The sequence below is a fragment of the Varanus komodoensis genome, unplaced genomic scaffold, assembly GCF_004798865.1.
Source record: "Varanus komodoensis strain SLA01 unplaced genomic scaffold, ASM479886v1 scaffold1, whole genome shotgun sequence".
Lineage (NCBI taxonomy): Eukaryota > Metazoa > Chordata > Lepidosauria > Squamata > Varanidae > Varanus > Varanus komodoensis.
In genome coordinates, this window is record NW_025335268.1 from 10,303,825 (window position 1) to 10,364,772 (window position 60,948).

General features: G+C 43.6%; 2 protein-coding genes across 2 annotated transcripts in view; one reads left to right on the plus strand and one right to left on the minus strand.

Annotated features, from left to right (window-relative positions):
• Positions 1-14,873, plus strand: part of ALK (ALK receptor tyrosine kinase) — a 146,981-nt gene extending 132,108 nt beyond the window's left edge. Inside the window, exons 19-24 of the mRNA XM_044438852.1 lie at positions 5,955-6,052; positions 7,696-7,788; positions 9,379-9,480; positions 10,251-10,385; positions 12,449-12,539; positions 14,202-14,873. Coding sequence (XP_044294787.1) covers positions 5,955-6,052; positions 7,696-7,788; positions 9,379-9,480; positions 10,251-10,385; positions 12,449-12,539; positions 14,202-14,873 — 1,191 coding nt within the window. The remainder of the gene's footprint in view (positions 1-5,954; positions 6,053-7,695; positions 7,789-9,378; positions 9,481-10,250; positions 10,386-12,448; positions 12,540-14,201) is intronic.
• Positions 14,874-22,814: 7,941 nt separating this feature from the next.
• Positions 22,815-60,704, minus strand: CLIP4 (CAP-Gly domain containing linker protein family member 4). The gene is made up of 15 exons (XM_044448312.1): positions 60,572-60,704; positions 52,228-52,367; positions 51,618-51,711; positions 49,041-49,202; positions 44,352-44,470; positions 43,389-43,625; positions 39,755-39,890; positions 38,963-39,100; positions 35,363-35,446; positions 32,601-32,747; positions 31,147-31,281; positions 27,341-27,464; positions 25,576-25,640; positions 24,313-24,385; positions 22,815-23,356 (listed from the first exon to the last, which is right to left on the minus strand). Exons 1-15 carry the CDS (start codon positions 60,702-60,704, stop codon positions 23,032-23,034), a joined length of 2,112 nt encoding a protein of 703 aa, XP_044304247.1. The 3' UTR covers positions 22,815-23,031.
• Positions 60,705-60,948: the final 244 nt, after the last annotated feature.

Consider the following 60,948-nt stretch of genomic DNA (forward strand, 5'->3'; position numbering starts at 1 on the left):
CTAATGTTGGGATCTGCCTTTCTTATGAAACTACTCAAAGCTACTCAATTAACTACTCAAAAAGAGCTTTCATTCTGTGCATAAGGACTGCAGGAATACTTCCTGCATCTGACAAGGTGAGATCTGGCCTGGGAAAGTTTGTGCCTGAATACGCTGCTAGCGTTGGAGGTGTTGGAGGACAATTTTTACCTGCATCACACTGATAAAACTATCCCTCTGGAATTATTCAGAGTGAATTTGCACAGTGTGTGAGACTGCCCTTCTGGTTCCTTGGTAGAATTTATTTTTAAGAGTGCACGTTCTCTAGGTGGGAGCATAGGACGTTGTTTGTTCATGGCTGTTGCTGCTTATAACACAGTGCCATGTGCCTCCTTACTAGAGCTCATGAGCTGCAGTGTTTCAGTAAAAATGCATGAAGCTGACCTAGTCATTTGAGGAGAAATGGTTTCCTGAAATGGCTTCCTATCTACTTGTTTGTTTGTGCTCGCTCGCTCGCTCACTCACTCGTTCTCTCTCTCTCTCTCTCTCTCTCTCTCTCTCTCTCTCTCTCACACTCACACACACACACACACACACACACACACACACTGCTTTCCTGATTCAGTTTGCAAATTCTTCAGAATGTTTAGTTGGAAGAAAGTCCCACAGAATTCAGTCAGGCTTACTTCTATGTATATATTCACAGAATTAACCCCTCATTCCTGTTGCCCCCAAATAGGCATGGACAGTTTTTTAACACCTTCAGACCTGCTTCCAAACAAAGCATCTTTGGGCGTTTGATATGAATGAAATGGCTTTGAAATTCTTGATGTCATTTCAAACCAGCCCCTCTTTGAAAATATGTCAAAAAACAGTGACCCTCCTTGAGAGGAGATGGCAATTGCCCTCCTGAACCGCAAGCAGTGACACCTAGTGGTAGAACAGAGTATTACCTCTCTCCTGAGGCAAATCAGAAGTGGAGGAAAATTGCCACCTTTGTTTGAAAATTAGGTACGACTGGCTGAATCAAACCTCAACAGGTGCTGCCGAATGCAGAAGCAAGCAACCAAAGGGGAAGCTTAATCAGAGCAAACACGCAATAGGGTCTCCAGGAAAATACATGGAATCACCAAGGTGTAGTAGGATTTTTTCCCCATCCATTTTGGGTTTTAATACAAACATAGAGCCATGTGGAATTCAGATAAGGAAGAAAAGCCTATGCATGTGACAGTGTTAACTCACACTAAGAATCTGATTCAACAGAGTTTGTGTAGACCATTCTCTCTCCCTCTTTTTTTTTTTTTTTTTTTTTTGTACTGCTAGGATTTCCATTTCACCTTAGTTCAGAAAATTATCTGTGAGGGGGTCATTATTTCTGCAAAATGGACATGAAATTGAGAGGCAGCAGCCCTGGGGCTGTCCAGATCCTTGCAAAGGAAACATGAACAAGCTCTGAACAAAACAAACTCCCAAGAAGTTAAAAGGCTTCTCTTCCAAGGGTTTTGCATGTAGAAAAGCAATCAGGAGAGGTTGGGGAAGATAAGCAGCCTCCTTTGTGTCTGGAAGCTTGTTGCTCAAAGCGGTGATTATGCTGAACAATGAAGTCATTTTTTTTGCGGTCACCTTTCCGAAGGTTTGCCCTAACAAGGGGGATGCATAGCTTTAATGCTTCCGGCCAATCCCGGCTCGGAGCTGCAACTGCATCCTTTCCAGCTGGCTGCATCATCCCTTCATCTGGAGAACAAGAGCAGCAAGAATGGTAAAGTGAATTTCCTCAGCATTTCAAGGCCACTCCAGGCTCCACAGCTCTGTACAAAATGGGTCCAAACGCTTCATGTCTCAAACAAATTACCCTGTTAAATTGCCCTTGGCAGAGGAAAAAGCTTCTACTTTAGCAGAGGTAGAATAAAAGGCAGCACTAGATCTCCTTTTCCCTTTAAACTAAGAAAAGTTTTACATAAAACTTAGTAGTAGCTGACAGAATCCCGGAATCTCAATTTGAGAAGAGGAAATAAAACTCGGGTTCATGGGAAAGATCAAGCATCCAGACCATCTGAGGCTTTATTGTATTACCCAGGTTCCCCGCAGGTCCATACTCACGATAATGCATTACCGTGCAGGCAGAGGTGAACTCTGCTGCAAAGTTTCAACACAACTACAGAGTTTTTATACACCACCAGTCACGTCACAGGTACAGGGCAATTGATGACAGAATGCAGAGATTACAATAAGATTCTGAGGTCATCACATACAGAACAGATAAAGGAATGTCAGTCAATCATACAGTGACTGACATTAATAAAATAAGATTACAATATTTCTAATTGCCGGGTATTAACACTTTAGTTCAGTAACTTGAACCCATCTCCAGGTCTGCTTAGACATGTAAATTCAAGCTACTGAGAAACTATTCATGATAAGCTCAGACCCTTATCTAGATTCTAGACATTCTGAATGACCAGGGCACATGAAGCCCTCTGGGCTAGAAAGATACTTCCTGGTAAACTGAATTGCAATGCCATTTTAAACAGTGACTTAGCTTGGTTTTGATAAGGAGTACAGGATTTGATCACACAAGGCAAAAGCACACAGAAGTAATGCTTTCCAGACAGAATTTATCCAAATTTTCCCAACATAGCCTAGCCTACAATTCTGCCAAGAGCAATCCTAATGGTATAACCTGGATCTCAGGTACCAGGATTGCATCAAGGTCAAAAAATCAGAAACATGAAGACTGAAATAAATTCATGAATGCAGCTTTTTCCTATCTTAAGGGGTTTCAAAATAGGATAAAAGGAAAGCATATAAGAGCAGAAGAGGGAGCCCATGGCAGAAATACAGATTCACATCTGTCCAAAGATGTGCTTTTCTCTGGTATAAATGGCTGAGAATTGCTACAGCTTTGAGCAAGAAGAAGGCTGGCATTTGACATAGCACTGCTTTCTTCCTGTGCAAAGTGAATCTGCTGCAGCAGTAATTCTGGATAAGGTTCTTGAGAGCCCAAACTGTAATCACTCCAGCATTCCTTCCATAGACCCACACATAAAGATCTACAGTTAGCAAGAGGCTCTTGGAAACCCCTCTCACCTATTTATGAGCGATCCTGCTCATTTCCAGCTAGAATATAAATCCCTGCCATAATTTCCGGCATGCTCTTTCTGAGCACATCGAAAAGGAACCAGCTGGCCATTGCTGTACCCTGCCCCAATCACTTGGAATAAGCATGATATAAATATAAATATTATAATACACTTACTGCCCCCTTATCATGCTCTTATTGTCCAGAGTGCTTCTTTAACAATACTTAAGCCAGAGAGAAAAGGAATGCTGTTGCTGTTTGCTTTAATAAGCCTGGGATTAATGCCAAATAATTTAAAATGGGGAGGATCTGGGGAGACCAGTTGGAGGTGGGGAGGGAATTGGAAAAGGTTCTCAAAGAATCCCAGAGAGAGAGGAAGAATAGATTTTAGGGTTGCAAAGCATGACAGTGCAGATTTAAATTTCTAGGTGATGCTGTCTGTCCACATTCAAAACAGACCGTTTCAGGTCTCCTGCTAGAATTTCTCTAGCCTCCCCAGGTTCAGAGAGAGCAAATCCAGCAAAGTTGCATGGCATCCCAGAAACGACTGCCTTCACATCCCTAAGGACAGTAACATCACCTTGGGGCAGCAAGATTTTCTACCTTGCATTCACAGAGCTTTTCTATATGATACATTGATTCTGTGTTCCTAATTTCTTATTCACAGCCATTTATGAGTTCTTTAGACAGCATCAAGAGCCTGCAAATTCATTTCTGTCTTCAAAGAGCAATTTGTGTGTGTGGGGGGGGGGGGGTTGAGTGGGAAAAAAGGAGTATTGTTTCTGAAAGCAAAGGCAATGTTTGCTTTCCCACTTATGTATTCACACTATTCCACTATAGCACAGAGCTATCTGGAGGGTAGATAGTGGAAAAGCAGGAAAAGTTCTTTGTGTAGAGCTTAGAACTCGATTTGCAATGAAATCCAAAGCAGATACAGCAGTTAATAGCCTCATGTAGAAAACAAATAGCACGGTCTGTGAGTATACTGAAAAGGCTTGCATTTCACGGCTGAGTTTATTTCGAAAGGTATGGTTAGTTTTTACTAGAGGCAATTTAAGGCACAGTTCCTGCTCGGCTCACTGCAGCAACACAGAGGGCCAGACCTGCAGAGCAAAGTCCCCGTCCAGAGATCCTCTCTTGCAGCAGGAGCCGTCCCCTTGGCTCTCCCCTCAGAGCAGCTGCCTGCCAATCATGGTCTGCTGCTGTCGCGTCGGTTCTCTAAACAGGTTGTCCTGTCAGTTCTCACCAGGTTGCTTTTGCCCAAGGGATGCTGGGCGTACAGCCTTGAGCCTCGGCCTAGGGGTGGAGCTTTCCTGTGCAGCACCTTTTTCAAGCCCATATCAGGTCTGATCCAAGTAACATAGAAATAGAGGAACAGAGCAAGTCGGAAGGACCTCCCAGGCCATCTAGTCTGACCCTGGCTCCAGCCAGCTCTATTCTCGGCATGCCTACCATGTGCATGTCCAACCTCTCCTTGAACACCCTCAGCGATGGGGCTTCAACCACCTCCCATGGAAGCCCATTCCACACCCTGTGCCTCTGGTATTCTGCACCTGTTGCTTCCACTTAACAACCTGGGCAATTGACATGTAGACAAGCATGCTGTTTCCACAGTGGAATCCTCTTGCAAGAATGCAGTGCATGGGCAGGGAATGTTTTGCCGGCAGGGGCTGGATTCCCACCCTGGGCCCATGTGCAAGGCTAGGTGACCTCAGGGCTGGATCCTCCCCACAAAGCCCAGCCCACAGCCCCACCTCTGACATCACAAGGTCACACCCACCGCCTGTTCCCCTGTTCCCCTTGCATGGAGAGTCACCAACTTCTGTGCCTTTCTAGGCACAGAGACGGGGGCTATCCAGCTCTTCAAGTGCTTCCAGTACCCATCAAGCTGCCAACTCTACATGGCATTTACACAGAAGTGCCCAACTGGAGGGGCATGCAAAGGGATCCAGCTGGCACTTGGAAGAGCAACACTGGCTGAATCATATGCCGTCCATTGTTCTGACTGGGATGGCCTGCAGCACACGAGGCGACTCATCCAGCACTTGCAGGAGCTGCTGGCCAAGTCCCTTTCCATGTGCCTGGAATTCTGTAACACTCTCTGCACAGAGGAAAGTGGAAATAGGGAATTCTACAAATGATGTCAGAGGTGGGCAGGCTGGGGAGAGTGGCAGGACCTGCAGAGGTTTCTCTCGGGGCTGGCTGAGGCACCTCGACGCCCAAGATTCACCTCACAGGCTGCAGGTTCTGTGTCCCTGCTATTCTGCACCTGTTGCTACTGCTTAACAACCTGGCTGATGGAACAAGGAGGACTGGGTGAGAGGTGTTCCCCTGTCTGCACATTTTCATTCTGTCTCTATGGGAATCCAGCTTTTGCACTAGAAAGAAAGATCCTGATTTGAGAAGCAGAAAATCATATTTGAGTATTGATTTTTAAAAAATCCAATTAGGATAATTTCCCCATTAAAAATGTTTGATCTTGCATGAAGGTAGTCATGTTTGTTAACTGCAAGAGAGGTTGGATGGAAGGTTTAATGGGATGCCTAGAGAACAAAAGGATGGTTGCTACGGAGGAGCAAAGCCGGATAAGATGTTCACCCTCCAACTCCTGAAAACCAGGCTCAGGAGCCCACTGGCTTTCATACCCTTTATGGGAGCCTCTCCACTTTTTCCAGCTTGCATTGAACACTCTTTCTTTCCTTCTTTCCTTCCTTCTTTCTTTCTTTCTTTCTTTCTTTGCAATAGAGGTCCACACTGTGATTCTTCAAACGTTAGAAATAGCGAGCTCCTCTGGATTTCTTGGTCCTTTGCTTAAAACTGGCCCACCACAATGATAGATTATATGGCTGAAGAGAGTCCTTGGAAGTGTCACTCTTTTCATTCTTGTTTTTCTCAGAGCCATCCTTCCTCACTTATAATGCTGGACTTGCTACACGTGGCTCGCGACATTGCTTGTGGCTGTCAGTATTTGGAAGAAAACCACTTCATTCACAGGTAAGCCGAAGAAGCGCTAGTTGTTGAGGGACCATTTCCAAATGCCCTAATATATGCAATGGGCTAACTAAAACTCCATAGATGAGCAATGCAATGGCAAAGATAGCTGTGCACTACTGCCCCCTAGAGGTTCAGCGCTGCAGCACATCAAGGAGCAGAAGCAGGAATAAAGATTGGGGAAGAGTCATTGGATTTCCACGTCAACATTCAAAATGGGTCCCAACAGCAATCATTCACTTACTCATTTTGAAACATTTTTATATAAGTAACTTACTAGCCTAATTTATATAATTAAGGGCACAATCCTATGCATGTGTAGATAGGAAAAAAGTCTCAAAAGCCATGTGCCTTTAAGCCCTTTAAAAAATATACAGTGGTACCTCGGCTCACGAACGCCTTGGTTCATGAGCAAATCGGGTCGCGAACAAAACTTTCATGAAAATTTTGACTTGGATTGCGAACTCCACACTGGGTAGTGACCAAGATCGCAGCCATCTCCCCACTCCCTCGAGTGGGGAGATGGCCACGATCGGAGTGGCGTTCGTGCAGGGAAGGCGTGCGTGATCGTGGCTGTGCTGTGCTGCGCCCGCCTTTCCTGCAGGAGCGCGCCCGTGATCACACACACCTTCCCTGCACGAACGCAACCGCGATTGTGCCCATCTCCCCACCTGGGGAGATTGCGGCCGTCTCTCCTACAGGAGTGCACCTGTGCCAGGATTTCTCTGAGCGCCACCACCCCAACCTCACTGTAATGAACAGAGTGTCAAATCTGATGAACGATAACGTGGCCTCTCATTTCCAGAGGGTTATGCAGCACAGGAAAAAACAAGTGACTATAGACAGATTTTTCACCAATATTGACCCTGCAGCTAAGAGACAAAGAGAGGAAACCCCTGAAAGGGAACTCCCCAATGTCCTTATGGAGGGGGACTCTCCCTCCAAACAATAACCTCCCCCCTCCACCTAGGTTAGTGTTCTGCACTGTACTGTACAGTACTTTGTTGCTTTGTTGGTCACTTTGTTTCAAATTTTTCTGATTAAAAAAAATAGTTACAGAACGGATTAACCTTATTTACATTGAACCTTATGGGGAAATTTGACTTGGCTTGTGACCAAAAATTGGCTCACAACCACATTCAGTGGGGCCAGAACAGATTCACCTTATTTACATTGAACCTTATGGGGAAATTTGACTTGAGCCACAACCGGTTTGGGCCACAACCAGAGTCGTGGAACGGATTCAGTTCGTGAGCCAAGATACCACTGTATTCACAGTATGTCCCTAGGGCTACAGGTCACCTAGGAAGAAAAACCTACTTGCAGGTCTAGGTTGCTTTGTTTGTTTGCATTTGCTTGGTTTTTGCTTTCAAAGCAGTTGCCAGCTGAGGAGCTAAGCCATTTTTCCCTCTCATTCTTTGCATGACTTGTTTTTGCGACTGGAGTGATTTGTGGAGATTTAAATCCCATCCTAGCAAATCTCCTATCTTGTCTTTCTAAGGAAAAACAAACGACGATCTTCAATAGTCAATCAGTTGTGTTTCTACCTTTCAGTTGAGCAGGTGCTCATCCAGTGGCATTGTTTTACAGAATCCTTAATTTTCCTTTATTCAAAGAACTCCTTCCTTTCTCTTTGCCTTTCTTAGAGACATTGCAGCTCGAAATTGCCTCCTCACTTGTAAAGGTCCTGGGAGAATAGCTAAAATTGGAGATTTTGGGATGGCCCGGGACATATACAGGTATGGAAGTGTCTTATTATCGCATCATGAGTGAAAGTTTACTTATTTGGAAGGGTTCTGCATTTGCTTAGTTTAACTTCTTTGGAGGCTGTTACATTTTGCTCTAGTCAAAGGTGCTGCAATGTTTGCAAATATTGCCTTACAGTAGCAATAGCCACCTCCTTGCTACACACACGCACGCCACCTTCTCAGATCGGTTTCCTTACTCATTTTGATGAGACTTTTCCTTCGGTTCTGTTGTGAGTGTGCTAGTCTAACCATACGCCCACTTCTTCAGTTTTTCCACACTGAGTGGCAAAGTCCGCTGACCCCTGTCACACTCGTTCTCTGTGTCCCTGGTAAATATCTTCAGTTTACAGTATATAAAAGGAAGAGGGGGAAATGGCAGGGGAACATAATTATCCACCCTGGAATTTATCCAGGATACTCGGATTAATGATTCTGCAGTTTCAGAAAGCGTGCAGGGGACGTTAATACCTGCGTCTCATCCATAATGCAACACTGCTGTTCCCACAGTGCCCTCTAATGTCAAGTTAGAGAAGTGCATCATCACATGACACAATGTGGAAACCCCCCCCCCTTCCCCATCAGAGATGGGTACGACTTTTAATTAGCAGTGCCCCCTATGAATGTTGGCCATTTGCTGCTGCAGCTTCCTGTCCACAAGAATACAATCCGGCATAATAAAAACGTGACATGAATGTTCCTAAAGTCGATGGGACTTCTGAAAGCAGGAGGAAGACAAGAATTCCAGGATCAGGAGGGTCTGTTTACATCTCAGCTATCAGACCTTCCTCACCCTGAGGCCAAATTCAAATCCAGAGAGGTTTCCCGAGGCCTCATTCCAGCGTTGCCAAAAACAGGGACCGGCAGGTGAGGGTTGTGAGCATTTTAAGGGCAGTGCTTGAGAGAGGCCTGTGGCTCAGCATCCCTGGTCGCAGGGCTGTGCATCTCACTTGCCACGTCTCCGTGAGGTGCCACAACTGGGGGCATGCGCGCCTGTGGTGGACGCCTCACTACAACTCTCCCGGGTTGCAGATGGGTTGTGTCAGGCCCCGTCATATTGCCCGTGACTGGGTCTGTGAAGCCTTTCTGTCCCCTTGTATCATTTCCCTAATAAAATCTCTCCCTGCCTGCAAAGCTGCTATCTGCCCTGTGAGACACCCATATGGTACAGATACACTTGACTTAGGAACGCTGTGGTCCCCCACCCCACCCCACCCCAGAATTCCCACTAACCCCACATCATGGGCCCGTTGCCATGACTGGGCTCCTCATACTATGCAAACAGAGGCCTTTGAGCAAGATTCTATCAAAAGGCCTTGGGGGAGGGGAGGTCCAAATATTGTTCATAAATCCATGAATGTTGCTTATCCCATGAAAGGAAGCCATTCCCACAAGTGCGACTTTCCCTGTTCCGTTGCAGGGTTTGGAGTGCCCTGCACATCTTCCCTCCTTTGCATCGATACGCTGCAGAATAGGGCCACAAGGCTCTTTTTAAGCAGAAGAAAAAGAAATGCCTGCCACTGTCCCAGCTAACCGTTGAGCCAATAAATCAACCCCTGTTCTTCTGTTCCCCCTCTCCAACAGGGCCAGCTACTATAGAAAAGGAGGGTGTGCGATGCTGCCAGTCAAGTGGATGCCCCCGGAGGCCTTCATGGAAGGGATATTCACGTCTAAAACAGATACCTGGTAGGCCTGCTCAAGATTTCCCATCCCTTTTACAACGGGCCTTTCTAGCGAAGGTTTTAGATGAGCAGCCCTTGTTTTCCTACAGCAGCCTATGTTGCTTCTCAAAGACATGGGGCTGCTTCCAGGGTTACCTTTAACCGGTGGAGGATCTGCAGTGCAGAGGCTTGTTCCTGGGCCACTTGGTCACGTCAGAAGCCATCTCACAACGCAGCTCCTTCCAGTGTCAGCATCTTCTTCCCCATGCCGGGCAGTGATCCTGGGGTGGAGAGGAGTGATGATACGTCCCTCTCTCATATGATTGCAGGTAGCACAGTGACCTGGTTCATGCAACATGACAGCCCATGGGTTAAGCAACCCAGAATACAGGGCTGTTTAAGCACTAAATAACCCAGTGAGGAACCCATGGCTCCCATTGGGTTCTTCACCCTTAAAAGTTCCTATAGTCCGTGTTCAGATGATATGAAAAACAATCTTATGGAGTCGCACAAGGAATGCTTAGTAGAAGCAGAAGTTATGCACACACTACAGGTGGGATGCCTACTCTCTCCCACTCACCCCCAGGAGCCCCTGGACTACCATGTTGGCTGAACTGACCCACTGCAGAAAGCTCAAGATAATCCCTGATGTTGCTAAAGGAGCCACAGCCAAGCAGAACAATTATGGCTTCCTGACATAAAGGGATTATGAAGGCATTGGTCCCAGTCCAGATATCTATGCCTGAGTTTCAGCATGTGTATCCATGACCTTATTTCTTGCTCTTCCATGTCCAGGTCATTCGGAGTATTGCTGTGGGAAATATTCTCTCTTGGATACATGCCTTATCCCAGCAAAAGTAACCAGGAGGTCTTGGATTTTGTAACCAATGGAGGACGGATGGATCCACCCAAGAACTGCCCTGGCCCCGTGTATGAATCATGCTCCATAAGTGCAATTTGTCCTACATTTTGAGTTTACTTTGCCCTGGATGGATGTCTGCCGTATGTGCTAAAACAAGTAACACCTACAGCAAAATGTTGCCATCTGGTTCCAGTTAGCCAGCCATGCATTCTTGCATTGACTCTCCTCCCTGGTTTCCTGTCTTGCAGTCTGTCACCATGTGCAGTACTAATAGGACTGTTTTCAGGGTCCCCCTCTTTGAGAGTTTTACTTTCTAACTACTTTCTTACACATCCAGAACCCTTGGGATTTTCCCCCAAACTATTGATCTCTCTTTCTCTCTTGTGATCAGCTAGTGCCAATTTAGCTACATTAGGATCAGCAACTGAATAATGAGTTTGTTCTTACCGTATTAGGATGAATGTCCCCAGTAGCCGCCCTTTTAAGGTAGCAGTCCCTGTCATGGTGGCAGATACTCATCAATGTTGTTGTCTTGTGCAAAGTGCCCATCCTCCAGCCATAAGTCTTTGTCTTCTCTTGCAAATGGCCTAAGAGCCTCTAACTGAATTCAGTGCATGTAATGATACAGCCTGCTGATATATGTCCTGATGCTGCCAGGAAATTGCACGTCAAGGACTCCACCAATTTCCTCCTCATGTGGACAGACGGTCCTTGGGTAACGAGCTAATATACAACCCACTCCAGGTTCCATACCTGGGTTTTAGCCACTTTTAGCACCATTGCTTTGAACCAAGTTCAGCTGCGCTGGTTCCGGTCTCATCTGCAGCGCATCTGCAAAGCTTATCCTCACCTCCTCTGTATTCCTTTTGATTTGACCCTTGAGTGCCTTCCTGAAATATGGAGAAAGCACCATCTTCAAACAGCATGCATTGCTATGGTATACCCCACCACTCAGATATATTCATAACAGCTTAAAATAAAAATACTTACCTAGTAAGTGGTGTGCAAAGTTAGCTCCATTTATTTTATGACATGTCGTTAGCAGCTGCATTTGCAGAACAGAGCTGTGCTTGTTTACTTGGAAACAAGTCCGGTTAATTTCAGTGAAGCCTACTCCCTAGTAAATGTGCTTGCGATTGCTGCCTTGGGGATGTAAAATAATTTGAAAATGTGAACTTCACTGTTGTGCCGAACTAGTAGAAAGGAGGGGGACGTGACCTGAAATCCAGATTTGAATGGATTTGTGATTAAATACAATGAATGGATTTGCACAGCACAACCACCCGTTGTGGGTTGTTTCCTATGATGGGTCATGTCGTGCTAACCCAAACTAATTGGCACGGGGTGGTGGCAGCAGGTTGTCCTGACAAGCTCTGGGTTAGGGCCAGGTGGTGCTGTTCCCAGGCTAGGTTGGTGTGTCATCCAACACAGGCAACAGCCCCCCCCCCCCATTGTGGGTAAGGAGAAGCGGCAAGTGAAACCCATTGGTGTTCTTGCTAAGTTTGCCTGGGCACCTGCCAATACCAACTGCCCCACATGCCCAAGTGTCACTTTGGGATGCCTAGAACTGCCTGGGCATCCATGTGTCCCTGTCCAGGAACACCCATTGATCTCTGCGCACCCCCTTCTACAGAGTGGGCCCAGAAAGGGGGTGGGATGCAGTTTTGCACCTTCCTGAGCAGCCAAATTCTCTGAGGAAAGTGTGAAATCTGCATTAACCCGAGGAGTGTCAGGGCAAAAAGATTAGAAAGGGGGTACAAAGGGGTGTAAACCTCGCCCTCCTCCTTTTGCAAGCAAAGGTGCTTTGAAGGGGCTGTCAGAAAGGAAGTCGCAAAAGCTGCCAAGCCAGGGGCAGGTGGTGGCGGGGAGGGAATGGGTAAATGGAATGAAAATCATGGCAAGCTGAATATGGCTCACCCCTGTAGAGGGGAAGGAGAGGCTGGTCCATTTTGCTGCAGGAGCCCTGGGACTATGACTAAGTCCGGATTCAGCTCATTAGCGATATAAATAGAAAGCACAGGGTTCAATGGTGCTGACTCCCCATCTCCTCTAACAAACCAAGCATCCACCTAAACCAGCCCACTCGCTCCTTCCCCGCCAATCACCATGTGGTTTTCTGCTGCTGTTGTAGGTATCGGATCATGACCCAATGCTGGCAGCACCAGCCTGAAGACAGGCCAAATTTTGCCATCATACTGGAACGGATTGAATACTGCACGCAGGTATCTGAATCATCTTGGCCAGTAGATGCTAATGGGGGGGGGGGGGGGGAGTGACAGAAGAAACTGGGAGTCAGCAGAGGAACCCCTGAAAGGTTGTGGGCCTCAGCGGCTGCCCAGTGATACTAAACCCCATTTCTGTACTTATACAACCAGTATGTGCAGGTCTATAATTCCACCTACACCCTATCTGAATAGCCCACCTTGTAGGGATATATTCCAGAATTAGATGCATGAAGACAAATATTGTTCTGTAATAAAAGTAGCTAACTAAACAACAAAAAATATGACAGGTCAGAATTATTCTATCCCTATGTGTTCCCAGCATGCATTACCTCTCTCCAAAAGGGGTGCACTTCCAATAGATCTGCATCATAAAGTATGCCCCATTTTTCCTGTACAATTCCACCTTTTTTCAGAGTTTTGGAGGCAAAGATTAAGACTCTCGAAAATATATATCTTCTGCTCGATCCCAATATTTCTGAATAAAGTAGTTATTTTGACTATATCTACTATAACACTTAAGTGGCTCATGGGTGGAAAGATTTGTTATAAACGCAAGGAAACGGTGCTGCTTGGTCAGACCAAAGGTCCACCTAGCCCAGCATCCTGTTTCCCACAGTGGTGACGAATCAGATGCCAGCAAGTAGGAAATTAGAACACTGGCCTTTCCCTGCCATTGCTCCCAGGAACCGGGGTGCCAGAGCACAGAGGTGGCCATGACCTGCAGCGGCTAATGGACCGTATATCAATGAATATCCTTTTAAAGCCGGCTTAGGCAGAGTCCTTTGCGACATCTTGGGGCAGTAGATTCCGCAGGAGAGCCTGCAAGGGGTAATAGCATGTTGGTCCAGGACTGGGGAACCCCCAGTTGAAATCTGACCTCAGCCTTGGAGCTCACCAGGCAAGCGGAGGCCAGCCTTTCTCTCTCAGGGTTGCTGTGAGTATAAAATGGGTGTGGGGGAACAACCATCTGTGTTGCCTCCTTAGAGGAAAGTCAGAATAGAAATGGAATAAATGGCAATAGTTGATTGTTACCGTAATTATTGCATGGAGTGGTAGTACCTGAATTCTCATATTATGCGAGGCAGATAGAAGTGGGTGAGTCCATCAGTTTTGTTTTCTTCTGCAGTCAAGGTCTTCCTCTTCCAGTATGACAAACTTTGCAAATGTTGGTCCTTCTTATCAAGAACTAAGTGGAACGAAACTGTCACCCGTCAGCCCCCAGCTGACGCAAGGGATGCAGCTCTTCCCAGCACAGGGGGACTCCCATTGCAGCTGGCTGCCTGAGAGTCGTTAAGCATGCGGAGCATGGAAATGAAGAGGTGGCAGCCGTGGTCCCGTTCTCACATGGCTGAATGCATAAAGATCCAAACCCAAACTTTTAAGAGCAAAGCTTTCAAAGCCCTGGCGCCAGATAAACATGTCTGCCTGTTTGTGTTTCCCCACATTTGGTTTTTATTTGTTATCTACTAGCACGTTTTGTCCTAAAGCTGGAGAACTTTGCATGTTCCACTAAATGGTTATCAAAATCAAACTGTAACAAAATAGAGACAAAATATTTAATTATGAGTAAAAGGAAGATTTCTCCACCAAAGCTCTTTGGGCGTCAAGCATTAAAAATAAAAAGCAATGCTTTGATATCTCCTCTTTTCTTCCCGGTAGGACCCCGATGTCATCAACACTGTTCTGCCTGTGGAATATGGCCCATGCATTGAAGAAGAGGAAAAGGTCCCAGTGCGTCCCGAAGACCCCGAAGCAGTTCCTCCTCTGTTGGTCTTGCCCCAGCAAGAGAAAAAGGGTTCCGAGCAGGTCCTGCCTTCCCCACCCTCTCTGGCCTCAGCCATACCGCCAGGAAAACCTCTCATGAATGTGGCTGGTGTCAAGCCACCGGTGTGTGCTAACATGCAGGCTCCCCTGGAAGGGGGACATGTCAATATGGCATACAGTCAGTCCAATCCTGCAACTGAGCTCCACAAAGGCTGGGGCTCCAGAAACAAGCCCACCAACCTCTGGAACCCAACGTACGGCTCCTGGTTTTCAGAAAAGCCCATTGTCAAAAACACTTCACAGGCAGAGAAAGAGGCAACTGAGAGGGAAGGCTCGGGGCATGATGGGAACTGTACTTTGGGACCCAGCATTGTGACTGGAAGGCTGCCAAGCTCCTCCCTTCTTCTAGAACCATCTTCACTGACAGCCAGCGTTAAGGAAGTGCCTCTGTTCAGGCTCCGCCATTTCCCCTGCGGTAACGTTAACTATGGATACCAACAGCAGGGCTTGCCCTTGGAAACCTCGGCCCCACCCTTGTGCCAGCAGCTTCGAGGGCCCTCACCTTAGGGACTAGTGCCACCAGGGGCATTGCAAGCCTCCAGTCCGCCTGACCCTCTTCCCATGTGACTCATGAGCCTTGAAACAGAAGTCATCATCACCCATACAGCAAGCACGAGAACAGAACCAAATTCCCTTCTGTTATGTGCCAAGTTGCTCTGAAGTGCCACGCCGGAGCTCTGTTTTCCAAACCCTGAAGAAGCTCCAATTTGTCAGAGCCCTTTCCCTCCCAAAAAACACGGGGGCCAGAACACCCCAGGACACCGCCAGTATTATCAGCAAGGCCCTGCTCTCTCTCGCGTCTCATCATCTGCATGGTTGCTCGCTATGCCCGTCCCTGCGCATTGCTTCCTCTCTGTTGTTTATGCTCCGCTTCAAGACTCACTGTCCAAGTGTTTCATGTTGGAGGGTCCTGGGAATCCCTTTTGATGTCTTAGATTTGAGGAGAGGGTGGGGAAATGTTGTACTCATGGCAAAAACAAAAGCTGGCCACACGGCCTCCCAAAACCACTGATGATTCGAAACAGCACTGCGGCTACAGCTTGGCCCTTTCACAAGCATGCAAAAACCATGGTGTCCTTGCCAGGGTGGCAGAAATGTGGGTCTCACTCCAATTGTCCCCAAGGTGGAAACTGCAGAAAGTTACAGAACATGGGAAAATGGTGTGGTTTATCTTGGAGAGGAGACAGTACCCTCTCCTTCTTCAGAACTTCTGCCTGCTGCAGCATCAGACAGTTAAAACTAGCACTTACTCTTGGGTGCATGTTCGTAGTGGTGGTGGTTATGGCAAATGTTAGAAGGAAGGGGAATCAGGCTAGGAATGTCCTGCTTGTAATGAGATGATGGGCTATCTGTGCATTAATAGTATGGGTGCAGGCTGTAAAGGAGTCTTAGAATTGCATTGCAACTCCCATTTTTCCGGAACTTGAGGATATTATTTATTAATACATTGGCATCAGGATTCCTGGCACTTTAGGGGTTTAAACAAACTCTTCATAGCATCAATGTATTCTGAGAAGGGATGTTTCTAGAGCACAGTCACCGGTCAACTCTCCAAGCCTTTGCCCAGGCAAAGTCCATGTATGTGCATACTGAAAAATTAGTATATGGCGTGACAGTTGCTTGCCACTTCATCACACTCTCAGCATCAGCTGGCATGCCAGAGAGTCACATTTTGTCACACTTGGAAACTTGTGCTAACCAGCCACTAGTGATACCAGAAATGAAAAGGGTTGCCAGTGAAGCAGGTGCCAGGTCGACTGTCTTAGGTGACTGCATTTTGCAGAATGGTTAGATGGGGTGGGGTGGACAGTTTGCTGCTGTGTGACGTCACTTGTTAGAAAGTTGTGGTGCTGCTATGGACAGGTAACACATCGGCCTGTTGACCATCAGGGATGCTTAAGATGGTTGCTCCAGGGATGTTTTGAATTGTGGGGATAATCCACTGCAGAAGCCTCAGTGAAATCCACAGAAGTTGTCTAGGCTCTTGCTAACTCAGCTCTCACATTTGTTCTAAAGAATGCAAGAGGAGAAAGAAGGCCAGTTCGTACCTTTTGCCTCTGCCTCGAGGGTTTATCATATTTCTCCCACTAAGTTAATGCAGCAGCAATTGTGTCCAGTTACATTGCCCATTGATTTGATTGGATTTTATATGTAAATCTGGTAGTGTGACCTTCTTGAATGGTGGGCAGAAGACAACCACTCCCCATGGACACAAATTAGCTAGGGGAGCAGTAAATCAAAGGGAATGACCCTGAATCCTTAGCTGGAAAGATCAAAACCTGGATCCCAATTGCACACTAAAGGTGCCTTCTTCCCTTCATGGGGCAACCACCAAGGCCTTGAAGGACAGCTCCAGCAGAAAAGCTCAAACGTACTTCCAGCCTGCAGTTCCTCTGACAGTCTCTGTCTCTCCCCCCCCCCCCCCCCCCGTGTTTATAAAACAGCTCTGTAGTCATGGCACAGGGGATTTCCTTTTTAAATTGACTCCCCTGTTCATTGTAGCAGAGGCAAGCAGTTGATTTTAATAAATTTGTGGAGATGTTGTGCTTGCGAGTCTCACTTGCTCATGCCTACCTGCAGGAATTGCACAGGGTTAATTCTTAAATGTAGAACTCGGGAGTCTGCAAAATGTGAGTCGCAAGAGCATGAAGGCAAGCGCATCTGCTGAGGCCCTTGCAGTATCCTACATCCCTGCCAGAATGCCGTACTTCAAGAGCTTCTCCCCGAGTCCTTTTCTGTGGGGCTACAGCAGGGGCCAAGAGCCTCTCTTGCCAAGCCAGACTGTTTCATGCAGACAGCTTTAAAATCAGGACTGTTCCACAAGTCTCCAAGTGTATATACATCGCATACCTGGCAGCAAAAGATAGGCTGAACTTGATGTTGATACTCGTTAGTGAAGTTTCTGCATCTCAACAGAGGCAGGTGCTCAGAATGCTCAATGCAGGGTTATTTGGAGGGTTGCATCACTGTAGAAATGGAACTTTCAGTCCTCTTACATTTCTAGCACAGGTGGGTGATAAGAGATTGAGTTATGCTGCAGCAGGAGAGCACTGGAGGAGTACTCCAGGGGAGGAAGTAATTTGCAAGGCATGTATCTTACCAGCCTAGGCATAAATGCAGATATAAATGGGAATAATGATGTTTGATAGAGGGATGTTTTGTCCCATGCGGGACAGCACTGTTCTTACGCAGTTCTATAAGCTTACAGTTGGATAGGCAGACAGGGACACAAAATGGTTAGAGGCATCTATCCCCATTTCTGCCTTCTAACTACTCTCTGCTCAGAGGCTCAGGGCCAATTCCAAGGACATAACCAACTTATGGAGCAGTTTCAGTACATGGCATTTCAGAAATTCTGGTGAACTACTTCAGTGCCTGTGTTTGAAGGTGTTATTTATGGTACAATATGCTGCATTACAGCGGAAGAGACTCAAATACAATTAAGGCAAGCCCCAGAGAATTGCTATTCTGTGGCATTACGAGAAAAGGTACAGCAAAAAGAAGTTGCAAGCAAGTGTCTCCTCCCCACCAAATGCTTCATCCAGAGTCATCCAAATGAGTCGTCACTGGCAAAATTGGATCATTTTTTAGAATTTGCATCGTTGTGGTTCAGTGGGTGCTGAATTAAACAATGTTAGTTCAGCCTTCCCCGACTTGGATACTGCCTGCTGTGTTGGACTGCAACTACATTGCCCATCACCTCCAGACAGCAATGCCATAGTGGAGGGTCTAACCTTGGAGAAGGCTGTGTTAGTTACAGCACTGAAAGGAGGAGTTATCAGCTAATAAAAGAGAACTGGGGGGTTTAAGTCCACTACTCCCTTCAGCATTAAGCTAGTAAAACTAGACCCACAGTTGTACCAAAAATCATCTACTTTATTTGCAGACCAAAAAGTTAGTCTATGAGGAGGAGCATTTTGCTGAACAACCTGCAGAAGGAGAGCGAAAGTCTCGCAGCAGTGCTGGGGAAGCTGTCCCATTGCATCAGAATATTCTTTTCCTAGAACGTTTTGGGAGCGCTAGTCTGAACATTCATGTTGCCCGTCTCCTGCGGTACTGGAAGTGTGCAAAAAAAAGGGGAGCCCATTTAGACAATAGACAAATCGTAACCCCGACTGTTGCTCTGAGTGCACCACTCTTCCTGCCATGTTCAGTGCATGAACACTCAAATGGAAGGTTGACTCAGTTTTTTAAAAAGGGATGCGACCCAGCGTAAGTGTGCATAGGAACACAGTGCCACCGGATGCAGTACCTCATTCGCGTTTCCTTTTATCCTAATTCTGAAAATGTTTACAGAAATGCAGCTTTGCTGAAGTATTCCATGGTCATTTTGCAGTGCATGATGAGGTCCAGCTGTCGGACATTAACAATGTCCTTTGGGGCATTTGCTCCTGTAATTGAGGCCATCAGCTCTGCCTAAATCCTAAGCAAGTACTACAGTTTCAGCTCTCTTTCACAGCTGCATAATCCCTCACATGGATGTCTGTACCCAGCCTCTCCTTCCGTATCAAAGCGTTGTCATGAGGAATGTGTGTCACATTTGTACAGAAGCTTATGCAACATTGCTCATAAATCAAGGGCCTATGCATTTCAGGGATCCTTCTCAAGATAAAATACTAATATATGGTCATTAAGTATTTTGTATTGTATTTGTATTGTAATCAAGTGTAGTGAAGCTAAAGGCATGAAGACAAAATAAACTGACTGTAAAGGAAGACGTGTTTGCCTGTGTGTTACCTCCACAGTACCCCATTAGCCTTGTCTATGAACTGATAAGGCCTGACTGGCAGCTGGAATAACTGTGTATCATTTAATGATGATTGCAGCAAGGTTGCTATGCTGCAAGCCAATAGAAAATAGTAATATTAAACAAACCTCATTTTGGTTCCAAGGTCAAGAAATGTTCATCTGGATCTAGGCTATTTGATAGAGGTCAGCATTCTAACCTCTAGCCATTGGTTTTTGGAAATCCCTTAACTGAGGCAGAAAGGTACAGCTGTTCTAAACATCTTACCTATGACAATTTAGGGGGCTTCAGTTTTCTAGAATTTATATCAGCCTTCCCCAAGCCGATCTCTTCCAGATGTTTTGGAATGCAACACCAGCAAGCAGAGACAATGGTCAGGAATGATGGGGGCATCAATCTTTTAAAAAATCACAGCCCAGCCCCTTCCTGAACCATTTACTTCTTATGGGGAAGCAACACGGGATGGCACAATGCACTTTGCTGATGCTCCAGGAGCTCCTTGCAAAATCTTACAGTCTTCCCACCCCATGTGGGATTAAGGCAGGGTGGAAAGGAGCTACTCACTGGCCGATGCCCTTTCAGTCTTGCCCAGGACATGAACAGGGTGAGGAGCTGCTGGACGCAAGCAGGCGAATATGATGGCAATGTGAGTACAGGATTCACACTACTACATCAATTGGCAAAGAGGACCCTGTACCTAACCTAAGGCGGCACAAACAATAACGAACTGTTGCCATTTTGGCAGGCGCTAAATGGGATTGTAAGACTCCAACCCTTTCAGCAAAGTGAGGAACGTATAATGAAGTATCAGGAGCTTGCCTGCTCCAGTACACATGCAATAATATGCTTAAATCCAAGGATGGATTACATATTTCAGACTTGCATCTGAAATACTGTACTTCAATATGGCTGTTTGATGGAAAGCAATTTCAATAGCTTCAAGGGGGAAATGGGACAATTCATGGAGGTTATGGCTATCGGAGTCTGCTAATCTCGGTGGCAGGCTGCTGCCTCCTGTGAGAGAGGCAGTCTGCCTATGTACACCAGTGACTGAGCAACCTGGGCAGGAATAGCTGTTGCACTCACCTCCTGCTTACAGACTTACCATGGGCAGCTCACTGGCCACCGTATGACCAAAATGCTGGACTCGCAGGACCTTTGGTCTGACCCAGGATGGCTCTTTTTATGTCCTCGTGCATTACCGCAACTGCATGAAAATATCTATTTGATAAGAACTCTAATACATCAAAGCCAGGTCGCAATCCTATACTTGTTTACTCAAGAGTAAGTCCATTGCATTCAATGGGGCTTAAATCTGGGTAGAATTGCTTAGCAAAGCTTCACTCCATTGAACAACTTTGGATTGATGCAAGCAGAGTTCCATGACTTTCTAAAAAGCTTAACTAGAGTAAAAGTAATAATGTGTGACTACTGTGTATGTTTATTGATATTTTGGTGATAGAGTTCCCACTGTGTAGCAATCCCATCGGCAAGTATCAAGACATTCCTATTTTTTAATCTTATCTGGAAGCCTCATCACTCAAATAGCGGAGGAGGGCAAACAAGCAATACGAGCTGACAAATATATAGGGAATGCATAAACATCTTTATGTTCAAGACTGGCATATCTAACAGGTACATCAATATCTTACAGGCATAAAAAGGTATTTAAAACATCTGCTTCATGACATTACAACTGCTGCTCAGTGTCCTAAATACATAACCAGTAGGGCAACATTAAAATAAAGCATTTTTTAAAAGTAAGTGTGATAGCTCAATATTTTAAAAGCAATGGGCATCATTACAGACAACTATCAACCGCAGTCTTAACAACAAAAATAAAATCAGGAAACAGATGTTGGACATGGCAAGGTTCAGTGCATCAAGGTACATCTGCATCTTGCAATACATTTCACCAGTTTTCAGATGGCTTATAAGTAAAACAAGCTCACAATCAGCATTACCTTAAAAATATTCATTAGCAATACAGCTTTTTCATGTTTAATGCAGATCAGGAAAATTGCTCCAGCAGCGCTGAAAATAGAATACCTATTTTTATGAATAGCTAAGGTTTAGTAAAAATTAAAAAAAGAGACGGATACTTAAATTGTTTTAAGTGCAAGCTGACAAGACACCTCATTTTCAAGAGTGAAGCCATTTTGTTGCTTTTGTGGCTTTTCTGTTACCTGAATACATATAATAAGAGTTAAAATAAGCCAAGCTATTAAGGTGCATGATGTCTTTCACAGCAAGAGAAATTATAAATTCATAATCACTGTTATTTAAAAGTGTTTTAAATGCTGTTTGCTTGTTTGTTTAGGATGCATGCTTCTGGTGACACTGTAGCAATTACAGAAAAATAGCAAAGGCTTAAACACAAAATGCTATGACTCACTTTTTCAAAAGATGTGCCCACAGTGATAGAGAATTCTTATTGTACATTGTACAGAACGGCGAAGAGCAAATGGCTTTGTGGATGCAAGCACCAAGACCATTTTAACCTCCAAGCTGGCAACTAGCAGTTTGTGGCCAAATGGGCACCAAATTGCAACAAAGAAACAAAGACTTTAAAATGTGTATGTGCAGTTTTTAGTCTTTGAAGTAGGCCAAGAAGCTACTTGGGTACTTCAAGGAATACAATTATAAATATTATTTCAACATCCTGAGATTTTGCCTCTGCCTTGGGCTGGTCTGGACACTCTCCAGCTTTGATGAGCCCCAAGGGTCAAGTGCTGAGCTCACCCCTTCGGCTGTGACTAACCTGACACAGAGATTCCAACTAAAGATCCCAGGCTGGCTTAAGGGAGAACTCCCTGCTGCAGTAACACTAGGATCAGCCACAGCTCCTCCTCCAAGGTGGCGGCTACGACTGAACCATGCAGGGGCGTGTAATCCAGAGGGGAGCTCTGGCAACAGCTTCTGCTGTCAGAAACCAAAATGGGCATACACTCCGTCTTCGCCTGCCCATGCCAGGAGGGGGCACCTCCACGTATACATGATCTTAGAGCTGACTTTAACAGAGATCCATCAGCCAATCCAGATGCTGGCTGGAAAGCTTTACTGCAGAGCTTTTGATACATAGAAAACGCTGCAGAGCAACTAGCTGCAGCATCGACTAAGAACATGATTTCTCCATAACAACTAAGAAAAGCTCTCCAGAGAGGAGAAATAAAAGTGCATCATTCTTGTGCCGACCGTATTTTTGAAAGTGCTTCTGGCATGTTGCTATCTTTTTTCTAAACACATGCACACATACTGTTAAAAAAGTGCTTTTACTACAAACCTGAAAATGTTTGTGCTCTTTTCTTAGCCCCCCCCCCCCACCAGCCCTTTACTCAGTCTGCTCACGTACATAGCACTGAAGGAACGCATTCTTCTCTTTAGGCTCTTTCCAGCTGGGCATTCTGTGCTTTGGGGGAAGTACCAATTCCTCTATATTTCTCCCCACCCCGCAAATGTTGCCATTTCCCTCCCTTATTGTTATTGTTCTTTCCAGAGAAGATGAAGAGAGTTGACAAATCTTACTGCTTTGTTTAACCAGCTCCGCCGTATCAAGAGCGGAGCTTCATTATGGCTTCATTAGGACATCGGATGAAAAAGCTCATTTGTGAAGTGGGAAAGCGCAGCAATACAGAGCCAGGGAGAAAACAGCCTATTATTCAACTAATATGGCAGTTCAACCCCCAAATGTCTTTTGCACAAGAAGCGCTCAGGCAAGGACTGTTCTGCAGGGGAAACTCTTAAGACGGATGTCCTTGGAGTCCTAATGTGCTCCAATCGGGCTAGTTTAGTGCTCGCATCACGACGGTGCAGCTTTAGGACTTTAGACAAGACAGAACTCCAAGCAGGCAGTGAGCGGGCCTCCTTAGCGCGCTTTATTTCTCAAAACGCCCACATCCCAGGGCCAGACCATGTTCTTCAACAGACATCGTCAACAAGTTTCATCCCATTAATCCCACGATAGGTGACTCGGCTTGGCCGCACCAAGACGCCGTAGTTGGGCTTGCAAGTGAAGTAGCGCTTGTCGCCCACAGAGCCATCGTTTCTGCCCTTGGCGCTCCGCAGTTCCAGACCGAGCCACGTGCCAGGGGCAAAGTCAGTGGGCCCAATGTAGCGGATGGTGCCCATCTCGCTGGAGCTGCTGAGGAGAACCTGTGAGCCCTCGCGGAGCTTCACGGGGCCCTCGGTGCTGGCTGCGGTCGTCGTGTTGCTCCAACTGCGTCGCAGCGAAGAGCTTTTGGACCTGGGCAGAAAAGAAGGCAACAGCCGATGCAAAGCAACGTAAGAACAAAACTAAGACTGCCCTGCACTCAGAGAGGAGATCTGCTTCTGCCATATTACGACTCCAGGAATCCCTCTTTACAAAGACCAATTTCCCACTGACCTGGTCTCTAAGACAAAACACACATTTGGTTCCTTTAAAGGACACGCGACACACTCACTCCCAATTCAAGAGGAAACGCTGCACGAACTCTGCTTGATTCACTTTATACTCGGCCTTCTCTTCAGATCTTGCACATCTTTCACTTTATTCACTTTAGGTACAACAAGGTCAACGGTGTTAAAGAAAGGATAATTTGGTTGCTTTCCTCCCCGGTTTTTCTTGTCGGAATGCAGCACTGGAGGAAAAGGTTAAACTCTCCTCCTTACCTTCTGTGATCCCAGTAATTGTCACATGCCCCTTCCCAGAGCAGGTCTTATTTCATTAGAACAGACGTGTCCATGGTAAATGCAGAGAAGTATTTTTATGGCACATCCAGTTTGGTCCAAAGTGAGGCACCATTAAAAGGTAGCAGGAAATATAGGGGTATTGGAAGTAGGGAAAGTAACATTGTTTTAAAAGGTCAGCCAGCTTGGCTTCTCTCGAAGAGGCAGGGAAGATAAGCCAAGATTCTTGGAGCAGAATTTCTGGCCCATTCTTTCTACCATTCTTTCTGTTTCTTTTTAAAAGCACATCTGGCTGTCTCCAGTCACTATCACCCAGTGCAGAAAGAAGGCACACAGGAAAGCAAAAGCCACCACTGACATCCTTTCTTCCTAAAATCATTAGGGATGAAAGTTGGGAGCTACATGCCTATATCAAGATGCTGCCTTTCTCATGAAGATGTGAGCCACCAGAGAGAAAGAAAGAGGTTAATTGCTCTAGGCACAGCAGTTGACAGAATGCACACATTCTGCCCAAGCAAAGGAATCACTCACTTGACAAAGGCATTTTTCCTGTGTATCTCCTTTTGGGAGGATGCAGAGGTGGTACTGAAGCTGCGTCGAAAACCTGAAGACAGGAGGAGAGAGAAGGTTCATCGGCCAGTCTGGTAAGTGGCAAGCCCATAGCAGGCCCGACCTGCTGCCCTCCAGGCATGTAAGACTGCAGCCCTCGTCATGCCAAGCCAGCATGGCCGTTAGCCACCCTCCCCTGCACACCTGCAGGGGGCTCGGACGGGGCAGGCTGCTGCATGCACAGGGATCAGCACGCCCAGTGGAGAGGAGCCACGTCCTCTCTGCCCGTTCAGCCCATCCCCTGCCTGCAGCAGAGGGGCGTGCTCTGCCTATGCGGCTCTCCAGCCTTGAAGTCTGGCTATGAACAGCATGACTGAACGTCATGGGCCACGCACAGCACCGCACACAGGCTGCTGGACTAGGCCTGCAGTGAACTGCTTCGCACCTGAAGACCGGAGACGACAATGCCAATGCAGAGCAGTCTCTTGGATCTTAGAAGTGGAGTCCATATAAGGAAGCTAGAGAGATGCAAATTTCCCAAATTCCCACCTTTATGAGGAATTTAAAAACTGACCTCTTCTGACTGGCCTCCCCAGATTAGTTCTCGTGTCAGTTTTATTAACTGGGGTTTAGTGTATCAATTGTCAGATTTGTTTTATTCTACTCACTTTTTGTAAACCATCCCAAGATGTTTGTAGTGGACAGTTTAGAAAAACTTTTAATAAATAAATTAAAAATAATATTGTATTAGTTGTATATTGACTAATGCAAAATATTAGTCTAAATATTAATAATACAAATATTACTCACTGTTGATTTAATTTCCTGTAAACTGCCCAGAGTCTATGGAGATGGGGCAGTATATAAATATTAAGATTAAAGGAAGGATGGACAGACAGACGGACGTAAGGAAGGAAGGACGGTGACCTGATGCACAATATGTAGCCAAGGGTTTACCATATTTCACTAGGAAAAAAAAATCCCAGCATGCCACTCTATACCTAAGCTGGGAAAGAACATTCTTATCAATATGTATTCAAATCAGGAAAATGACATATGTATTTTGTGTTGGTTTTTTAAAGGAAGTGTTCTAAAATTGTAAGCATGTTTTAAACAAAGGAAGAAAGCTCCTGCCTTCAAGGGCCTCCCATTCCAGCTTCACTCACAGCCTTGTCTCCAAAATGTGGCATTTGCAATTAACTCAGGTAACATAGGAACAGAATAAGACACATGTCCAGTTCTTACCAGGAAAAGAATGATTTATTTTACTTGATGAAGCATCTGTGAGGGAGGCTAGAGATCCTGTTAGCCTGAAAATGAAATCATGCATTAGCGCTTTCTTTCTGAAAAAGGATTTAAAAGGGACCAATTCTTCACTTACGATAGAGCTGGCAGTGACTAATTTCAGCACGCAACAAAACCCACCACTTGGAATCAACAGAAAAGTGAGAATTCCCCAAAGCCTGTGAATTTCCTACTGATCAGAAGGAATCAAGACTAAATGCAATGAGAGTAAAGAGAAAGCTGTGCTACCTCTGCACGGTAATTGGTTAAGCAGCATCACTAGAAAAGAACTATTTTTCCCCCTCCAGAATACAAAGAGTGGGGAGCTGGCTGTGCAGAGTACAGAGTCTGCCATGGTCCTGCAATCTGACCCCCCACATACCTCACTTCTCCTCACCGGGAATGGCTGCACGATGGACAGAGACTCAGCACGCACTGAAGCTCCCACCGTGCGCAAGGATGCTCAGGATTGCAATCTCTGCATGGGCACATTAAACCCACCAGGGATGCACTGTTCTTTGCATTTCTGCAGCAGTTCTCTTCATATGCTTTTTATTGCTTTTATTCCAGTTTTTAATGCTAAAGATGAGAACTCTCTGCTGTTTGAAGACATGCAAAATAGGCACGTTGGGCAAAGACCTTCTGACGGTGCCGCTAGTGGGTGCTGGGTAATCACGAATGTTCCCCAACTTGCTCCGCATATCCAGCTATTGCCGTGTTCCTGCTCAGTACCATTCCCTCCTTCATCCCATCTCCTCTTCAGTCAGTTTAGAATGGGATCCCGGGACCACCGATCATTCCTTTCGCCAAGGTCACATCGCCCTTGTATCCGTACCCACCTCTGCTTTCAGCTCATCATCTTTCCACTTCGGGATCTTTAAGACACCTGTGCCTCTGCCCCGCTGCATTATTCACCGTCCTACTTCTGGCCCAGCCCTGTCATTTGTCTGACCAGGTTCCTCCCTTCCTCTAGTGCAATCCCTGGCTCAAATTCCCACAGCCTGCAAACCCTCCCGTTCACCAACATTCATTTGTGCTCTGCTACGCATTAGCACACTACCGTGCAAGGAGGGTTTGAGAAATGACCCAGCTGAAAGATGCTGATCAGCTCCAGGGGAGACAAAAGCTTTGACTTAATTTTTTCCCTTTAGGAATATGAAGAAGTGCCTTATATAAGTCAAGCCACTGGTTTGCCTGTCTCAGCAGTGCCCAAACTGACTGGCTGCAGCTCCTAAAGGCTGCAAGGCTGAGCGTCTTCTCTAGCCCAGCCTTGCAGTGCTGGGATGGAACTTGGGACCTTTTGTATGCAAAGCATCTTCTCTGCCACTGAGCTGCATCTCCTCGCTTGTTCTGCTGAGGTTTTAAAAGGCCTTCTTGCAAGGACTAGACCTCTTCCAGCAAGAACACATCTTAAATCCTTAGAATTTATTGTTACTAAGGAAAGAGTTGTAAAAGTCAAGAAAATTTGACACAGCCACTTTTCTTTACAGCAAACAAGCCCGGAATAGATCTCAGCTTTATTGAATGTTCCCATATTAGCACCAAAGACTGATGACTTCATTTCATCCAGTCTCAGAACAGGGATGATCTAAATCTTGGCAGCAGAACAGTGTGGCGCTCCTCTAGGCTTCCCCCTAGTTGGCAGCAGACTCTGAATTAAAGTACTTTCTGAATGAAAGTGGAGAACAAATCGTGTTGACCAGTCATCATAGCACTCCATACTTACTTCTGCACCCTGGCAGGAGGTGCAAAGACACCGTATCTTGGAGAGCAGCTAAAGTACTGCACCCCGGCAACTGAGCCATCATTCTTGCCATGAGGTTTGTCCAGTTCTATTCCACACCAAAACCCTGCAACAGTCAAAATCAGAGGTTTGAAGAGCCACGGGTAAGCAAAAGAAGAACGAAAAACACCACACTCGTAAAAAGCGTTACTGTTTTCCTGCAGAGAAGGGTTTTCTTTGTACAGAAATGCTTGAGCCAACATGAGGCTGCAATTAGCACAGTCAGTCAGGAGGAGGAATGGATTGCGGGGTGGCAGGGAAAAAGAGAGAGTCTTGCATAAAGCAGCTTGAATAAATGATCGAGATGGCAAGTGTGCGCTCAAATTTGGTTTCAACTTGTGGAGTAGCAATTAATCCTATTTGTGCATATAAAGATGATGATTTTAGTAAGGAAAAGAAAGAGGGGTGGGGGAAAGTTCTAAAGCATCACAGTGCTAAGTACAATTGATCGGTAAAGCATGAAGAATCAGATCGCCTCCAATTTAGAAGCACAATCAAGATTTCTCCTTTTGTTCAGTCTTGCTCCAAAAAGATGGAAGCAATCACTTCCAACGGAACACTTGCTTGTTTCTGTTTAACTTGCCCTTACCCGGGCCCCTTCTGTTAGGAATCTGAAGAGCTGCCTTAAACAGTCAGGCCACTGATCTATCTAGTGTAGTTTTGCCTGCACAGACTGGGTTTTGCTGCTCCGCGGGGTTTCAGACTGAAGGGGCCTTTCGCAGCCCTACCTGGATATGCTAGGGGATGAGCCTGGAACTTTCTCTCTGAAAAGTTTTTGCTGCAGCTCTTCCTTTGCACTAAAAGTGTTCCAAGAACATGGAAATAATCACTTCAAACTGACCACTTGGTTACTTTCCCTCTGAAGCACAGGGGACTGGGAATGGAAGGTACAGGAGGGGAAGAACTTTGCCAGAAATAATTCATCTCCCCACGGGGCACTGAGACAATCAGGCACATTTAGGCAGGAAAATTTGCAACACATTTGCTCATTCTATAGGAAGCAGAGAGGCTCCATAATGCCCTACTGCAGTCTCTTAAATTATCCAGTCCTATGAAGAGTTAAAATTAAAATTCAAGTCATTTGGAGCTTAGGGTGCAGTTTTAAGGGCAAAGCTAATTACAAGCAGAAGCAGCAAGAATTCTATCGTGCATTAAAAAGGCTCAGCTGGGGAGGCACAATTCTCCTTTGGCCTTCAAAAAGCAACAGCGACAGATTTTCTGCCGGTTTATCAGTAGCAATGCTTAAGCAACCACATACGCCTTTGCTTGCTATACTTTAAAGCTGTCAGATGCTACAGTGAAAACATTTTCCACGAGAAGAACATTTTCCCTTAGGTCAAAACTCACATTAAGGTGGCTTTTTTCAGGATAATTTTCCTCCCCACCCCAACACACTTTTTCACAGTAAAAGCACTATGTTTGCAGTAGAGGTATCATCACATACACAAAAGAAAACCCACACTGGCAGTTACATAAGAACTCAGCAAAAATGCGCAGTTCTAAAGAGTGGTGCGATCTGCAAGATTCCCTGAAATTACACTGCATTTTCTTTCCATTACGTGGAGTGAGATGCAAAGGCATCTGCTGAATCAAAGTAATTTCAGGGCAGTAATGAGAGGAGGCAAAGAGAAGTGGCCAAACAGAGGCAAGCTTCAGTGGATCCTAAATAGCTAAATTGGGTGCTGTTGTTGCAGAGGCAAACAATAATTAATGAGCATGCACAATCTGCTGATTGGCAGAGCACCTTTGCAGCTTCTAAACTAAAGCAAAAAGGAAGGCCAGTTCATTCATGCTTCCTGTTCCTTGCAAGCTGATGTTCTGGAAGAGACTGTAATGTTTTGAAACAAGAGGGACCCTTTCATTGTGCCTGCCTTTGTCTTGAACAAGTCTGATCAACAGTGGCTGAATTTGAGTGTGCAGTTGCAAGAGGTTAAGTGCTTGCTTCAGCAAAAAGTGAACATTAACTAAAAATGCAAGCAAATATTTTCCCCATGCTAACACGACTGCTTCTGAAAGGACCCACAGCTCTGCACATCCTCTGCATACAGATGAGAGCCAGCTCCAGTCCTGAATGGTATCTCCAGTTAAAAAGGAGGACCAGTCAGAGGACCAAACATTGGCTGAGATGAACCAAAGTCTTGACCATATAAGACAGTATCATACATTCATGTTAATCAGAAACGGCTTTATTAAGGCCAATGTGTAACAATGTTTTGTATCCCTTACATGTTTAAAAATAACATTAAATCTTAATGTTAGCAAACACCAGCATTTCAAGATAAAGTTTCAAGGGATCATATCAAAATGGAAGCATCAGCAGGTCCAAATTTTCTGTTCTGTCAATATCTGTTCTGGCAGCAACTTACATTCAAGACTGTATTACCCAAGACTGTGCTATTTTTTAACTTGATTGGAGAGATGTGCTTATACTAGGGATGAGGTTAAATTCATTCGGTTTACACTTTAATACAAACCAATCTAATTTCCAGTTCCTGAAAATGCCAACCAATCTAGTCTGCAATTGGTATTTATAAAATCTTTAATAACAGCCGCTGGCACATGTGTCTGTATGTACCATGCAATCATACATGTGTCTCTGTGTTAAAATGCAATTGTGCTTTTAACTGTTTTGCATTCTTTTAAGCCTTGCAGGGACAATGAAGCTAAAAATCTTTTAAATCATAAATAGCAATGACAATAAATAATCCAGCATGCAATTATATTTTGAATTTTGCACTTCATTTCACATTTGATGGATTCATTCATCCCCAGGTATAAAAGAAAATGAACTAAATAGTCTCCATTCCTGTAGTTAGTTTGACAATAGACATTTATCAAATAGTCCTTCTTTGTGTTTTAAAAGACAGCCTGGCCACAGTTATCCATGCCCTGAAAATATTCAAGTTAGCTTATTGCAGCAAACTGTGGATGAGGCCATTTTTCAAAACTTCTTTGAACCTTCAACTGGGTCAAAATACAGCAGTTGGATTATTGGGCAGGACCAGCTAGAACAGATCTAAACAGCATTAATATTCTCCAGTGGTTTTGTGTGGGGTTATGGGCAGAGTTCAAAGGCCTGGTTCTTACACTTAAATCCCTCTTTCGTAAGGATTTGGTGTTTCCAAGGCACCATCAACCACATGAAATTGGCAAAGCATAAGGAGGCTTTCTGAAGGCTCTGCTTTGAGGCCTCTGTCTTTAGAGACTCTGCAGGGGCCAGCAAAGGAGTAACGCTTTCTCCGTTTGTGGTCCCTAGTTATGGAGTATTTTTCTTCAGCAGTTCAGTCATCAGGTTAACCTATGACTTTTCTCAACTTTTACTGAATAGTTATGATTTCTAATCATAGGGAGGTGGTTGAAGCCCCAGCGGTGAGGGTGTTTAAGGATAGGCTGGACATGCACATGGAAGGCATGTCATGAGTGGAGCCGGCTGGAGCTGGAATCAGACTAGATGGCCCTTCTGACTCATTCTGTTTCTATGTTAATACTTCTAGTTAATGTGACTGCTATATGATTCAGTTGTTAAAGGGGTTTTACTGATTAGTTTTGAATTGTTATTTAATATTTCAGCATTTTTTTCAACATACAGTTATTTCTGAATGCTGCTTACTGAGCAGCAAGGAAGAAACAAATAGGGTATTTTCTTTTTAAATGTCACCTCAGAAAGCTGCCTATCTGCCACTTCCAAGCAAGGTTTCTGACTATCCATCCAGCAAAAGTCTGTCCTGTGAGACAAGCGGACAGCTCACCTGGTGCAAACTTGGTCGTCCCGTAGAATCTCACGGTGCCAGTCCTCTGTCCTACCACCAGCACTCGGTCTCCTATCTGAATTTCTCCGTCATCAAAAGGATTTCTCTTTGCAGATGGAAAAGTGTTATTTCCTCCTGTGCAATTAAGATCGACAAAAATGGTAAAGATGAAATATTAGAAACACATCAAAGGAGGAAAGGACTATTACAAATTATTCATACTTGGCCACATCAGTAGATAGTGCATTAATGGAACTAAACATGATCTCAGCAGCAAGCCAGAGAATCAAATACCCTCTTCAAAAGTTTGGCAAAATTAATATGCATAGAATAGTTGAAATCAAGATCAGCATGATTAGAGGGCTTAAATTCAAGAATGGAGCCTTCAAAGTCAAACTAAAATTGCAGCAGCCCAAAGAACTCTGACCTGCACTCTCCTTTGTGATGGACAAGGTACAGTATTTCTGTGCTACACACCTCTGTGTATTCACAGTAGCTGAAAGCCTCCTGCAGCTGGGCAACAGGCAACTCACAAACTGAAATATACTGATATAGTACACAGGAGGGCAGAATAACAATTTGGTACACAGAATACTCAAGGGCCAGAACAGGAATACCTCAAATCAGGAGTTGGTTCACAAGCTTCCTCATGCAGTGAGAGTCCTGCTTCTATCACCTTTGCACCACAAAAGAGAGATCCACTTCCCTGATGCACATCTCTACCTTCTGCATGATTGCTTGGAAGTGTCCCATTGAATTAAATGGGGCTTACTCCCAAGGAAGTTTGCACATGATTGCAACCTCAGATTTCAGTTTTTCACACACTGACATCAAGGGGTCCAGCAATTCAGCACTATGTATGCCTGGTTTCTTCCACAAGAGAGACTACATGGCTGACCAAACATTTTATATATCCTTTCCACAGCAGGCTCAGTCCTCAATTTTATGCATGCCTAATCTGTGCAGAACAAAAGGACAATGCGAAAGCCACTGGCCTAGTTACAACACCACTACATAAATGTTTTGTCACCTGGTCAGGGACCATGTGTCAATGAGCAGCCATATCAGTCCAACTGCAGAAAAACATACGAAGCCGCATCATGCTGCATCAGATCACGGGTCCATCTAGCCCAGCGGAGCTGATACTGACTGGCAGTGGCTCTCCTGGGTTTTGGGCAAAAGTCTTTCCAGACCCTAACGTGGAGATGCTGTTGACTGAATTCCAGCATGCAAGGTGTAACATTTATTCCACCATGTATAACCCTAGAATCCCACCATCACACCAAATAACAATAAAAGCTTACCTGGAAAATCTATGCATGCCTTAATGCAAAAGTTTAGCATATGCATTAGAAGTCTAGGTTCACCCAGAGTACTGAGAGGCCTATTTCTCCTATCCTTATCAGCACGTCCACCACAATTGCATTAAAAAACACACACAGAAAAAAACTTGCCAGCAACTGCTTTGGGTGCAACAGCCTTTGCCTTCAAAGTCCCTTCTCCCTTCTTCTTATTGCTTATGGAATTCCACTTTTTGGGACAATTCTGCTTGTTGTCCAGTGATGTCGTGGAAGATGAAGAGCTATTAGATCCAAGGGAAGCTACGTAAAATAACACAAACAAAGAGTTATTCAGATATAGGAAGACACACAAGGTACACAAAGGGCAGGAAATATTCATTTGCTGGGTCTTTCATTCCCACCTACAAGGGAAGAATGGAGCCCATATTCCTACAGCTAATTGCTCATGATAAACATCCCTTAGTTAGTCGTTCAAGCCTACTTTAATACAGTACTTGTAAGCATGAGCCTAATTGTACAAATAATGCAGCTTCCCGTAATAAAAGACATCAGCCCTTTGCTTTTGATAGCTAGCCTATTAAATCTTTGATGAGAAACAGGGGGAGTGACATTTTATGGGTGAATTATGAAGTGCCTACTGCATGCTATTATGCACAGTATTAATATTAAAATAAGTCTATAAAATAAGATTGGGAAGTAAATCATTTTCATTTCAATTTATGAAATCTTGATGTACAAGCTACCTATAAGGAGGATTTCTAGCTTTCTTTTCTCTTTATAGCTTTTTCTTCGGGCCTATCCTAACCAACACTGAAGAGTGAATGGCAAGATGTTGACCACTAGTGTATTTCAGCAAACTCACCCACAAAGCTGAGGTAACCATATTTCTGTTAGAAATTGTGAAAGTTTCAGGTGAATTAATGTGCTAAGGTTTGGCATATACCTGTATGTTTGTGGGGAAAACATGACACAGAGATCCCAGACAGCTGCAGCTCCTTACATCATGTGCTCTTACTACCATTTCCATGGATATCATATAAGCTGTCCCTGCATTCTGAGACATCTTGAGATCCCCCAAAGCAGTGCAAGTTGCAAGTCAGGCCTGTGCGTATTTATTATAAAAAATCCCAACTGGTCAACAGAAATGAGACTCTCGAGATATGGAACATAACTCAGTAAAGTTACAGTGCTGATGGATGAGAATCTGGAAGGAGTGTTTGGTGAAGAAAGACTAAACAACCAAGTACCTCGGCCTGCTGCCTTGAAGGCAATGCTTGAAGGGATGCGTGGTGGAAAGGGACTACGCGAGGCCAAACAGTGAGCACTGGTGCCATTTGAAGGGGTGGCAATATTTTCATCCACAGGTGAAAGAAAGGAGCCGATGCAGGGGAGAGTTGTGTGAATGTTAGTTGCACAGAAGCTCATGTTGCCTTTGTGCAGGGAAGGGGAACAGGTAGCTCTCCAGAGCTGCTGGAGTGCAGGCCCTGCCACCCTTACTTCTGGCTACGGTAGGCAGGGCTAACAGGGGTTGTAGTCCATCACGCTTTGGAGAACTGCTGTACCTGCTCTCCACCCCACCTTTGTAGGAAGTGAATCTTCACATTATCTTTTATTCAGTTTGCATTTTGTTTTAAGATGCTGCACTAGATCAGCTTAATTGCATCTTGTATGTGGTTGTATTAGCCATATGGACTGATGGATGTTCTTAGTGATTCACTTCTTGAGCATGGCTTATATGTAATTGTCCATACGATGCTTTTGAACTGTTGAGTTTACTGCTGTTCATTTCATGTGTCATGAGCCACTTTGGGCACCATCTAGTGGAAAAGCAGCAAATGAATGAATGATCCTGAAATTTCAATCTCCCTACAGTACAGGTGGTACCAAACCCGAATGGCCTATCTAGCTAAAATTAAGAGTGAGTTATTCCATGTTAAGTGCATGTTTAAGCGCATTAGGCGCTCAGCCAGGTACACGTACATGTAAGTAGAATAAGTGGGGTTCAAAATCAGTGGGGTTCATATAAGCAAACGGGATTTCCAAGGGGCATGAATATTTGCAGGTGCTTACAATAGTAAGAAATTATTCTGTGTCTCTATAAAGAAATGATACCCTAATCGATAGCTTTGAGAATCTTTCATCATCCCAACTGCAAAGTGAAATGTAAAGACTGAAGCCGTTTAGAAAAAATATGTATCTTGTCCCCCTACACTGACATGCAGAGATGTCATACAGTTCATTACTCCTCTTAATAAAGATGTCACAGGGCCTTATGGAATAAGAATACCGGCACAAACTAATCAGTAGTCTAATTCTACACCAATGCAAGAGGCAGTTATTTTAAGTGCTGTGCCATGCTCTACTTTTTGAGAAAATCTTCCCCACTCTGGCCATTCCCCATGAAAGAGTCTGTAGAGAACATTCTGTCCAGCAGTGACTTACAGCTTACCTTTAAAAGCCTGATCACATCGTAAGGTATGTGACCAAGGTGTGTGTTCCTAATTAAAATAGTTCTTATGCTGGATACTATAGCTTACTGGGCTGCTTAGGAAGGCATTTTAATTTGTAAACACACACACACACACACACACTGCACTGGTTCCAGGGGCTCTGCAGTCAACCTCCAAGGCTGCTGCACTTTGATGTCCTCACAAGGCCTTTCAGGAATCACCAGCATCATCAGCCAACTCATAATGTTATTAAGGTTTAACGTTAGTGTGAAACTTCTACACCCCATCAAGAAGTTTCTGCCCTGAACTTCCCCTTTCTATTTTTGAGGGTAACTTCTTTCTGCCTACTCCTCCTGCAAAAGAAAAGAAATTCCACAGCTGCAAGAATCAGCATGGCTCTAGTTATGGAATTTCTCAGGCTCATGCCAGCGACAGCAACCAATATTCATCTGGAGGACACCTTACCTTCTTTGCCTGGTGGAGTTTTCATTCTTTCACTGCCCAAGCATGTGGAATCTGAAGTAGGCTCTTTCTTCTGTGCAGATAAGCCTGTCAGCCAAAGCAAATCAATGACATCACTGTTGTCTAGCAATCCTCCCATTCCATCCCAGTGAGGAAACATCAGGCAGTGAAGCTAAGGGCACAATCCATGAACATTTCAACAGGAAAAGGCTCACAGTTCCCAGCATTCCCAGTCCTGCCCCAAGGGCTGGGAGCCACAGGATTTTTTCCTAAGTATACACAGGATTGTGCCCTAAATCAGTCTGAATCTCGCTGCTACTAATACAATAGGGGGATCTTCTACTCATCCCTTTATAGGGAAGAGTGAAAAAGTACTTTTTAAAATCATATTTCCCCCACTGCAAGACATAATATTGAATGGCTGAAGCTTACTTGTAGACCTGTTCCCTCAAGGGTGTGAAGTGGCAGGTTTATTGTAATGCCCAGCTAAAAAATCTCAGGCATCAGTCAGAACAGTGTAGTGGTTAAGAGAGCAGAACTCAGACTTGGGTGATTTGGGTTCTGGTCCCCACTTGGCCATGAGCCAACTGGGTGGCTTTGGGGCACTCACAGACGCTCCACCCAACCTACCTCACTCACCGTCATTGTGGGTATGAGATTGAAAGCAGGAGGAGGAGAATGATGTAAGCCACTTTGAGTTCAGTATAAGAAAACAGTGGGGTATAAATCTACCAAATGATAAATACACACCTCGTTGCACTCCAGACAACATGGATTCAAGATCCATGGTAGACCTCTGAATAATTTGAAGTAGATCAGCAAAGACTTCCAACTTTCAGTTTCTTAACAATGGCACAAAACATTACTTCCCTGTGCATACATCATTTATAAAATTGAAGAAAGCAGGGTGTGGGAGACAACTGAGCTAAACCTTACATAGGGGAACTGTGAGGTCAGTTAAGTTCTACAACTCAATATTCCTGGGCTCAGTATTTTTAATGTGTGGCTCAGTTTACACATAATGACTAATTATGGGTTAAACAAGCTGTAACTAGTTGGAACTACGGTGAAGCTTCCACTTTGCATTCAGTTTGTTCAGCAGCCCAGGGATGCACAGGTCTTGGCTTCTTAGCCATGACATCTGGACCCAGCATTCCAGGTTGCTGAAGTTCAGAGTCTGAATCAACAGTTTCCCAAAGTGAAAGAAGCAACTGGTCAGGAGACAGCATGTTCACTCACTGCCCCAATTCGCTAAACAATCCATAAATTGTTATTATGTATACACTGGTTGAAGTGGCATTCCAATAAAACATAAAATAGATCTCACAAGCCTACATTCTGATACAGCTGTGAACAATGAATTGTATTATTCAGATCCAATATGGCTTTCTTGCATCACATTCCTTTTAAACAAGGCAACCAATAAAATGCTTTATGGGACTAGAATTTCTTGACATTTTTGCAATAAAATTAACAGCCATCAAGATCTGAAAGCACTCCAAAGCAATGTGGCCACTATTAATTAAATTACTGCAGATTCAGACCACAGTTCTCTGACATCACAAGTTGTGCCCCAAAGATTTATAAGCGTGAGCAGCAAAACCTTCTGAAGCATTATAACTTTTTAAAAATTACATATACAAGCACATTGACAGAAGAACCATTTGCCTAGGAGAACAGCCTACGCTAGAATAGCACCAACCCTCAATAGAATATGCAGGGAAAGTAGTAATGAGGCTTCAAAATGTTCCATGCATCCTCTGTTCCATATTAAGAACAGACAACCTGCCCATGATTAGCAAAGAACAAAAGTCTGCATCTGATCCTGCTGGCAGCAATCATAAAGGGCAAAACTTTATTTCTCATCAACCAAATCATATCTATTAGCTTGATCCAGCTGTTGCACGAGGGGATTTTTTGTACTAACTCATGAATGTAATCTATTATTAGATGTTCTATCACACCAGCCTAAAAAAGACTAGCAAGAACAAATGTGTTTACAGATCAACTTACCAAGACTTATTCTATGGAAATGGATCTAATAAAAGAGCAATTGTTATGAGAATTTGAATTGTCAAATTAAAAACCAAGAGGAGAAACAAATAGTTTCTTTAGACAGAACGAATATTGACAGAAAAATGCCAGAAAAACATAAAAGTACAATTGCTTAGTTCTTTCATCTACAGCTTAAAAGAATCTCTGCCACCATAGGTCCCACCAAGTTAGGGGGCGCACTGGGGGGGATTCGTCTTTCTATTAAATAGGATGAGGTTTGGGGAGTCTCATTTTTATGCCAATTAAAGGGGGCACACACCAAGACAGCCAGGGCAGAAGGCGGGTGGGGGGCAGCCTTTCTCTTGCCTCTTTTTCCCTTGCTGGTTGTACCGGTAAAAAAGCGTCCCTAGCTCATTGGTTTCAAGAGGACGGGAAATAAGTACAGCAGCTCGTGGTAATTACAGAAGAGAAATTTCTTTGGTTCATCTTTCAATACAAATTCACACTGCCCAATCCTACCCAGAGACTGGAACACAGATGTTGAGACCTGTCTTTTTCTGAAGTCTGTGATGCAGGTCATAAAATCAAATGTGTAGAAATACATGCACATTTGAAGCTGCATGCAAGAAATAGGGTGGGAAAATGCACGCCATGCACCCCGCTCTGAATACACCCCCACTACATTCAGAGCAGCAATGGCAGCATAGCCTTGCACTCCCACAAGCATGAGCGATGCCTCTCAGCTTGTGCACAGAGGGAAGTCCAGCACAGAGAGTGGAGTATGCAACATCCAACAACCCTTCAGCTGCTCTTCCCTGGAGTTTAAGTCCCACAGACTTCTGGAAGAGGTTGACCAGAAAGTTGAAATTGGAAAACTAATTTTGAAAAGGAGGTGGAAGGTTGTGGAACTGAAACGAGACTAAAAATATTCACATGACAATTTAAACTACTTTGTACTGAGATGTGCAGATTGTATTAAATAACAGAAAACAGAAAAGAAAGAGTGAGTTTGTGCAACATGCATTTGAAATTCCTGATGGAGGACTCTGGAGAGTACAGAACCTTAGGAGAAGGGAAGGGCACTTAATCCCATACACAGAGGATAAGCTTTGCGTGCCGAAGGGCCCAGACTGAGTTCCTGCCCTGAGCCAGAAGGGCTGAGGGAGACTTTATTGCTATGACAATAAAAGTTCCTACTACTAATTTCCATAAACTCCAGTTGTGGATTATGGGAATTATAGTCCAAAATAGATAACACCGAGCTTGTGGGCACAACATCAAGATAAATACTATTGAGCTACTTTAAAAATAGGTATCATTTATCAGAGGTCAAATGGTTTACAAAAATGAAAACAGTAAGAACCACAAATACACAGAACAGAGCATATGTGGAGATGGAATAAAAACCCATTCATATCAGAACAAGGGAGTTACGGCTGCCCATTCTGCCTCAAACTAATATCACAGCAATTATGAGGGCTGAGGTGCCGAGAGCAATGCAGCACAAATGGCCTACCAACAATGGATTATGATTTGAGGTAGAAAATTGCCTATCTTCCTAATGCGCTCTTTGGCTTTGGTACAAAAACTACAGACCATAGTGCTTACCAGAATTAACTTTGGAAGTTACATGTGTTACATCAATTTTCTTGGACTTGAATGTAGGCAAAGGCCGTGAGGAGGAAACTCTCGCATTTTTTTTGGGTTCAGAAGCTTTATTTATTTTAGAAAGAGGTGCAAAGATACCTGGTAGAGAAGACATGCAAGAGAGATAAAAACTATTAATCGCAGAGCTCAGCTATTCCTCCACAGCCCTATTCAAATATTTATGAGTGTTCGAGTGTTTCAGGAACTGCTAAATACTTGATAAATTTATACTTGCCCTTAATATAATTCTCTTCCTTACAATAGAGCCCCAGGTGCTAATGCTTCCCTTTTATGGCTAGACAATGAAGCACACTACAAAGTTGAAGATTTAAACTTTCACACGCACAAGACTTTGACTGAGAGGAGAACTGGGCTCATTAGGGTGTCCCAGACACCTGGCCGTTGCTTCCAGCCTTCCTAAACTTCGCCATCAACCATCATTCTTCTGTACTATAAACGTAAGTGACTCCAGAGCTACTGCAGATAACAGGGACACAGTGCACTGCTCACTTTGCTACCAGTAATACCAATAGGAAATGTCAGTCTAAATTACAGTGCAATCTATTCGGCACGAAAAGAGGAAGTCACTCCTGATACCTACTTAACGACTTAGCTGGAGAGCTACTTATGGACCATGAATGTGATTTTATGAGAGAAAGTCCAATTTGCTTAACATAACAGCTATGTGACTGAGTCAAGAAGAGGCTTATGAAACACTCTGCAAGGCAGTGCATTTAAAACAAAAGGCAATACCATGTTTTGGTGCGCACTTGAAGTATTGCACCCTCCCAACGGTCCCGTCATTTTTGCCTTCAGATTCATCCAATTCGACACCAGCCCACTGTCCACTAGCAAACTCTGTTGTGCCACAGAATCGTAAGGTGCCAACCTGAGGAAAAGACAGTTGTGAGGAAGAGTTTTTCTAACTTTCACATGGGTCCTTTTCCAATCAGAACAGAAAAGACATAGGATGTGACCACTGTGCTCATGTATTTCAAGGGTAGGCAACTTTTGGGCCCATGGGCACACTGGGAAGTTGGAAAACAATCCTGGGCACCATCGGAAAATGGCTGCCATCAGAGGTGGAGGAAAGGACAAGTAACCCACACGGATGTCTGAATGCAAGGCAGAGGTGAGCAATGAGTCCTGACGTTCTGAACGACTTCCCTGAATGCATCGTTTCTGACATCAAGAAAAATATTTCATATCAACCCATTACTTGTAAGAAATTATATTAGTTTAAAAAAAATGAAGTGAGTGGGGTACAGCACCTTAGTATGCACCAAGAACCATGTCCAAAGGTATACTAAGGCTCATGGGTACTATGTTGCCAATTCCTGGTATATTCAGGTCATTCTCATCCATAGAAAAAAGAGGGCTCCAACTGCAGTTGGTTCTTGCTCATGTTTCTGCTCCATGCTAGCACAAATGGCAGCTATAGAAGGGAAAGAACCAGGATCCAGTTTGCAATGTCCATGTGTGACACACAGATATTTCCCAAGATGCAATCAAAACTGGTCAGAAGTGATCACCTATTAGAATGATGCTTCCCCACCTGGTTTCTCCAGGTGCACTGGATTGCAATTTCTAGTATCCCCGCTAGCTGGCTGAGGCAGGCTGGGAGTTGTAGCCTAACAGAACTGGAAGGAGAAACCTACATTGGAAAGCAAATGGTCCAGGCAACCTTTTCTCTCTTCCATCCCATCCTGCTGACAGCAACTGGAATTTGATTTGAATTGGTCTTTTAAATTACATTTTAGTATTCCTAATTGTGATGTTTTAAGATTTTTCCAATCTGTTGCTAGGTTATCTTCTTTTCATTATTTATTAAAACTGTGCTTTTAATTGTTTTATTTACGAAGTTTTATGTTGTTGGCTTTTATTCTGTAAACCGTGTGGCTACGAGACAGTATATAAAAGTGCTAAATAAATAAATCAAGTAATAGCTGGAGCAGGCAGAGGGTGCTGTGAAGGGCACGGAGCTCCCTATTTAGCCTGCATCCCCCCAGACTGTGTATTATCCGGCATGTGTGCTCTCTATTTAATACTCCAGTGACCTTTCCTGATGCTGTTAAACAAGTGCCAATAATTGTCTGCTTTCAAGGAAATCTCTCCTATAATCCTCTTGGAAGGAGATCTCAGAAACCATTACTGCACATTTGAGTAAGGTACTGAACAGCTGAAAAGAACATATGTAAGAAAAAGGAAGAACAGGTCAGTTTCCTGGAAAAGAGAAAACAATGTGCGTAGCAGTGGGGTGATGACAGCAATCTTCATCACACAGAAGAGGGCCGAGGTTTGTTCTCTCCCTCCTCTGAGGCCAAGGTTAGATCTAATAGGTTTAAGTTACAACAGAACAGATTTGGGTCAACCGTTAGGAAAAACACCTGGCTGGTGCATGCAGTTCAACCACAGAACTAATTCCCAGCAAGGGTGGTGGTCCCCCTTCATTGAAAGTCTTCAAATAGAGGTGGAACAGTCATCACCAGGCAGCTATCCAGTCCTAGCTTCCTGCACCAAGCACCACGTTGGATCACGTGATCTTCAAGACCCCACAAACTCTTTGATTCTGTGTGTGCGCTTCTAAAGTTTAAAAATAGAAACTCAAATATGTGCTGAATAACAAAATACAGCACTCCTGGAAAATTAAGCAACTTTGTGAAGATTTCAATGCACAAGCCAGCCATTTCGGAGCACTTATTAGCTATTAAAACAAAATGACATAAGCTATAAAAGCACTACATGATGCACTTGTGAATTATTAGCAGAAACATTACACTTCACTAACAAAAAGCTGACTCTTTAATTTAATTCTCCCTACATTTTTAGCGTGCAATGCTGGCTAGGGAATGTTGGGAGGAATTTTGTAGGAATGTTGGGAGGAATGTCGTAGGAATTTTGTCTCTCTCAATTTACACAGGATTATGCCTTTAATTTCTACTCCCGAAAAGGCAGATACACTGCACTGTGAAAAGAGTGAATCATTAAAGGTTAAGAAATCTACCATTTACCACTTTCTGAAAGCAGCAACCAGGAAAGTAATGACGGACAGAACTCTTCCAACAGCTCAATAATGAGGCAAGACTAGTAGGTATTCCATAATGGAATCTGTTTGCATAGATGCCTGTCATCCAAACTATATCAGAGTCCCTTTTTAAAGGTAATCAGCTAATTACAATTGTAAATTTGCACACACCAGTATCAGTTATTAACTGTGAATTTCAGTAACTGTGCCAGCAAGAGCAGAGTCACAAATCCTTACCGTCTGCAAAACTGAGTCTGAATGCAACATCTGCTGCAATTTTACATAAATGGCAAGGGAAGGAACCAGCTCCTGTGACGTCCCAGTAAATCAATCTGTTATCATGTTTGAATGGTTAGTTTTAGGACAGAGAACAGCTGCACACTCCTTGTGTGGATAAGGCTTGTGGGACTGTTATATGTGGACACACCCCACAGGACAGCCCTTAAGAATTAATCTCCTCTGGCTCATCAGAGTAAATGACTGAGAAACCTTGGCAGAACCATGTACAAACAATCCGGAACTGGCTTTCTCCCACTACAGTGTACATGGAGCATTCACAGTGAAAGTATACAGCTTTGAGGAAAGGATTTATTTCCTGCTCGCATTGGGTAACTGTGGAACTGGCCTTGTTCTTCAGGGCAGAAGTAGGACTCGTTGGCACCTCAGAGTCCAGTTTACCCAGAATTACTGTGAATCTTTCTGCCATCAGACACCATAGCATTCAAAAATACGGCAGTTTTAAGACAAGCAACCATGGACAGCAATAATTGTCAGTCAACATATAATCAGGGTGCTGTACCCACAAGCTTAGAGCCCTTAGGTTAAACACTTCCAGAGGTTGGGAATAGGGCACTTCATAGAATCGTAGAATAGTAGAGCTGGAAGGGGCCAGAAGGCCACTGGGTCCAACTCTCTGCTACTGCAGAACAACGTTATACCATTCCATTTAGATGACTGCCCAAACACTTTTTGAATGTCTCCAGCAAGGGAGAGCCCACAACTTCCCCAGGTAATAAGTTTCATTGTCGTACTACTCTGACAGTCAGGAAATTCTTCCCAGTGTCTAGTCTAAATCTACTTGAAGTCTACTTGAAGTCTTCTTTCTTACTCCACACTTTTGCAATATCTTGACATACTATGCTAGTTCTATTAACTCTCTCCTCACGCTACTTTGGTGGCATTGGTGGAAAGACAGGCAATAAACAAACAAACAAAGAAGCTGCAACACGGATCTGACCTACATTTAGCAGCCTCATATGGTAAATTAGACAGGGTCAGCCCACCTCTTTGGCTCTACACGTTAAGCCCAGAGTATTTTTTCAACATAGCATCCTTTCCTACTGCACAGTTCATTCCACATACCTTCTGTCCTGCAATGACAACTCGATCTCCCAGCTTTAGGCCAAGGGATTCAAGCATGGCTTTGCCGGTGACATTATCGTAGTTCGGAAGCATGGCCTTGGAAATGTTGCAAGACAGAGGCATGGCATCTAAGAGCATCTGCTTGATTTCTTTGGCACTTGCTGCAGCATCTGCCATCTCTAGGGGCATGTCTACTGGGTCAGGAACTACATCTGCTGGTGTCTGCCCTTTGTCATTCTGCAGAAAAACAGCAACAAAGCAGGAAAAGAGCGATTCAAATGAACACTGCCATTCAGTGCTTAGCTATCATACACTGATAAATGGTTAATGACCAACAACTGAGATTTAAATAGTATTCCAGCAGAATGCTTAACAATGGTGTTTTAAAAAAATCAGAGGCAACTGTTCATGTGCATCCTAAACATTCAGTACTGGCATCTAGGAATTTAAATGGTTTTCCAAGCTGTGCCTTGTTGTGGTTGTTCAGTTGCACAATCGTACCTGACTCTTGGACCACAGCACGCTCGGCCCTCCTGTCCTCCACTGTTTCCCAGAGTTCACCCAAATTCATGTTCATTGCATCAGTGACACTATCCAGCCACCTCAACCTCTGCCACCCCCTTCTCCTTTTGCCTTCAATCGTTCCCAGCATCTGGGTCTTTTCCAATGGGTCCTTCCCTCTCATTATGTGGCCAAAGTATTTCAGCTTCAGCATCCGTCCTTCTAAAGAACAGTCCAGGTTGATTTCCTTTAGGACTGACTGATACGATCTCTTTGAAAACCCCATGGACCACATCAAAAGCTGTGCCTAAAGACAGGCTAATGTGTTTGTAAGTCTGACAAATGCACACAGACTTGTTTTCCTGAAGCATGCCAGGAACATTTTCGGACAACCATAGTAAAATTAAGGGTCAGTCAAACACAGTCAAGTAAGCCAACGAAGGCTGTGAATCAAAACCTCACCCTAAAGGCAGGATTGGCTCCATGCTCCAACAAACGCTTCACAGCTCCAGTACACAAGTTGAAGGCAGCAATATGTAAGGCTGTTCCAAAATCAAAGTCACTGCAGGTGGCATCCACATCTACAATTAAGCATCAGATACATAAGAGAACGAGCATCCAACAACTCTGAACAGTTTAGCCTGGTGCTACATGCCATTCTTACCCATGATCTAAGTGCTAATGCTAAACACAGTCATCAGCCACGGCAGTGGTACAACATATATTTAAGTCCTGGGTTTCTTCCATTTTAGAAGGCAAAGGCAGAGTACGCAGGAGTCATGCATTCTGCTCTGATCAAGTCCAGAGCTGCTTCTAGCCAAACAAGATGGGCATTATATTGACCTGTATGCAGCTTTTATATGTGTCAGGAGCTGCAATGGGCCCTGGATTGCAAGAGGGCGGATGGGGACACAGATGAGAGTTTAATTCCCCCACCTCCCACCATGATCCCAACAGAATTCTCTTCTCAGCTGCTATATGCATTGGAAAGCCCAAATAACAGCTGTGAATGGGATTTTTGTCAGGATTACAACAGTGGAGGAAAAAGCTAAACTCCTCCAGTTTCCTGCAGTTCAGGTTCTGTCCACTCATGCAAATACTGCCCCATCAAGTAACCCTTGGCTTTCCCAAGGTATTATGCTTCTTCAAACAATGCCTTAGGATCTTATTAATATAACCCAGTAGCTTATAACTACCACTCAGTCACTTGTTCCAACCTACCAAGTTTGTATAGCAAGACAAGCTAATTTGTTATGCAATATGTAGAATTACTGCTTTGAAAACCAAACAACATTGTTTTGTTTTGCCTTTTTTTTTTTTTTTAAAGCATAGCTCAATCCTTTCCAGATCATTTTTAACACCAGTTTGACTGATCCAGAAAGCAGGCTGAAATGTGAGATAACAGTGTGTGGGCTCAACCTGGACACATGGCAACGGCTGTAGGATTGCTTTGTTCCATACTGAAGTCCCAATCTTCCACTATGGCCAAGGAGTTAATTTTGTATTCAGCCCTTGCCAACTTCCATATGCCTCTGAAAAGTAAAATGTTAGTCTACACTGAAAGGACAAGTCTTGGACATATGGTGAAACAACCCAAGGATCAACATACCTAAATGTCAGATGCTACATTCAGGACCTGCAAGAAAGTGTTGTGTGTATATGTGGTGGAGGGAACAGCTGTTCTGGAAATCCACAGCATCCCTGATAATTTGGTAGGCACAATGACCCAGTGGGGCTGACATGCACAAACCCCTTTCTGTAAGAACCCCAACCCTGTCAGCATCTTAACTTTCAGGGCAAGAGCAGTTTCAGTCTTGACAACTGCACTGTAGCGGATTAATTAACAGAGAGACATGTTGAGTCACAAACTTAACTACAATCTGTTTGTAGATAAAACCCCTGGAAGTATTAAAATGCACACCATGAGCTAAAATCAAACAGGCTGTTGCAACTTCTTCCAGATTTCCTTTTCCTTAGTTGAGAGTTTCAGTCTTCCGGGATTCAATCAGGCACATTTCTCTTTCAGTGCTACATAAAACCCTTCCGTTCCTGAAGCAGGCATACAGGGGGCATGTGCACCCAAGAATGTGCAGGCAAATCTGGTCGGTGCCAGAGAGAGCACAGCAGGCTACTGCTGGCTGGGAATTACGTGTAACAGCAGGATTTCTGTCTGCCGACGTGAGCCAAAGTGATGGCTGACCGCTTTTTCAGCTTGTTGTCCTCATTGCAGCAACGGTCTCTAAATGCAAAAAGAAACTCTAGCACACCGATTCGGTTTACCAAATAGCAAAACAAAAGTGCTGCAAGGTGGCTGTCCAGCACCCAAGACTTATGGGAAGTGCTCCTGAACTGTGTAACTGTCTGTAGATGGTTGATTAACACTGTCAGCCTCTTCGAGCCCAGTGCAACTATTTCTGGAGGGGTAAAAGAGGCTATAGTGGCCATGTGGATACTGGTGAGAAGAAGTGGCAGGGAAAGCATCTTCACAACCCCAGCCCCCAAACTGGAGAACCGAGCTGCAAGAGGTTCACAACATAAGCCACTAGGCACTGCAAGCCGAGAAGTCGTCCCTAAATCAAGAACACTATGGAGAGAGAATTCTCCCTGGGACCCTGTATGGAAAGACTACTGAAAGTGGTATATTGGAGACCCAAGGCTAATTCTTCAGCACAGTAAGTAGCTGGCTAGAAATGGGAGCTCCAGATTCCAATCCCTACACAGTCTGCCACAGACCAGTTGGATTTCTTACTCTGACAACATTATTGTGAGGTTACAAGGGGAGATGTGAGAGGGAGATGGGCAACTGTCAGGCACTTTTCTGACTGATCCATCTGGAGATAAAGTAGGACTAAACTGTATTAAAATCAAGAAATATTAAGAAATCTGACTGTTAACATGTTAGTGCAGCAGGATAAGAGAGACTTCCCTACTGCGAGGGCTCATTACCTGCTTGCTTACAATGGTCTCTAGATGACCCTCTCAATGCAATCATTTGCCTGTACAGCCAGGCTTGGAAAACTTAAGAACTAAACCACATCATCAGTCGTGGGTGTTAAAATTCCTGTTTTTTTTTACTTTGGTTGTGAAATGTTTTACTGATTTAAACATGGGTAGGGGATGTTATCATGTTTTACTATGTCATCGTGTTAATAGTCTTGAGTTTTAGCAATCGATGACACAGTAATATAATAGATAAACATGCAAATAACTTAAAATAGGATGTTGGACAGGGCACCTTTCTTAAAACATGAAGTGTTTTCAAGTGTGGGCACAAAGGTAGAGCAGCAGCATTCATTCTAACTCATGTCTCCCAAATCAGAGGACACCATTTCCAAAGAAGAGGCATGTTCACTGATAAGTAAACATGGTTTGCATACACTTCTAGAGAATCCTGGATTAAGATGAGCTCCCATTCATACCCGCTTGGCCCCTCCTACCAGGGCTTCCACGGGAGGTGGTGGAGACCCCATCAGGGAAGGTGTTCAAAGAAAGATTGCACACCCACTTGCTGAACATCGTATAAGCAGAGCTGGCTTGTGCTGAGGTCAGACTGGATGGCCCAGGAGGCTGCTTCTGGCTCGCTATGTTTCTTTGAATGGGAACTTCGGACCTGCTGCTCTCAATGAGCCAGGATCATAAACCAAGAACCCTAGTTTGCAATCCTGACTCACAAGAGGCACAATGAGCCAGGAATATCAACCTTTTGGTTTCAGGTTACTTTGGCCATTCCAGCAGGCATGAGCACACAAGAGGGGACAAACAGACTGCATGTACCAACACTCAGTTCATTCACAGTAAGCCAAGATCCTCTGGAATTCTGCTTTATTACCACATCTCAACATGGCCACTGTGTGCAATATGAGGCTGCAACACCAAAGACAAGTGTGAAGATTTTCCTCTCTCTTCTGCTATGAGATGCCATTGTGCTGTACATTTTCCTGCTAGTAAGAGCCAGCAATGTGGAAGATGGAAAGGAAAATGCTCATGAAAAAATCTTGAAAAGAGAGTAAGCAGTGCTACATGTTATCCAGAAAAGGAAAAGCACTCAGCACAAGGTTGCCATCTTCAGTAGCTCCTCCTGGTGTGCATAACATGTAGTTCCAGCTTGAAATCCTCTCCAAAGAATCCACTTTCAAGCAAATAGCACCTGCTCTTAAGGGTAAGAAAAAACCAGCACAGAGAAGTGCTACATTTCCTACTAAACGCATTAGCTATATTTTCCAATTCTAGTGCCTTTCCTATAAAAGGGATCAAAAAGTCAGGAAACCAGCAACTAAAGCAAGTTTGCTCTTACATTATGTAACCAGCATTCTGGGAGGAGGCCAACCCCAAATATGTACTTCATTTCTCCTCTCAGAACTTTCCATGCATCCCATTAGCAGTTAACACAGACTTCAGAAAACTTGTACTTATTTTTTGTCCAAATAAAACATAATTAACAATAGCCTCTAACAGATGAGTTCATTGCATTAGGCCAATTAAAGCTGAAAATGCTAGCATTCATGAAGATCACATGCTAAAGTTTGTAATCTGAAAAGGTAAATACAAGCACTTTAATATAGCATCCTATCAACTGATATGCAAAAATATGTATTTGTAAGTAGGAATTTTGGTCAGAATGCTTTGTTTTCATCACTGCAAGCTTTATCTTGCGCTGTTTATTGCAGTTATTATTTTCTTGCACATTCTGTTTTTAGTTTATTTGTACACTATCCAGTTGCTGGATGTTTTAAAACTGTCATAAGCAAGTACATGGTTGTAACTGACTTGACATGTTGGTAAAACTGAATTAGAAAAACAGAATATGAGAATACATTCAAAAACGGGTTATGAATGTCTAGATTACAGGCAATTATGAACTTCAGTGCACTAGTTAGAACAAAAAATGCTTCTGTTATTGCTTTCTAGATCCACAGTGTAAGATCTACATATTTTAAAAAATAAAATATGCCACTTTAATGGTATAAAGATACACAATTGAACATGTTCAGGAGAAAATAGTGATGGTATGTATCTATCTGGATACACAGGTAAATTAAATGTGCTGATTTTGCCATCTTTCCACCCCTAATCTCCATTAGGAGTATGGAAAAAATAAACATTAAGGCATTCAGTACAAACCACAGTTGTTTTACATTTAGCAAGATTTACCTTTTGGCTTTGCATTTTTCAAAATTACAGTAATAAGCTCAGGAACATCAAAGTAGGCAGCATAGTGCAAAGCATTCATATTTGTCCAACGACTCCTCAAACTGATATCCGCACCCAAGTCAATAAGTTGGGAAGCAAATTTGGCTGCAGTCTCCACATCCCCTGTAAAGCAAATTTGTAAAGGCATTTTATCTCTGGTTCTGTGAGCATTTCACAGGCTACCACAACATGTTAGATAAGCAAGTACCATGAAAAAAGAGTGTTGGCACCTTTACAGCAATGAAGACAAAGCCAAGGCATTCCTAGAAAGCTTCTTCACAAGAAACTAGTCAGCCAGCTATTGCCTTGAATGCCATGGAAAAGCTCCAGTGCAGATAAATTTTACAATACTCTGCATGTGATTCCAACACACACACAAAGCTGTGTGGATTTTGCATTAGTTTCTACAGAGAAATGCAAACTTTCACAAATGTCAATCAGCCTAAATGCATTAAGCTAAATTAAGCTCTAACTTTCAGAGCTGCAAGATCCTTTGTACCTCTTACAAAAGCAGTGGTGAGGAATGGATTGCTCACAACTTACACCATTCTGTCCATTAGTTACACCATTCCAGAACCACCACTGTTTCAGTAACAATACCAATCTGTACCCTGGGTCTCACTGTTATACATAAATCACTGCTCTTATACGTAAAAAAAACCCCACAAATGCTAGAATGCGGAGTGGGGATTTGTAGGCCAAAGGATCTGAAGGACAACTCCTATAGTGAGCTATAGCCAATGGTTAGATAATGAGAGTTGTAATCCAAAACATGACGGCAGACACAAGTTGTCCACCCTATCCTGGAATGTAAAGCTTTCCTTTTTAAGTATCAAAAGACTTTAGAAAGCATCTATCTGTGTTATGTTCTGCCACAGGGTCTTATTTCTCATGATTTTAAAATGATAGTATGTCAGTTTTTCTTTTAATTAATACAGGCTAATCTGGGTTCATACTATTTTAAGAAAGATGAAGGGAAAAAAGCTAGAGAAAGATGCTTGTCCCAAAACAAAAACAAAAACCCACCATGTAAGAGGCTACAAAACAGACAGTGATAAAATAGGCAGAAACTTGAAAGTAGAAATCTGATGGTTTCAGTCTTCCAGACAGGTGCTTTAAAAGACTTGGTTAGAAAAGACCACAATCACAAAACTGAGTTCCATGGCAATAAGACTACAGTGAAGTAAGCATACACAAGATTTCTGGCTCTAACTTTAATGAAGGGCAGAGCAGACTTCGAGATGAAGCATTAGCAGACACAGAAACAAAGCAGACATATTCTTTAATAACCTTTTACCAACTGGGAAAAAATCCTGTCTTGATGAGCCTTTGAAAATGGTTATCCATCCCAGTTCCTTTGACTGGGTTCATTTTTAAGCTACTGCTGCTTCTCTTCATACTCTCTCTACTGCTATTATGTTGATTATTTCCATTATTATATTCTTGCGTGTCACTTTGATGGCACTTTTGTAGGTAGGAAGCAACTTACAAATTCAATATAAATAATGGGATGGATCCAGATTCAGTGGTGTGAATCAGTGCTGTTCAACATCATCATTAATGGTTTAGGTTTAGAGTTATTAATGGTTTAGATGAAGAAGGACAAGGAACGATATTCAAATCTGCAGAAGATACAAAACTGGATGGAAGAGCATACAGTCTAGAAGACAGAACAAAGATCCAGGGCAATACACATAAATGCTGGGCTGAAATGAGATTCCATGGGGACAAATGCCAAGTCCTCCACTAGGAAAAAGAAACCAAATACATCAATAGCAGATGTAAAACATGTAGCTCAACCGAACTGAAAAGGAAAAAACCTTGGAGTTATTGTGGATAACAGGCTAAATATGAGCCAATGGTGTGATGCAAAAAGGGCAAATGCTTTTTTGGGATGCATTGACAGAAGTATTGCTTCCAAATCATAAGTAGTAATCATTCCCCTATATGCTTCACTATCAGACCTCACCTGGAATACCGTGTCCAGTTCTGGGCACCAAGATTTAAGAAAGATGCAGAAAAATTAGAAAGGTGCAGAGGAGGGCAACAAAGATGATCCAGGGTTTGGAAACACTCTTAGAGACTAAGAGAACTGGGTACGTTCAACCTTGAGGCTGAGGGGGGACATGGTGACCTGCAACCACAATGGGTTGGGCCTGATGGCTTTCTTGGCCCCTTCCAACTCTACTATTCTATGTTTCTATGAAATTGGGCTGATACGGGCAGATGTCCCTGCTCCACCTCCCCATGGCAACCTGTCCAGCCCCCTGAAAATGCTACAAGAAGGTTGGAGGACTCTACTGAATGAGGCAAAGACATCTTCTACAAGTGGACTCCTTCAGTCAATGAAAGACAGATTCTGGATTCAATTCAAAATTAGTCCCTAGAAGCAGTAATGGCAGCTCTTTTGTGCATGGAGAACCTTCACCCAAATATCTGGAGTTTGGGGCAGAACAACGAAGGGGAAGACATGGAAGAAAACCATACCTGCTGCCATAAAGACAAGAACTGCTGAAAAACTCCGATTTCTGGACTTACCAATTCCATGAGCACCTGATTTGCACGTATAGTGCAGAAGAGTCATGTCAGTCAAGCCATCTCTGTCATTCACATTGCAGCCTCTCTTGATGATCTGCAGAAATGACAGAACAAGACTGTGTAGGAGTCTGATGCTGTTATTTAACAAGTCTTACTTACTTTCAGGCATATAAAAAGTGATTGGTTTCATAGCGATGCCTAGCAACGACTTTCATTTTAGTTTATTACCACAGCAATTTTCTTACATACTTCATGCCAATGGAAAGAGAGTGCCATTATCATTGTACACTCCACCAATTCTGTTTCTTTATTTCTCCAACACTAACATTTTCTTTTAAACTGCCAGGTACATGTAAGCTTAAAATGGTAGGTAGTCCCCTATGCACGTTTTATGGCGTTCACCAGCTTTTACTAGAATTCCAACAATCTGCTCTTTTATTTGAACAAGATTTAAATTTCTAGCCTATAAGGAAGCAAAGGTGGTAACACTTTCGACTCTATTAGCTCTCAAATACAAGCAGAACTGGTAGTTAAATACATCAAGACTGAACATAGAATTAAAAACAGAATGCTATTATACATAGGCAAAAAACCTCAATATATTTCTTACCTCATTCCCAATAATATCAATGTTCTGTTGAACTTGGGGGACCCACTGTCTTAAGATAGCAAATAGTTCTGACACAGACGTTTTAGGGTTGAAAAGTATTTCCTGGCATGCTGCATCATTGGGATCAAAAAAGGAGAACTCTATGGGAATTTAAAAAAACAAAACAGATTTAATTTCTAAAAACAGGCTTTGGGGGGGGGGGGTCAATCAATCTCAATCTCTCTCAATCTCTCTCTCTCTCTCACTCACACACACACACACACACACACACTCAAATTCACTTATGCAACCAATACTTATTAGCATTCTAAAGCTTCTCATCAGAAACCTGAGTAGGTTAATTAAGTTGTCTTACAGCTATGTTCAGCATTTTGCTGGCTATTCAGAATTTACAGAGCTTACGTAGAGAATATACAGCCGTAGTTTCCTACATCTTAGTTAACTGCATTTATTGTCAGTTAGGGAAATTTAAGGATGTGGTTTTAATAAAAACCTATTGATGTATGCAGCTGTTGGAGTGGATAAACAGATCAATTTATTGACATTAAGAGCCCTATACAGTTGGAGCTAGTTTTATTTGTGGCACAACTAAACATATTTTAGTGACTGCACTGTTAGGTCAAGCATCAGAATGGGTATTAATAGTTACAGTCCGAATGCTAACCACCCTCATCCCTGGCAATTCAAGGAAGATTTTTTTCTAATTAAATGGATTAGCATTAATAATTGCCTTCTCAGCATCGAGCAGAACAGCACACATTAGCATGAAAGAGAAGACCCAGAGAAAGACTCTGCAGATTCCCCCAGCTTATGGCAGTTTTGCAAAAGGGGTCAACGTCATGGCAATTAACTATCCTGGCTGAAGAAGATGGGAAACCAAAATCTCTGTGGAGTTGGGACTTGCAGAGATGCAGCACCAGCACGTTTTATTATTAGGAATGCTGTTGCGTTGAGCTGCACTCCCCACGGTTGCCAGGTGGGTGGACTATATCTTCCCAGCAAGAATATATTGTTCCTTATTGTAATGTAAAAGTGCATATAGTCAGGGCTATGGTTTTCCCAGTTGCAATGTATGGCTGTGAAAGTTGGACCATAAGGAAGGCTGAACGCCAAAGAATTGAGGACTTTGAATTGTGGTGCTGGAGGAGATTCCTGCGAGTCCCTTGGACCGCAAGGCGATCAAACCGGTCAGTCCTAGAAGAGATCAACCCTGACTGCTCTTTAGAAGGCCAGATACTGAAGATGAAACTCAAATACTTTGGCCGCCTAAAGAGAAGGAAGGACTCACTGGAGAAGAGCCTGATGCTGGGAACAATAGATGGCAAAAGAAGGGGACGGCAGAGAATGAGGTGGCTGGATGGAGTCACTGAAGCAGTCAGCCTGAGCTTAGGTGGACTCCGGGGGACAGTGGAGGACAGGAAGGCCTGGAGGAATGTTGTCCATGGGATGGTGAGGTGACTTCTAGACTAGCAACACCAACAACATTGTCATGCAAAGTATTTTGGAGTGGCTTGGCCTTGAGTGGGGAATTAAGACCCATTCACTTTGCAAACTGGAACAATTTTTTTGAAGTCTGGCCATGACACTGCCTTCTGGCTTCATGGTAATTCCATCTTTGACATCTTAAGGATTGTGTACCATCTGGAAAAGGAAATCTATCCCCTTCATGCAGGGGTATGCAGTCCGATGTTCTCCAGATATTTTGGACTACAAGTCTCATCAACCCAGGTCAGCATGGCACTGGTAAGGGACTATGGGAGTTGTAGTCCAAAACATCTGGAGGCACCCAGTTACCTACCTACTGGATTCAGCACCATCTAGGAATGTGCAATTTATACAGCTGCAATCTGTGTTTGAAGAGAAGAACAAGTCAGGCATTTTTAAATGCATCAGCTGTGTGCTGATCAATGCCTTTTGCCAGCAAATGAAGGACGCTGCAGATCTGGTGAACTTAGAAAGCAGTTTTTAAAGAACTGACACTCAAACAAGACATGCTTAACTGTGAAAAAGTTTGAGATCCACTCCTCTGTTTTCAGGTAAGTCTCTTTATCTTTTCTATTGAGGAATTCTTGCGCATTGCAGAGGGTTCAGCAGAATAGGTGCTAGCTGGCTGACACAATCCTTGTACCATTTTTTCACTGGCACAATTAAAGATCTTCTCCCATTATAATCCTCCCAATTAAGAAGTCTCCTTGAATGTGGCCTGGAATGGACCAAGTCTTTCATGGGGCCCTGCACTGGAGACTTCTAGACATTTTAGAATGAGCATAAACAGAGAAGAGTGGCCATTACAAACATTAACTTGAAAGCAAATGAACTATTGAATTGCGGAGCAAGCATAATGTACATAATTTGAAGTGATGACTAGATTGTGAGCAAGTTCTTAATTACTGTAGAAATGCTGAGTGATGAGTCCAGAAAAACTTGCTCCAACTCTAGTCATCACTTTCAAATTATGTATGTTATGATTCTCCATGGCTGAATCACTTGCATTAACATTTCACTTTGTCACCAACTGATTTACTGCTGCATTTTTAAAGTCAGAAGCTGTCTGGGAGCATGCATTTATTTCAGCTAGACATGCATACTAGTACAATATATAGCTGAACCAGGGGAACTTTCCATTTGCTATTCTTCATTGGTGTGCTTGACTATGCCTGGTTTATTAGCTTGTGTTTGATGTTCCTCTGGCTTCCCACAGTTCTTCCAACTGTTCCATCTATTTAGATTTGAATATCAGGTAAAGTTACTCAACAATCTTCTTGTGGAATAAATATCTAGGTGGATCAACACCTTGGCAGCATGTTCAGCAGGTCTGGCTGCAAACCTAAGCATGTTTAGACAGAAAAAGTCCTACAACTCCCAACCAGCTGCTGGACCTTTTCTGCCTAAACGTGTGCAGGCTTGCGCCCTTCGTTGCTTTTAATTCGGACATGCTCAGGAACCAGGAGTTTACTGCTAGATTATAATAAAGTTGGCCAATGGAGAAGAGATAACTAAATTTATTTGTGCTGAACCTGAATAAGGTTCCAGCTGCAACCTTATGGACTCTTATTGGGGAGCAAGTTCCACTGAATGCAGTAAAACCTACTCCTAAGCATGGCTAGTCTAGACATAGACTGCCATCAAATAACTATTTGAATCAGCATATGCAACGATTTCAAGAGCGGGAATGCAATGTGATTCAAGGCTAGTGAAATCACAAGAAGTTTCAGGGTAAATGCCTGATGAGTCTGAGAGCAACTTTTTGGCAGCAGAGTTGCCCATATGATATGGACCATCTCTGCTTTCACATAGCTTTATGATTTGGAGCTGTATAACTGTTGAGGCATAAATCATAATATAGCTGCTGGTATCATGCAGCGTCGTCATAATCCATGTAGACTGGGCAAGGAAAAGGAAAGTTGTAGGAGGCTTCAGTCTAAGATGAAAGAAGGAACAGGTATCAATAGAGCTAGATCCCACTGCCAACGCTGAAAATTCCCAAAACTGCAGGTAGCAAACAACCATTCCCAGTATGGATTGAATGCACCTTCCTAATTGGAGTACTCAAGCAGGGATTAATCTTAACAAGCTACTGCAGAGATAGCTAAACTGCCACTGCGTGCATCTTGGCTCAAGATGAGGTCTTCCTGGCCAAAAGGATGCAAAAGGGACAAGGCTGGGTCTTTCCGCAGCATGCAAACATGTGATGCACATCTGGCCGTGCACTGTCAAATGTACACCCACACGTATAACTTGCAATGTGGGAAGAGATATTATGTGTAATGAAGGGGTTGGGATGCTGTGTGCTGTTGTCACTGTAGCAACAAAACAATGCACACAGTAAAGGGGAAAAATCTGTCAGGATGGTTGCACAGTGGGAAAGTGGAGATGGCAACCTTCCCATTATGAGAATCACTACCAGTCTTGAAAAAAAGAGAGAAATAAACTGGTAGGAGGAGGGAAGCGAAGAATATGATGGTTATTTTTGGAAGGAATGGAAACTAAATGCTTCTCTTAGCCAAGGGATGGGAACTAAAGGTCACTGAACTTCTACTTTTCCTGAGGCTATCACAGGGGCTGTATTTTGGGAAAGGATTAAAATGAAAACAAACAGACCCAGCTTGCAGATATCCTATTCAGGTGCAGGCGCACATGCACACACACTGAGAGGTATCCACTTCTGTGAGCAGAAAGGCGAGGAGGTGCTTTTCTTTGGCAGACCCCCCCCCCTTCCACTGGGGGCATGCAGGGATATGCAAAGGGGAGGGGGAAATCAACCCCCCTCATGGAAGGCACTGATGGATCTAAGAGCTCATTGTCACCACCGGGACCACCCAAGGCAGAATAGAGAGATTTGAACATTGGGTAGGTACAATGGGATAAAATACTTGAATGGAACCAGCTGTAATCATTTCCGACCAAGGTCCACAATTAATTCATGCAGATGAAACACATGACAATGCACCTTGTTCTAAACTCTGCTCACTAGTTGCCTCTTGCCCAAAAATCATTTAGTGTTCAAGGCTATTCTGTCCATAACACACTACAGGAGAGTGTGTGCATTTTCATGCGCTCTGGATCCTAATGCTGCTTCATTTAGTATGGATAGTAAGCAGCCCGTTGGCTGCCTAGGTTCCGGCTCAACCCTATATACAGATTAGCGGGGTGGGCAGAATAGTTTGTTATGCTGAGCCACCCTGCAAGTATATTACAGTGGGCTTTGAATTAAGAAGAGCCATCCTGGTTCACACAAAGGATCCATCTGGTCCAGGATTCTGTTCATACAGAGGCCAATCAGCTGCCCACAGGAACCACACACAGGGCGTGACTGCACCATGTTCCTCAACAACTGGTGTACACAGCCAAGCCTCCTCTGATACTGGGGGTATTATATGGCCATCGGGGCACATAGCCATTCATAGCTTTCTCCCTAATGAATCACTCATGGTTGGTTGCTGGATGAACAACCACAGTCCTTCCAATAGATGAATGGCTTTGCTGTAGATTCTTCTCCCTGTCCTTCAGTCCTTAAGCCAGTCCAAACACATATGCCAGGCTACCTCCCCACTCTGATCACTCCTCCCTTTCATTTTCCATCTTATTTTTAAAAATGTTGCTTCTGAATGGTGTGTTCATAATTTATTCTATTTCCCTTTGTTCCTCCACAGGTGCAGAAGAGCATGCTTGTCCCTGTCCAATCTGTATTGCCTTCCCTGGTCACTACGCTTGGAAGGTGCAGGTGTCACCATGGAGCAGGAGTAGGCAACATGGAAATTAGCAAGGTATTGGGTTCATACATGATAACTTACTCACAGTGGAGAATGAATAGAGGAGAAAAGCAAACTAGAAGAAAGGAAGGACCTGGTAGCATAATTCAGAAAATGAAAAAAAAAAGGGGGGACAAGTGCTTCAAAGTGGAGGGATGTATCTGCCTCCCTGATGTAGTTTTTTCACTTTAAGTGATGAGCTGACATTTGTCAGTGTTCCCTTCCCATTCAACATTTCCAATAAATCCAGACATTGGCTTCCTCACCCTTCACAGCATCTTTTCAGAGCTGCCACTGCAAGTGCACAAGTTTCCCCTCTATGCATCTCCCATTCATTTCCCATTACATTCAAATGATTTCCACCACCATTCCATTTACTTCCCAGTCTTTAAATTTTTGTAACTGCTTCCAATAGTTAAGAAAACTGTAATGTGTGAGAAAGAGCAAATGGGGCCCCCACACTCGACTCCATGCAGCCACCTGGATTGTTTCAGGGAGAATTGCACACATCTGCCCAAGTGCAGTTACTGCTGCAATAACTGCTCCCAAAAACTCCTAATTTGGATTAGCCAAAGACTCAGGGAAGTATGAAAAGAGAGTAGGACACCAAAGTCCTGTTAACCACTTAAAATAGAGTGGATCACATCGCTGAGGAGGAAAGATGATCCTGCCACACAACACTTCTTGATGCACTTACTCTGTTTGCCCTTTTTCCCCTGCTATTATCCCTCGTGCCCGCCAGCGCCTTCAAAATGGTGCACAAATTAGCCTATGCACACTCATCTTGTTGATTTTCTTCTGCGCTGCCTACTCCACTTTAATGCTCCCAATTTGACAGCAGAAATGTTCAAGAAGATAACCAGGCAAGAGTACACACTAGCTAAAACATGTACTCTTGCATACTTACTAAAGAATGGGAGGAAAATCGATTTTAATGTTATGAGCACATCTGCATCCTCCCTAAACATCACACTTGTTTTTAAAGTGGCAAACAAGTGACAGTCCCTCCAAAGGGCTGCTTGGGCATTGATGGAGGGCAGAGCTGCTAAGAGAGGCTCCAGGCTGCCTGGCGAGGCTGTGACACTGCCTTTCTTGCCTCTCCTGTCAAGCAGGTCTGAAACCACTCCCAGCAACCAATGATAAAATTGTTCTCCTGGGTGACAATCCTCCAGGTTCAGATGGTGTAACAACCAACCATTGCTGCCTGCCCATGGTGGGTTCTCATGTCAAGCATTCCCAGTTAATGCCTATGCTGGAGTGCTTTGTTCTGCTGGACATGCACCGGGTTTGCATTCTCAGGTCCTAACACTACAGTCATACAAAGCAGTGATTGCTCAGACACGGCTTCGAGCAATAGCTGCGCCATACAAATTAGCTTCCCGTGCAATGGCAACAATTTCGACCACATCTGAGGAAATCCTCTAAAGAGAGGAGCGATGCAGTTCTGGTTCAGAATGCCGTAATTTCACAAGATGTCACTCCAATGATACCCTGTCACATACTCCCACTATCTTTAACTTCCTGCAACAGTCCTGATTATCTTGTTATTCATCTCTGACAATTCACTATCCTATTTTTGGTATGGGGATTAGTTTTTTGTATTTTTTTTGAGTTCCTATGTACACATAAATACAAATTATAGTTGCCAGCCCAATGGATTCAGCCCCCTTCCCACAGTCTCTATAAATTAAGTATTTGAGCAGGGGACAGACATATACTGACACCAGTGAACACGTGTGCATTAATCATGTACAACCTACCCTTTCACAAGTTGCAGTGGACAAAATTTGGTTTTGTTGAAGAGAAAATGCTCATGCTAGATTCAGTCCTGCATAATAAATGTATCACACCTGCTTTACTTTTAAATGATATCTAGAGTAATATAAGATGAAAAAAAATCACTGCTTTATTTTCCCACAGACATTTTCCATTTAATAGATTAAATACCAAGAAAGAATGAATGCTAATTGCAAATACAATATTAGGAAAGTCTGGAAAGTTGAAGGTTGTCAGTATAACACGCAAAATTCTTTGGATTGTTACAGGGTAATTTTGTGTCAACATTTTACTGTATCATTGTGTTTTTCTTAAATCTAAACAATGTAAGGGGAGCACAATGTAAGAAGTGATTGTCTTTTGGGTTCTTTTTTACAAGTATTCCAACAAAAATACTCCATGTTGTAACATTTAAATAAAACTGAGTGCATTTTAATTTTTCCCTCCATCTCACATCAAATATTTATATCAAATTTGGATTAAAAAATAACACTGGGTACTCCTTTTTAGTTTGCTGTTTGGGTGCAAGTGAAATAAACATGCTAAATTAGGTTGAATAGGTCATCTGAAATTTTTCTGATGCCAGCTTAGAAGTTTTCAGTGCAAATTACCCTATATAAATAAATTTTAATGCAACTATTCCAGAAAACCGGCATCAACTGACATGAACAGATCCTTGAAATTACATTAACTTTTGCTTATTTAAGCCCAAAGTGCAAAATAAAGCAATACAGTAAAATGTGGGTGGAGGTGGAGATACACAAATGTGGGAGCAAGAGTGCTCCATTGTTCACATGTTGGAACATATGCAGCTTTCAATATGATCTGACCATATTCTTTAATAACAGGACTCATGCTGAGTGGGTAACATCACCCACAACTTACGTTGCTGCATAGAGAGCACCTCGTTTCTGAGTCCAGCCCTCTATGCACCGTATCATATCTGATTTCGAACACCTATCGTGCCATGGGCAAAAGGTTCCCGTGACATCTACAAAAAATTATATACAGCACTTCATGCTGAAGGCCAGCTTCATTAGCCTCACACCAAAACACTGCTATTTTAGTACTCAGCCAACTTAGAGACATATATTTAAATGTTTTGCTTTACTCAAAGTAAGTACCTAGGAAGGCCCTAAAATTGATTAGATTCTACAGCATTTAGCATAGAATAATTTGAAACATTTCAGGTAAAGAAGTCAGGTGTAGCATTTTCAAACTATGCTTTAATTTGAGTTAAGGATGCCCTTTTGAGGTGCATGCATCTTCCCTGACTCATTTTGAAAGCTGATCTCCCTTTCTACAAATATCCATACCACATTCAGAAGGCATTGGTGCTGCAGAAACTGAATAGGTTACTGAATCTTCGGCGCCTGGGATGAAATATTGGTATCTTCTAGTCAATGAATCTCCTTCTGTGGAAGGGTCAGGAAGATCCTCTATGGTCATTTTCTAGAAAACCCCCTTTAACAAAGCAAAACAGGAAAGAATTCAGTGAAACAGCATGGATAGCATGCTATGTTATACTGTCTATCATACAAATGCAATTTATGTGAAGATTCCCATTTTCGTACACACATAGGATAGCGATCGCCAGAAACTATCTAGTGACGGAACACTCATTATTGCATCTGCTGGTACACTGAGTACAGATCAGAGTATTCCACAAACCTGGAATATTTGAATTCTAGTC

Excerpts from the sequence above, each read along its gene's own strand:
- CLIP4 (XM_044448312.1), bottom strand. The coding sequence starts at position 60,704 with ATGACCATAGAGGATCTTCCTGACCCTTCCACAGAAGGAGATTCATTG. Across the intron at positions 44,471-49,040 it reads GAAAAATGCAAAGCCAAAAG|ATGTGGATGCCACCTGCAGT; the intron begins GTAAATCTTGCT and ends GCTTAATTGTAG. Across the intron at positions 43,626-44,351 it reads GAGCCAATCCTGCCTTTAGG|AATGACAAAGGGCAGACACC; the intron begins GTGAGGTTTTGA and ends GTTTTTCTGCAG.